Consider the following 71,853-nt stretch of genomic DNA (forward strand, 5'->3'; position numbering starts at 1 on the left):
TTCCTACAAATACCCATTTTGTGTGCATTTAAAGTAGACTCAACTAGTACTGTAGAGTACAGTTTATCCCCTGCCCTTTGTGTTAGATCCATCTCCAAAAGTACCACAGCACTACTTGAGCTGAGAATTTATCCAAGAGCTCCACTGAGACCACTAAAAATAATGCACTGTTGTGTAATACAGTAAGAAGACCAGCGGCCTCCACACCACGGCCTGTCTTGTCACTGTCCTGCTGTAAGGCCTTTCTCCCACAAGATGGCGACAAAATGCCAAACGTAAATTGTGGAACATCTTGTTCCTGGTGTCAGCACCTCGTTACAGCATCATCTTCATCTCTTCATTGTCATCATGAGTAAAGTTGACACCAGTAAGGGGAGCTACATGGCAGTTGTTTGAAAGGTCAGGGCTGCACGATGATGTCCTGGGAATGTAAAATTATTTCTGACTCAAGATATGTTTTTGAAATGTGTTTGTTTTTTTGTTTTTGTTTTTGTTTTTGCACTTGTAAACAAAATGTAACTCCGCAAAACAAGCACAGAATTGATGTCAAATGCTGCTTTTGCCTCTATGTTTACTCTGTATATTTGTAAATCTGCGAGCAGTTGAACTCCCAGACCTGCTGGGGGGCGTGGAGGCTCCCGGAGGGAGCAGGTGGGTGTGCAGACACCGTCACATGACGCCGTGTCTGGCTACTGTCATGCTGGTATAAATCCACCTCTGTATATTTAGTAGGTCCTTTTCTCCACGCAAAGCGGCCGTGTCTTCAAGTCCGGGCTACAAAGTAGCTTCGACTTCTTCTTCAGTCATGGCTGGTATGTAACATTTTGACATTTCAGACCTCGACACTGCGTCGTCGTGTTCACCGAGAGGCTACCTGCGTGCTAAGGCGTGTTTTCTAAGTTTCAGAGTTTCAAAGTTTTAACTTTCGCGGACTTCGCCAGTAGTAAATATCAGTGTATAGCTAAAGGCAGCCTGTCGTTATAGTTGCTTGCTCTGAAACTCTGCCTTTCTTTCTATCTGTCTGTTGGTTAGAAATGTTTGCACAGCAGCAGCCTCCTCGTGTGTGCAGAGATTTTTCCAAGCCATAGGCATACTACGTAAACGTATCTGTTTTTGTTTGTTTGTTTGTTTTATTTGTTTTATTCTATCATATTTACCAGCTAACTTCAAAACATGAAGCTGTCCGCCATGTCGCAAACATCATTACCATGCATGACAAACATAAATGATAGTGTAACTTGCCATTTGGCCACCGTTTAGCCTCTCCAACTCTGTGGCCCACTCCACTTGTAATGCAGAGGAAAAACTCTTTTACATGCTTTAGTGTAGAGACCATTGTTACTTGAACCGTGTCTTGTTGTTAAATGTTTTAAAGCTTGTGTACAGCTGAATGAATGAAATAAAAGCAAGATAAAATTACACAGGAGCCTTTTAACCCCTTGCAGGTCCCTGGATCTTTTTTTTAGGAGGTTTAGTAACACAGAACCACTGTGCTTCTATATGTCATGATTCTCCACAACTCATCTCCCACTTGCAGTATAATCTTATCAGGAATTGTCCCCTTAGTCAAAATGGAGTGGGGGGGGGGGGGGGGGGGGTCTTTGCAGCCTGTCCTGTAAATTCATTGAACCTGAGTTGTGGTTGAACTGTCTACTTTTTTGTGTTTCAAGTTAGGTTAGGTTACATGCATAAATACTAAAGCACTGGTTGTACCAGCCGAAAAGGGGGTTTGAGGGAAAGTAGGTGTGGCACCGTGTAGAAGCAGTGAGACTGAACAGCTTTTCCTGGCAGCTCTGATGGTTAAATCTGCACTCTGACTGGCTCAAAATTATACACTTAAAGACCCTTAACATTTTATACTTACTGGCGTACTTTCTTTGCCCATTATTGGTAGTACAGTACGAAGGTGTTAATATACAGTCCATGTGGGGTTTATGTTGGGCTGCTTGCTGCAGTCACATAGCTGCCATGGCGATTTCATCATCTCAGTTTATATGTCCTCGCACAGGCAAGTCATTGTTCTGAAACATGACTTGGCAGGTAGCTGACAGATTTTCCTCCCTGCCGTGAGAGGTGGTGGTACAGAGTAGGCACCACACTGCAAATAAAATTCACCTTAACAAGATATTAAATCTGGTACACAGTAAGTCTTACTTTTCTCTAAACAAGAGAGAAATCTTCTAATGGGGCCAGAGTATGTTAGTTGTGCAAACACAGTTTTTTTTAAGCAATTAAAGTAATAGTCATCTTTAGGCTTATGAATTGATTGGAACATGAAGTTGCCAGATGTTTTGACTTGTTTCAGTCTTCAAAGGATCCACCCAGAAATACTTCTACTGTTACCTACATCTATCGCTTTTACACTGCATTTTGGGCTGATTTTGTTTTTTTTAGTCTATGCTTCTTAATCCAGCAGAAAATTGGCTCGACATGAAAGATGTAACATTATGTCAAGATATTGATCATCTATTTAAAACTGTGTATTTCACACTGTATATTGTCATTTTGTTTATAGTATTTATTTTTCTTTGGTAAATCTTTAGTCTTTGTATTTTTTTTTATTTTTTTTGTATATTCTGGGTGCCTGTATCTGTCTCTTTGCTGCTGTGACGGATGCAGTTTCCCCATTGTGGGACTAATAAAGGTGCATCTTATCTTATCTTAAAACAGCAGTGTCAAGCTTAATGTTTTGATGTCAGACAGTAAAATAACAATGGCTACTCATTTGATTCAGCATTTATCCCCATGTGCTTTATCTCAACTGGAACTCACTGTTTTGCACTTACTGTACTACTGACATCATTGTACTTTTGTGCATTTAATTGTGCATTAAAACTTGTTTTCTGTATTATGTTAAAGTATTTGGGGAAATGTGTGATTTCACTAAGTGAAGTACAAGACAAGGCAAATTCAGACAATATTTAAACAGAACACACTTATTATAACTATTACTATTTTGAATAGTAAAATGTGCATCGATATAATTGTGCAAAGAGTCTTTTCTCTCCTGCTGTTGCAAAAACTTTAGACAGATGAGCAGCAAAGACAGTCGGTTTTGTACAATAAAAAAAGTTAATTATGTTACCTCATCACAAACTAAGTTCTGACAGATCAATGATAACAATATGCAAGTGTGCAAGGGTAGATGTGACCTTGAAGCTGCTAAACTAATCCTGTTTCTTTCCTTTACAGACCAGGCTTTTGTGACATTGGCAACCAATGACAGCTATGCTCGGGGAGCCATGGTTTTGGGCAAGTCCCTGCGCAACCACAACACATCCAGGAAGCTGGTGGCACTCATTGGTCCACAAATATCAGAGCCATGCCAGTAAGAAAGCTTACTCTCAAACCAGTGTCATTTTTGAATATTTCTGAATCACTCCGCTACCATTCCTGTCATGTCTTGTTTTTCAGCTGGATGGTTGACAGTGATTTATTTCATAGTATTGTGAATCATTAGGTCTGTGCTGAAAAGAATCTTTGATGAGGTGAGGGTGGTGGACGTGCTGGACAGTGGCGACACAGCACACCTGGCCATGATGAAGAGGCCTGACCTGGGCGTCACCTTCACCAAACTCCACTGCTGGACTCTCACACATTACTCCAAATGTGTTTTCATGGATGCAGACACACTGGTGAGAGTTACTGAGTATTTTTTTTTAACAGAAATACTTCAAGATGCAGTACCTTATTGTTGTACTCAAACCAACAGTTGTCTGTCTGTATTTGTTTGTGTCTGCATCCTAGGTGCTTTCAAATATAGATGAGCTGTTTGACAGAGAAGAACTGTCAGCTGCTCCCGACCCTGGATGGCCTGACTGTTTCAACTCTGGTGTGTTTGTTTTTTGTCCTTCTATGGAGACTTATGGCAAACTGCTTCAGTATTGTACGGAACACGGCAGCTTTGACGGTAAGCCAGGAGGAACATACTTTATCCTTTGAACTTACTTCTCCTTGTTGGTATTAGATAAAATTTATTGATGTCATTTACAAGTTTCTCTCAAAATACACTTCTCACATGTCATTGCCAAATTTCTTAAAGAATTTAATATGTCAAGAATTTCTGGTTCACCACTTAGTTGAGTTTTGATGTCATTAGTTTTTTTTTCAGTCATATTCAAACATTTAGGCTTTGACCTGCTTTGAGTAACATTAAGTTCTTGGTAACATGATGTTAAACTGAGCTTGTTTATCTTTTGCTCTAAGTAAGGCCTTTATCGAGCCCAGTGCCCGGACACAAGGCCCTCCTGTCACAGACAGTCTAGCTCTTCTGAGTTATTCTCAGGGGCACACTGGGGTGGGGTGGTGGTTAAATTTGAGAGGCCCTGCTCTTTTGCACAGAGCACTGGTTGACATTCAGCAAGTCTTCTCCTTGAGGCACACTGTACTGTAAGTGAATTGTGGTCGACGTTTTGGCTCCACATCAGCTTTTCAAAAATCAGCAGCTGAAAAGATCATTGATCCGGATTTGTGGGGTGATGTGGTTCTCAAAATGCAGGTTCACCCTCGTTTGCTTTCCAGCAAAAGTTACAGCTGTTTTGTAAACATTACATAAAGCAGCTGAAATCCTAACACTTGAATCATCCTTTTTTTTCTACAAAAACATTCCAAAGGTATCCAGTAAATATTTCACCATGACATTCATTCATTATAAGCTTTATTAATATCCTTTTAAACATTTGAACATGCACAAATATACGTCACCTCAGTCGACCTTCACATACTTTCTGAAATAGCCAAGAACTCTTGTACAATGCTGCTTTGAGCTAGCATTCAGCTAGCAGCTTTTACCTTTTAACGAATGAAAAATGAGAATTTGGGATTTGATAACTCCCACAGAATACAGTATTATTTATTTTGATGTATATTACATATATGAATAGGTTACTGTTTGGCTACATCTGACAGTGTCCAGGTTCTTTCAACCTTTATTTTAGATTTGTCAATCCTTTCTGTCTTTCATCTATAAATTTTTCGTGACTTTTTCAATCGCAGTGTGTAGAAGCTCTAGCTTTTTTAAAGTAAAAAGTTAAAGTTTAACCTCATAATACAAACAACCTTATTTAAAAGTGCTTTAATTTTGTTATGGTTTAAGAAATGATTGCAACCAAGATATTGTATGTACTGCTCTAAACAAACTCATTGTTTCCTCAGGTTGTTGTAAACTCAGAAATGCCACTAAAAAGGAAACAGTTGTGGGGGAAAACAACAACAACAACAACTTAGATGAAACTTATAGTAAAGCTTGTCCTTTAGTAGCAGTGAACCTTTTTTCTAACAATAAATGAAAAGCTGTTTTCCCTTGTGGTACTGTGAAAGAGATTCCATCAGGGAGAGTCTGCTGGAAAAACCAATTAGTTTGCTTAATAGTGGCCAATGCTTTCAAGTTCCGACTCATGTATGCCACAAGTGTTTGTTGGCAGGAATTTTGCCATCACAGTCACAGACAAAGGACATTATTGTCTTAATTTTTCCAGGAAAGACTGCCCTTTGTCAAAAAACATGAATGTAATATTCAGTGTCATTTTATGAATCATTTTATATTCAATATTCCAATGTGATGCCAGCGTCTGTTTGCCTGATGGTATGCTAATGAGTAAAGCTGTCTTATTTATAGCCATGGATGGTCTTTTCATGTGCACTGGGGCATGAGTTGAAGTTGCTTTGACCTTTAGCATTTTAGTTCCGCTCTACTATAAGGAACACATGATGTACATGCACACCTCTGTCTGTCTGTCTGTCTGTCTGTCTGTCTGTCTGTCTGTCTGTCTGTCTGTCTGTCTGCACATCAGGGATGATAATGAAAAACTGCTGAGTAAGAACAACAAGCAAATATTTTCTGTGTTTGAGCCCAGAGGCTCTATCTCTGCATCTGTGCTTCCAGTGTTGTCTGCTGCCAAGACAAACTGGCAGAGCTAAATGCACATTCTTGCTGAGCTCTGCTCATCCCCTCAAAATGAAGATACTCAGCCCCATATTAAGTTTTGAAATCCCCACTGGAGGTTGTGGGTTTGGACAAACAGTGGTGATGTGTGTTATTTTAAACTGCAGCAGCCTGTGGTTTTACAGACTGCAGTCCTGTGCTTTTTAGGAGCTACATGTGAAAGTTCTATTAACAGCCAATATCTCATCTTGTGGTACAGTCAGTCTAAAGACCAACTATATGGCTAGTATGTGAAGCAATTCAGCATGAATCGTCAATGAGCTTGTTTTATGTTTTTTGCTTGGTTTCAAAATTCAGCGTTCTGACTGGTCGGTTGCAGATTTGATGATGTAACATAGGAGATGTTTACTAGGAAAAAGGATTTCGTAAATGTTCGATTCTGATCTGGCTGTATACTTGAAGTATAACTGACCTACTTGACATCAAATGCACCCCAAACTGAGTTCTGTGTTTATGTAATCCAGCGCCATGGCAAGGCTTGCCCCAGTTCTAAATTAGCCAAATTGAGCGAGGGCGAATGGCTGTGCAGCCAATCAGGCCTCTAGGACCGGAGGCAACTCAAGTGCAAACTTTAAAACAAGTGTTAACCCAGAGGGCAATGTTAATTCACGTCACCAGCACAAAGAGAGAGAAAAAAACCTATTAAATACTTGTGTCTAGTTGTATTATTTAAAGTTGACTAGTCATGAATAAGGCTGGGTATCATCTGAAAATTTTCTATACTAGTGCACATACAATACCTGAGTTTCAGAACCAATACCAAAATGATATATTTTATAAAACATATTTACAGGCAGATACAAGTAACTGAACTTTTGCTAAAATTAAAGTGTGAAAACTTTGTAAAATAAGGAGTTAAATCAGAAACTGTCTGATCAAAGGATATGTGACTCTGAGCAGAAATTTGAAATTTGAGGTACTCTACAGTTTTTGGTACATGGTGTGTCAATTGATCTGTCAAATAACAGTCAAGTAAATCCTCAGTACCATGGTGGATTAGCCACCACCCTTCTTTTGACAATACTGGTTGCAATCTTGCATTCATTATTTAACAAATTCTATATCTCTGATGAATTTGCTTTTCTATGGGTGTGGTCACTTCTGGTCTGCCCGATGATGCTCTGGATAAGACTGATTCTGTTTCTGCAAAGTCTTTTAGAGATCCATGTACTTCCCCCTTAGTCTATGAGCCATGGTTTGGCGCTGAGAAAGCCCCTCATTGCTTAGAATAACAAATGACTTCTGACACTTTCACTTTGTTCTGATGCCCACTATCACAATGCCACTAAGTAAGCAATGATCTGCTGGAAACTTGGGGCACAGACTTATTTATAACAGCTGAACACTGGCAGTGAGTTGAGTAACTTGAAAGGGCCTCTGATGAGTAGACTCTAGAGTGATCTGAACGCATGCTTTAATGGAAGGGATGCAACTCAAGGAAATCTGAACCTTTTGTATAAAGGATCTAAGTTGGTCAGTGACCCAAATTTGCTTAAATTTGATTGCTGACCTAGAAATAGTGCTTAATTTTAAATATTTCTTCTTCATTTTACATTATATAACTTCTTTTGTTTTTAAATGTTTCTGGGTCCTCAAACTTTCTGATTATTTCCAGGTTTATGTGAAAATGTTAGAGATTTTCAATGTGGTCTCAGACTTTTGGACCCCACTGTATATGTACTCCTGGGCCTTTCTACCACACACTTGTCTTTGATGTTTTGGAATCAGGAGAGAGTAGGGTGTCAAGAGTAATGCACACGTGACAGAGGTGTTCTGTATTTCATGTCTCTATAACCTTGTCTGCTGATTAATGAAGACCGACGTAAGCGGAAAGACTAATTAATCTGGCTGTCACAGGAGTGCAGATCATTTGACTGCACTCTCACTCAGCTTTTTCTCATTCACTGAAGCCATCCAGTCACACACTAAACCTGTCGAGGCATTTCATAAGCAGCATTTTGTGAGCCAAGTTGGCTGTTTACGCCAACAGAACAGTTTCTCACAGCATGTCCACGCTACTAATACAAATAAATAAGAGATAAAAGCACTTCTTTGTTTTTTGACTTTATATTGATAATTAAAAAATACCTAAATCTTTTCATTCCTGAAAATCAATTTTAAATTTCTTTGAAAATGCCCAAGAGAGTGAATTTTGAAATGCAGACGTATTAATACTTTTCACTGTATAGTCTTATCTGATTTAATCATTTAAAAATTTGTGAAACAAATCAAAGCTAATGTGCTATTTGTTATCAACACTCTATTGCTCTTTTGCATAAATGGAAAAAAATCAAAGCTGGAAAAGATGGATATGCCACCATATGTACATCCAGTTTGATATGAAACTTTTTTATGATCTGTGTAAAGATGATACAGAATTTGAACTAAGCTTTACAGAAGTTATGAGAGATTGGTTTCAGAGTTTACCTGACAATTCTTCTTACAATTATAATATGTTGTTAATATAATGTCTTTTTTTTTTTTTTTTTTTTTTTTTTTTGCCATCTCTGTTGCAGGAGGAGACCAAGGTGTTTTGAACGGCTTCTTCAGCAGCTGGCCAACAGCTGACATATCAAAACACCTCCCCTTCATCTACAACCTCAGCAGCATAGCCATCTACACTTACCTTCCAGCATTCAAGCAGTAAGTTTCTATCTACCAAGGTCATGTTTCTGAAAAACATCCATACTGTAGTTAGGAATGTGATTTCAAACATTTCATTCCATTGTGTTTCTGCTGTTTCAGCTACTACATTATATACTTGCGCAAGACAGTTGTATTATACTACAACAGAGTCGGTCAATGTGACATCTTGTGTATAGGATGCAAAGCCAAGGTGTAAGCAGACACTCGGTCACATGAACGTGTAGTTACATCGTGACGTGACATCAGGTTACGAGCGAGATGAGCAGTGAGATTCCATCGGCTCTGCCTGAGAGTCCCTAAGCAGGCCTCAGCTCTGGGTTGGATGTCCACCCTGAGCTCCCAACAGCTGATACCAGAGCCTAAAATAGAGCGGTTTATTTAAAAACCTTTTATGTTTGCCTCTAGGACTGGTCATTGTGCATTGCGTCTTAAGCCTCCCCCTCCCATCTCTATGCCTCTTGCTGTCTAAACCTCCCCTCATAGGAACAAACCTCATCAACAAGCTTAAGTTTGGCATTTCCTGGCAACCAAATCAGAGTGACAGGTGATAAACGTGTATCTAGTTGCTGGTAGTTGTCAGCAATAATGCTTAAGGGTCTGGTAAACACAACAGAACAAATCCTGCAGGGCCAAACACAGGTTTATTTATGTATACATGCAGTTTGCCAATACTAGAGAGACATCCATATATGTGGGAATTGTCCTAACACCACCATTTAATATAATGTAGTCCAGTGCCACAATAACAACAATATAAACCATCAGACATTACAATAGAGTTGAATAAACATGTTCTGATATAAACTTCACAAAATTATTTGCATATAATTCTAATTTCATCCATACTAAACCAGTTTTCCAGCAAATGTCAGACACGTTCACAATTCTGAAGTAGTGGTAGAGATATATCATTTAGAAAACAGTAATTCACTAAATCGAGTCATCTACAATTTACTGTATTGCTCATTTCAGATACGGTGGCAATGCCAAGGTGGTCCATTTCCTAGGAAAGACCAAGCCGTGGAGTTACACATTTGACCCCAAAACCAAACAGATCACAGGGAGTATCCATGAGGCCACTGCACATCCCACCTTCCTCCTGGACTGGTGGACCCTGTTCTCCAGTGCTGTGGTGCCCATGCTGCAGGAGCAATATGGAGACCAGCCTTTTCACTCCGGATGTGTGGAGGTGAATGAACACGTTGTATTTGGCCTGCAGCCGTACATTTACACTGCAAACAATTTGATGTATGGATTTAACTGATGATAGATAGAGGCAGAGATTACAAATGTTTTAAACAGCCAAGTCACGTGTGTGTGTGTAATGTTGATTTATTTCATTAAAAATGAAACATTTTGTCAAATTCATAGTGAAGTATATAAACCAATGGAAACTCCAATCAAACAGCTTTCTTAGGATTTACAAAGTATAGCATAACCAGCTTTTAACAGCTTACCATCGACACACTCATCAAGGTTTCCTGGTTGTCCAGCTCTACACCAGTATTTACATAAGCACATGAATGCTTTTGTATGCATTTTCTGCACATATGTTATTTATTTCACCTTGATCTATGTTACTTTTTACCTTCTACTTTCCTTTTGCTCCAATTCTGGATGATATACCTTTTTCCTGTCTTCCTGTTTATCTCAAAAAGTTCCAGCATAGTGAAATGGTCACTATTGAGAGTGGACAGGTATGGAGAAAATGGTTTGTTTTTTTACAGTTAAGCAGAGTCAGTTTGTTGGCACGTGGTTTAATGCTATTACTACTACTCTTCTAAAATCAAAAGCTTCTGTGTGTGTTTGGCTATGGCCATTAATTTGGAAAGGCTACGTATGGCAAGTTCAGTGCTTTCAAAAAGCAATGAGCACAAAAGATGTGTTCTCTGCAGTCTGTCATTTTCTGTTTTTCTTCATCGTTTCACTGTTGTGTTTAATGTTATATTTTTGCTCAGGGTGAAAGCTTCTCTTCACACGAACAAGCACTTCAACCCCAGCTGACCTCAGAACAACGGAAGGAGAAATGGGAGCAAGGTCAGGCAGACTACATGGGAATGGACTCGTTTGATAATATCAAGAGAAAGCTTGATACTTTTCTCAAATAAAGAAGGAATGAAGTGGGATATCGGCAGAGCACTTGCAGTTTAACAAAGTCACCCCAGGTCATTCAAGAAAATAATGTGAAACAGGGTTGGATTTTTCCTCCCTACCGGTTTCTCAGCTACAAATAAGCTGAGTCTCTCCCTCCACCAATACCCTCTCCATACTCCAAAGACAGTGCCATTTAAATGGGAAATTTAAAGTCAAATATTATGAATGGCTTTAATTGTCTATGCAAGACTGTCATTATTCAGTTTACCCCGCCACAGGTATCTGTTCTGCTACGCTGTGAAGAAAGTCAGGAAAATTTTTTAAAACATAAACTCAGAATTTTTGTAGGTACTTGCATTAAGAGTTAGCTTTTTTTTTTTTTTTTTTTTAACTCAGTGCTCTTTTTTTTTTTTTTTTTTTTTTTTAAAGGAGATGGCAACAAAAGTTGAACTGGGCCTTATGTATCTGTGTTACTAAGCATTTCAGTTACATGTACATTCTTAATTTTTCCTTTTTTTTTACGATACAGTCATCTAGCAGTCCTCTGAGTATTAATATTTTCTTTTCTCAGACGTTTATTTCTCTTGCTTTTGAATTGAAAACCCTCTGTTTAACATAGATATATATATATATATATAAACATGTTTACAACATTCTGAAGGCCATAGTATGGTCATTTAGTAGCCATACTTATACATTAGGTCCTCAGTGCCTTTTAGTGTCTTGCTCTCTCTACTGCCATCATCCTATCTGTTCTTGAGTAGCAGCTTTTCAGTAGGTGATTAGGTTTTTAACTTTCTTGCCTTTTACTTGACCAGGATGTTGGCTGTACCACACAATCTTTCATCTGGAAATATTAAAAACATGAAAAGTTTTTGGATTTGGTGCATCTGATACCACTTGAGTATGCCCATTTGTGTGACATTTTGTCATATTGATTTAGAGGCATATTTAACACATTTAGCGTGCAGTCATCCAGCCGCTTTTATGTATTTGTGTGCGTGTGTGTGTGCGTGCGCGCAGAATTTACTGAATTTAATGCCTTACAAAAAAAAAAAAAAAAAAAAAAAGGTGGTTCGCAGTAACAAAGAGATTTCACTCCTGGCTGCTTCCGGTTTCGCATCCATTCCATTCACAGTCAGACAGGAGTCGACCCCGTGTTGCTAGAGATTTTTGGATGTGTAACATTTTCACCACAACATTTTAATCACACTTCTTATTTCGCAGTACAGGTTAAAACACGATGGCTGGACACTGCTAGCGCTAGCAAACGCTAGTTTAGATAAAGGTTTATGCATTTTTTTAGGAATCGTTATGGATGAACGGTTGGCCGTTAGCAGCTAACTAGCTTAACTGTTGAACGCTATATTAAAAAAAAAAAACCAAAACAAACAAGAAATAACATAATGGGGTGAGTTAGCTGCCAAAGGTAGAAAAAAAACGCTCTATAGCAGCACCCGAACGCGTACAACTTTTCTAAGGCTTGTTTTCAAATAATGTATTTTCAAAACCGGATTTGCCATTTTCTGTTGACTTAAACGCAGGCTGATCCAGGGGGCGTGTCGTGACCCCGTCGTGGGTGATGTAGACCGTTTCGGCAGGAAAGTAAACACACCATTCCGTCAAGATGGCCCCGCTCTCCGTGTTCCGAGTGGCACTACTTGTGTCCTTTTCGGTTTTTCTGACAGTTGTGTTGGGCTTTGGACTGCCTGCTCTACTGAACGCAGCGATGAGGATGTTGGGATTGCCGGAGACGAGTGTTACCGAGTGCATAGTCATGCTGTATTCGGTTTTTGTGTTGTGTGTTGCGACGCCCCGAATTCCCCGAGGATTGGTGGAGGTAATGTTACAGCATGGACTATTATATGCAATACGAAAGTAAATTGTTGTGCTCTGTGTAACCCCCAGAACACATGTTATAGGGTTACAGATATTTCAGCATCATTTTAATATATCACGTATATCCCTAAGGTGGAGATTTGATAAGACTTAGCGGAATTCTTACTGTAAGACTGTAGGACATACGATACTGTTACAGTGAATATAGCTAATCATGAGGATTAGCTTTATAAATATTGCTGTAACTAGTGAAATGATGCCGTTTTGTAAATGTATTACCCTACTGACGTCTTGTTAACGTTTGCAGACTTTGTATTATGTATAGACAATGCATGCACCTTATGCAACAGCATAGTAAAGATAATCTTTTTAATGTATAAAATCGCTGCAGATATTTTATAGACTTTATCATCGTTCTCTTGCACATGCTTTTTATGTGTTTCTCTTGGGGAAAATGACAAAAGCCTCATTGTATGTTGCCCCTCTCTGCAGGTGAAGGGAAAAGCTGTGTTTATTACAGGCTGCGACAGTGGATTTGGCAATGCACTCGCCAAACATCTGCACAAGCTGGGTTTCACGGTCTTTGCTGGATGTCTTCTTAAGGTATGTATAAGGTGTATATATACACTTTATGGACAAAAGTATTCAAACAACTGACCATTACACCAACAGGGACTGTAATGACATTGTATTCAAATACATATACTTTAATACAGAGTTGGTCCCCCTTTTACAGCTATAACATCTTCCACTCTTCTTGGAAAGTGTTTCTGTGGGAATTAGTGCCCATTAATTTTGTAGAGCATTTATGAGGTCAGGCACTGATGTTGGATGAGAAGGTCTGGCTCACAATCTCCGTTCCAGCTCATCCCAAAGGTGCTCGATGTGTTTGAGGTCAGGGCCAGTCAAGGTCTTCCACACTGAACTCATCAAACCATGTCTTTATAGTCCTTGCTTTGTGCACTGGGGCACAGTTATCTTGGAATAGAGAAGGGCCTTCCCCAAACTGTTGCCACAGAGTTGGAAGCAGTGCATTGTCCAAAACGACTGTGTATGCTGAAGCACTAAGATTCCCCTTCACTGGAGATAGCAGCGTGTTGGTGCCTTTTACGCACCATGTACCTTAGCAGTTATTGACTTGATTGAGTTTTTGGAGACCATTATGCACTTTACAATGCATTTTTTTGAAACTTCAGTGACATTTAATGTTAACATGAGTTGGCGTAACTGAGAAGACTTGTTATCCTTGCAGGATAAAGGTGGAGAGGGTGCAAAGGAACTGGAGGAATTTCATTCAGATCGCATGAAGGTAGTCCAGCTGGATGTCTGCAGCGAGGAGCAGGTGAACCAGGCTGTGGAATATATCAGAGACAACCTGAAGGACTCTGAAAGAGGTAAATAAAAATGCTACATCAGCACCTGTCTTCTCTAACTTAGATTGAAAAAAAAAAAGATCAATTTGTGCTCATTCACTGACTTAATCCTCTATGACTTTCTGTCACTGTACATGACCCAGGTCTGTGGGCTGTGGTGAACAATGCCGGTGTGTCAACATTTGGAGAAGTGGAGTTTACCTCCATGGATACCTACAAACAGGTGTCAGAGGTCAACCTGTGGGGTACCATCAGGGTCACCAAAGCTGTTCTGCCATTAATCCGCAGGGCCAAAGGTCAGTAGCTGGAAAAATCACACTGTATATTACACTTTGTCAATTTCTAACATATAAACATGATGTAAGTTAAATATTGTCCAAAACTGCTGTGCCAGACTGCAAAAATCTTAAAGGGACAAACACCTTGGATTTTACTTTGTTGATTTTTTTCCCAAGTTTTTTTTTTTTTTTTTATGATGGATTATAAACATTGTTAGAATTCCTGTTTGAAAGAAAACTCTGCAGCCAACCAAGTAAGTTGTGTCCCATGACTTCTGTGAGCAGTGCTAACAATGCAGAGAAGCCTTGTATTGAAAGACAAATATAAAGCCTCTCCCCATAATGTGAAATGAAACATTTAATGTTCATATTGTATACCGTAATTACTTTACTTGTGTAGCACTTTTCTTAACATAGTAACAAAAGTGCTTAAGCAAGAAGCATAGTATAAAATGTCAGTGAGTTATACAATGTAAAGTAAAACAAAATACAATCAGATCAATTGATAAAGTAAAAGAAATGATATAAACCAAGTCATTTAAAAGCCAGTTTAGCCATAAGTGTCTGGTAGTTTATTTCACAGCTTAGGTGCAGCAACAACTGGAGAGATCATGTTTAGTGGTGCAGGAAGCAAACACAAAACTTGAATGCTTGTTTCAGAATATGCAAATGTGAAGGAAGTTTTCTTGGCAAAAGCTTATCAGTAGCCAACAGAACTGTAGTGTGGCGCACTGCTTTTAATAAGCTGGTAATGATTGACTCATCAAGAAACAGCGATGGGGTTAAATTATTTGCTCAGCTGAGCAAAGCTCCTGGCCATGTTCTTGTTAAGAATGTCTCCAAAGACTGTTGAACTATGGACCTGGATTTTGAACAGGCTCTGAGTTTGAAGCTGTTCTCAAAGTCTTTTATTTCATTTAATTTCATCAGGTATTACCGGAGGTGCTGTGTGAACTGTAAAGGAATTACCATACTAGTTACATGATACATTTGATTTAAAAAGGGATATCTTTAACATGTTTGCAGAAAAAGTATTGAACCTTGAGCACATTTTTGATGCCTACCTCTGACCACAGGCCGTGTTGTGAACCTGGCCAGCATGTATGGGAGGATGGGAAATGTCTTGCGCTCCCCTTACTGTGTATCTAAATACGGCGTGGAAGCATTTTCTGACTGCCTGCGTTACGAGATGAAGACGTGGGGGGTCAAAGTGTCCATCATTGAACCAGGGAACTACATCGTGGCCACTGGCATCCTGACCCGTGACATCGTTGCCAGCACAGCCAACAAGCTATGGAATGAGGCGCCCTCGAATGTGAAGGAGGATTATGGGAAGTCCCACTTTGAGCACCACATGGCTCTGATGCGCTCTTACTGCAACAGCGGACAGAAGGATGTGGCCCCTGTTCTGGATGACATCACTGACGCCATCATGTCCAAGCGTCCTTACACTCGATACAACCCCATGGAGCCACACTGGTGGATCAGAGTGCAGCTGATGACCCACCTGCCTGGCGCCATTTCCGACTTGCTCTATTTTTAAAAGAGAAGCTGTTCCTGTGTTAGCTCCCTCCGTTTCATTCTCAGATCACAGATAGCAGCATATTTTTCAGCTATGTAGCGCAACGCAGATCTACAGACTTAACCCTGAAGATGGGTCTCTGTATCTCTATTCCTCAGCACTTGAAATCATTCACTGATCAAGCCTTAAAACTTAATGGTTTTTTAAACTGTAAGTATTGCACTTTGCTTTTTATATATCTTGCGAAAACCACAACTTTATCTATACAGATATATTCCGTAATAAGTAGTAACTACTTTGTGTTGGATATCAGCAGGGCTATGACATACTCGTACCTATAAACACTACATCTTTATTGTTTGCTGTGGTATTATCTTTTTTTAAAAAGTTTGTCCATTTTATCTTTTTATTTTCCTGAAATTTTCCTTGATTCTGGGGCCCTAACTGGCAAGACCAAAGCTGGTGGAGCTCAAGAGAAAGCTCTTGCTGTTCTGTTGTGGCTGCTACCGGAACCAACCAAGGTCATCTACTGTAAGACTGTGGTGAAATTTGGCTTGACTGACCCCAAAGTTACGTAACAACAACACAAGCCCACTTTGTCTCACATGCTCCATTAGATGCTGCTTGCTACGCTGACAGTGGGGTTGATTGATGTGATTAATGGGCATGCTCAAACAAAAAGGTTTTTCCCCTCTCCTTGGTGGATAAGTATTCTGTATATAGAATGATGTGAATGAATAGAGCATTTTATTTTCACAATATTGTAATCACAATCTCATTTTTCAAGAATGATTTGAAATAAAATGACCAAACATAATTTGTTTATGTGTTGTTGAATGTCTCGTATGAGATTGGCCTGGGTGGTGCCAGAAAATGTAATGATACAAATTGCCACCAGGTGGCATAAAAGCATCATACAAACCTACCACTGTCATCTCCATGCATGAATCATCTGCTGTCTATCGGAGAATGTTCATGTACCAGTTTTAGCTGCATTGTAATCACATTATAGCAAAGCTAAAGTGCAAAGATGAAAAACATCTATCCAGTATGCATTTAAGTATACTACTAGATGTATAGTAGTATATATACTAGTACACATATTACTATGTATACTAGTATGTTTACTACTACATATGCGTACTAGTATGTATGTATACTACTGCATATGTATTGATATACTGGCATAAATATATATGTGTATAATCTGTGCACTAGTACATATTTATGCCAGCATGTCAATGAGTATTTATGGACACATATTAGCATACGTATGTACTAGTATAAACATGTACAACTACACATACTAGTATGTGTGTACTTGAATGTGCACTAATACATGTGTATGGTAATATTTCTACATATTTATTCATTCACATACTGGCATGCATATTAGTGTACATACATAGTATTATACATATGTATTAGTAAACGTTTGTACACATACAAGCATACTTATGTTTACTAGTATTTTTACTAGTATATATGTACACTAGTATGTATACTAGTACATATATATGTATGCTAGAATGTGTAAATATTTACTCAACCCATACTAGTATACAAATGTACTAGTGCACATATTAGTGTATATATATATATACTTGAATGTGCACTAGTACATGCTAGTATGTGTACAAATTTACTTGTTCACATACCAGTCTACATATATAATAGTACGCATGTTTGCATAAGTAGTAGAATTTACTGTATGAATGCTAGTATCCTTAAATGTGCTCTTGTATATGTGTATGCTAGTATGTGTACATATGTACTAATTCAGACACTAGCATACATACATACTGATATACATGTATTAGTAAACATACTAGTATACATAGATAGTAGCATACATATGTACAAGTGTAGATATGTATGCTAATATTAGTACATTTGTATACTAGTATGTTAATGAGTAAGTCTATATACATACTAGCATACATATAGACAACTACACGCAAATATACATATATACTAGTAGCTGTAGTAGTAAACATTTATACTTATATGTATGTATTCTAATATGTGCATTAATACATATATATGTACACATAGCATACATATGTACTAGTACACATTCTACTAAACATATGCCCTATGTATATTAGCACATGCACTAGTATATACTAGTATTTCATAAAAAACGTCATAGAATAGTAAGGCGTCAAAATCGGCCAAAAAAAGTCACAATTTTTTTTAAACTCAAAATGTCATAAAAAACGTCATAGTATAGTAAAGCGTCAAAATCGGCCAAAAAAAGTCAACTTTTTTTTTTTCACTTTTTTCTCATAAAAAACGTCATACTATAGTAAGGCGTCAAAATCGGCCAAAAAAAGTCAAAATTTTTTTCAACCTCAAAATGTCATAAAAAACGTCATAGTATAGTATGCCGTTTTTTTCGGCCAAAAAAAGTCAAACAATTTTTCGACCTCAAAATGTCATAAAAAACGTCGTAGTATAGTATGCCGTTTTTTTCGGCCAAAAAAAGTCAAAAAATTTTTTCCACCTCAAAATGTCAAAAAACGTCATAGTATAGTATGGCGTTTTTTTCGACCTCAAAATGTCATAAAAAACGTCATAGTATAGTATGCCGTTTTTTTCGGCCAAAAAAAGTCAAAATTTTTTTCGACCTCAAAATGTCATAAAAAACGTCATAGTATAGTATGCCGTTTTTTTTGGCCAAAAAAAGTCAAACAATTTTTCGACCTCAAAATGTCATAAAAAACGTCATAGTATAGTATGCCGTTTTTTTCGGCCAAAAAAAGTCAAAAAATTTTTCGACCTCAAAATATCATAAAAAACGTCATAGTATAGTATGCAGTTTTTTTCGGCCAAAAAAAGTCAAAAATTTTTTCGACCTCAAAATGTCAAAAAACGTCATAGTATAGTATGCCGTTTTTTTCGACCTCAAAATGTCATAAAAAACGTCATAGTATAGTATGCCGTTTTTTTCGGCCAAAAAAAGTCAAAAAATTTTTCGACCTCAAAATGTCAAAAATCGTCATAGTATAGTATGGCGTTTTTTTCGACCTCAAAATGTCATAAAAAACGTCATAGTATAGTATGCCGTTTTTTTCGGCAAAAAAAAGTCAAAATTTTTTTCGACCTCAAAATGTCATAAAAAACGTCATAGTATAGTATGCCGTTTTTTTCGGCCAAAAAAAGTCAAAAATTTTTTCCACCTCAAAATGTCATAAAAAACGTCATAGTATGGCGTTTTTTTCGGCCAATAAAAGTCAACATTTTTTTCGACCTCAAAATGTCATAAAAAACGTCATAGTATAGTATGGCGTTTTTTTCGGCCAAAAAAAGTCAAAAATTTTTTCGACCTCAAAATGTCATAAAAAACTTCATAGTATAGTATGGCGTTTTTTTCGGCCAAAAAAAGTCCAATTTTTTTTCGACCTCAAAATGTCATAAAAAACGTCATAGTATAGTATGCCGTTTTTTTCGGCCAAAAAAAGTCAAAATTTTTTTCGACCTCAAAATGTCAAATAACGTCATAGTATAGTATGGCGTTTTTTTCGACCTCAAAATGTCATAAAAAACGTCATAGTGTAGTATGCCGTTTTTTTCGGCCAAAAAAAGTCCAAATTTTTTTCGACCTCAAAATGTCATAAAAAACTTCATAGTATACTATGGCGTTTTTTTCGACCAAAAAAAGTCAAAAATTTTTTCGACCTCAAAATGTCATAAAAAATGTCATAATATAGTATGGTGTTTTTTTCGGCCAACAAAAGTCACAAATTTTTTCGACCTCAAAATGTCAAAAAACGTCATAGTATAGTATGGCGTTTTTTTCGACCTCAAAATGTCATAAAAAACGTCATAGTATAGTATGCCGTTTTTTTTCGGCCAAAAAAAGTCAAAAATTTTTTCCACCTCAAAATGTCATAAAAAACGTCATAGTATGGCGTTTTTTTCGGCCAATAAAAGTCAACATTTTTTTCGACCTCAAAATGTCATAAAAAACGTCATAGTATAGTATGGCGTTTTTTTCGGCCAAAAAAAGTCAAAAATTTTTTCGACCTCAAAATGTCATAAAAAACTTCATAGTATAGTATGGCGTTTTTTTCGGCCAAAAAAAGTCCAATTTTTTTTCGACCTCAAAATGTCATAAAAAACGTCATAGTATAGTATGCCGTTTTTTTCGGCCAAAAAAAGTCAAAATTTTTTTCGACCTCAAAATGTCAAATAACGTCATAGTATAGTATGGCGTTTTTTTCGACCTCAAAATGTCATAAAAAACGTCATAGTGTAGTATGCCGTTTTTTTCGGCCAAAAAAAGTCCAAATTTTTTTCGACCTCAAAATGTCATAAAAAACTTCATAGTATACTATGGCGTTTTTTTCGACCAAAAAAAGTCAAAAATTTTTTCGACCTCAAAATGTCATAAAAAATGTCATAATATAGTATGGTGTTTTTTTCGGCCAACAAAAGTCACAAATTTTTTCGACCTCAAAATGTCAAAAAACGTCATAGTATAGTATGGCGTTTTTTTCGACCTCAAAATGTCATAAAAAACGTCATAGTATAGTATGCCGTTTTTTTTGGCCCAAAAAAGTCAAAAATTTTTTCGACCTCAAAATGTCAAAAAACGTCATCGTATAATATGTCGTTTTTTTCGGCCAAAAAAAGTCAAAAATTTTTTCCACCTCAAAATGTCAAAAAACGTCATAGTATAGTATGCCGTTTTTTTCGGCCAAAAAAAGTCAATTTTTTTCGACCTCAAAATGTCATAAAAAACGTCATAGTATAGTATGCCGTTTTTTTCGGCCAAAAAAAGTCAAAAATTTTTTCGACCTCAAAATGTCATAAAAAACGTCATAGTATAGTATGGCGTTTTTTTCGGCCAAAAAAAGTCAACATTTTTTTCGACCTCAAAATGTCATAAAAAACGTCATAGTATAGTATGCCGTTTTTTTCGGCCAAAAAAAGTCAAAAATTTTTTCGACCTCAAAATGTCAAAAAACGTCATAGTATAGTATGGCGTTTTTTTCGACCTCAAAATGTCATAAAAAACGTCATAGTATAGTATGCCGTTTTTTTCGGCCAAAAAAAGTCAATTTTTTTCGACCTCAAAATGTCATAAAAAACGTCATAGTATAGTATGCCGTTTTTTTCGGCCAAAAAAAGTCCAAATTTTTTTCGACCTCAAAATGTCATAAAAAACTTCATAGTATACTATGGCGTTTTTTTCGACCAAAAAAAGTCAAAAATTTTTTCGACCTCAAAATGTCATAAAAAATGTCATAATATAGTATGGTGTTTTTTTCGGCCAACAAAAGTCACAAATTTTTTCGACCTCAAAATGTCAAAAAACGTCATAGTATAGTATGGCGTTTTTTTCGACCTCAAAATGTCATAAAAAACGTCATAGTATAGTATGCCGTTTTTTTCGGCCAAAAAAAGTCAAACAATTTTTCGACCTCAAAATGTCATAAAAAACGTCATAGTATAGTATGGTGTTTTTTTCGGCCAAACAAAGTCACAAATTTTTTCCACCTCAAAATGTCAAAAAACGTCATAGTATAGTATGGCGTTTTTTTCGACCTATAAATGTCATAAAAAACGTCATAGTATAGTATGCCGTTTTTTTCGGCCAAAAAAAGTCAAACAATTTTTCGACCTCAAAATGTCATAAAAAACGTCATAGTATAGTATGGTGTTTTTTTCGGCCAAACAAAGTCACACATTTTTTCGACCTCAAAATGTCAAAAAACGTCATAGTATAGTATGGCGTTTTTTTCGACCTCAAAATGTCATAAAAAACGTCATAGTATAGTATGCCGTTTTTTTCGGCCCAAAAAAGTCAAAATTTTTTTCGACCTCAAAATGTCAAAAAACGTCATAGTATATATATGTCGTTTTTTTCGGCCAAAAAAAGTCAAAAATTTTTTCCACCTCAAAATGTCAAAAAACGTCATAGTATAGTATGGCGTTTTTTTCGGCCAAAAAAAGTCAAAATTTTTTTCGACCTCAAAATGTCATAAAAAACCTCATAGTATAGTATGTCGTTTTTTTCGGCCAAAAAAAGTCAAAATTTTTTTCGACCTCAAAATGTCATAAAAAACGTCATAGTATAGTATGCCGTTTTTTTCGGCCAAAAAAAGTCAAAAATTTTTTCCACCTCAAAATGTCATAAAAAACGTCATAGTATAGTATGCCGTTTTTTTCGGCCAAAAAAAGTCAAAATTTTTTTCGACCTCAAAATGTCATAAAAAACGTCATAGTATAGTATGCCGTTTTTTTCGGCCAAAAAAAGTCCAAATTTTTTTCGACCTCAAAATGTCATAAAAAACGTCATAGTATAGTATGCCGTTTTTTTCGGCCAAAAAAAGTCAAAACTTTTTTCGACCTCAAAATGTCAAAAAACGTCATAGTATAGTATGGCGTTTTTTTCGACCTCAAAATGTCATAAAAAACGTCATAGTATAGTATGCTGTTTGTTTCGGCCAAAAAAAGTCAAAAAATTGTTCGACCTCAAAATGTCATAAAAAACGTCATAGTATAGTATGGCGTTTTTTTCGGCCAAAAAAAGTCCAAATTTTTTTCGACCTCAAAATGTCATAAAAAACGTCATAGTGTAGTATGCCGTTTTTTTCGGCCAAAAAAAGTCAAAAATTTTTTCGACCTCAAAATGTCAAAAAACGTCATAGTATAGTATGCCGTTTTTTTCGACCTCAAAATGTCATAAAAAACGTCATAGTATAGTATGGCGTTTGTTTCGGCCAAAAAAAGTCAAAAAATTTTTCGACCTCAAAATGTCAAAAAACGTCATAGTATATATATGTCGTTTTTTTCGGCCAAAAAAAGTCAAAAAATTTTTCCACCTCAAAATATCATAAAAAACGTCATAGTATAGTATGCCGTATTTTTCGGCCAAAAAAAGTCAAAAATTTTTTCGACCTCAAAATGTCATAAAAAACGTCATAGTATAGTATGACGTTTTTTCGGCCAAGAAAAGTCCACATTTTTTTCGACCTCAAAATGTCATAAAAAACGTCATAGTATAGTATGGCGTTTTTTTCGACCTCAAAATGTCATAAAAAACGTCATAGTATAGTATGCCGTTTTTTTCGGCAAAAAAAAGTCAAAAATTTTTTCGACTTCAAAATGTCAAAAAACGTCATAGTATAGTATGGCATTTTTTTCGACCTCAAAATGTCATAAAAAACGTCATAGTATAGTATGCCGTTTTTTTCGGCCAAAAAAAGTCAAACAATTTTTCGACCTCAAAATGTCATAAAAAACGTCATAGTATAGTATGGTGTTTTTTTCGGCCAAACAAAGTCACAAATCTTTTCGACCTCAAAATGTCAAAAAACGTCATAGTATAGTATGGCGTTTTTTTCGACCTCAAAATGTCATAAAAAACGTCATAGTATAGTATGGCGTTTGTTTCGGCCAAAAAAAGTCAAAAAATTTTTCGACCTCAAAATGTCAAAAAACGTCATAGTATAGTATGGCGTTTTTTTCGACCTCAAAATGTCATAAAAAACGTCATAGTATAGTATGGCGTTTGTTTCGGCCAAAAAAAGTCAAAAAATTTTTCGACCTCAAAATGTCAAAAAACGTCATAGTATAGTATGGCGTTTTTTTCGACCTCAAAATGTCATAAAAAACGTCATAGTATAGTATGGTGTTTTTTTCGGCCAAACAAAGTCACAAATTTTTTCGACCTCAAAATGTCAAAAAACGTCATAGTATAGTATGGCGTTTTTTTCGACCTCAAAATGTCATAAAAAACGTCATAGTATAGTATGCCGTTTTTTTCGGCCCAAAAAAGTCAAAATTTTTTTCGACCTCAAAATGTCAAAAAACGTCATAGTATATATATGTCGTTTTTTTCGGCCAAAAAAAGTCAAAAAATTTTTCCACCTCAAAATATCATAAAAAACGTCATAGTATAGTATGCCGTATTTTTCGGCCAAAAAAAGTCAAAATTTTTTTCGACCTCAAAATGTCATAAAAAACGTCATAGTATAGTATGTCGTTTTTTCGGCCAAGAAAAGTCCAAATTTTTTTCGACCTCAAAATGTCATAAAAAACGTCATAGAATAGTATGGCGTTTTTTTCGGCCAAAAAAAGTCAAACAATTTTTTGACCTCAAAATGTCATAAAAAACGTCATAGTATAGTATGCCGTTTTTTTCGGCCAAAAAAAGTCAAAAATTTTTTCGACCTCAAAATGTCATAAAAAACGTCATAGTATAGTATGACGTTTTTTCGGCCAAGAAAAGTCCACATTTTTTTCGACCTCAAAATGTCATAAAAAACGTCATAGTATAGTATGGCGTTTTTTTCGGCCAAAAAAAGTCCAAATTTTTTTCGACCTCAAAATGTCATAAAAAACGTCATAGTGTAGTATGCCGTTTTTTTCGGCCAAAAAAAGTCAAAAATTTTTTCGACCTCAAAATGTCAAAAAACGTCATAGTATAGTATGCCGTTTTTTTCGACCTCAAAATGTCATAAAAAACGTCATAGTATAGTATGGCGTTTGTTTCGGCCAAAAAAAGTCAAAAAATTTTTCGACCTCAAAATGTCAAAAAACGTCATAGTATATATATGTCGTTTTTTTCGGCCAAAAAAAGTCAAAACATTTTTCCACCTCAAAATATCATAAAAAACGTCATAGTATAGTATGCCGTATTTTTCGGCCAAAAAAAGTCAAAAATTTTTTCGACCTCAAAATGTCATAAAAAACGTCATAGTATAGTATGACGTTTTTTCGGCCAAGAAAAGTCCACATTTTTTTCGACCTCAAAATGTCATAAAAAACGTCATAGTATAGTATGGCGTTTTTTTCGACCTCAAAATGTCATAAAAAACGTCATAGTATAGTATGCCGTTTTTTTCGGCAAAAAAAAGTCAAAAATTTTTTCGACTTCAAAATGTCAAAAAACGTCATAGTATAGTATGGCATTTTTTTCGACCTCAAAATGTCATAAAAAACGTCATAGTATAGTATGCCGTTTTTTTCGGCCAAAAAAAGTCAAACAATTTTTCGACCTCAAAATGTCATAAAAAACGTCATAGTATAGTATGGTGTTTTTTTCGGCCAAACAAAGTCACAAATCTTTTCGACCTCAAAATGTCAAAAAACGTCATAGTATAGTATGGCGTTTTTTTCGACCTCAAAATGTCATAAAAAACGTCATAGTATAGTATGGCGTTTGTTTCGGCCAAAAAAAGTCAAAAAATTTTTCGACCTCAAAATGTCAAAAAACGTCATAGTATAGTATGGCGTTTTTTTCGACCTCAAAATGTCATAAAAAACGTCATAGTATAGTATGGTGTTTTTTTCGGCCAAACAAAGTCACAAATTTTTTCGACCTCAAAATGTCATAAAAAACGTCATAGTATAGTATGCCGTTTTTTTCGGCCAAAAAAAGTCCAAATTTTTTTCGACCTCAAAATGTCAAAAAACGTCATAGTATATATATGTCGTTTTTTTCGGCCAAAAAAAGTCAAAAAAATTTTCCACCTCAAAATATCATAAAAAACGTCATAGTATACTATGCCGTATTTTTCGACCAAAAAAAGTCAAAATTTTTTTCGACCTCAAAATGTCATAAAAAACGTCATAGTATAGTATGTCGTTTTTTCGGCCAAGAAAAGTCCAAATTTTTTTCGACCTCAAAATGTCATAAAAAACGTCATAGTATAGTATGCCGTTTTTTTCGGCCAAAAAAAGTCAAAAAATTTTTCGACCTCAAAATGTCATAAAAAACGTCATAGTATAGTATGCCGTTTTTTTCGGCCAAAAAAAGTCAAAAATTTTTTCGACCTCAAAATGTCATAAAAAACGTCATAGTATAGTATGACGTTTTTTCGGCCAAGAAAAGTCCACATTTTTTTCGACCTCAAAATGTCATAAAAAACGTCATAGTATAGTATGGCGTTTTTTTCGACCTCAAAATGTCATAAAAAACGTCATAGTATAGTATGCCGTTTTTTTCGGCAAAAATAAGTCAAAAATTTTTTTCGACCTCAAAATGTCAAAAAACGTCATAGTATAGTATGGCGTTTTTTTCGACCTCAAAATGTCATTAAAAACGTCATAGTATAGTATGCCGTTTTTTTCGGCCAAAAAAAGTCACAAATTTTTTCGACCTCAAAATGTCAAAAAACGTCATAGTATAGTATGGCGTTTTTTTCGACCTCAAAATGTCATAAAAAACGTCATAGTATAGTATGCCGTTTTTTTCGGCCCAAAAAAGTCAAAATTTTTTTCGACCTCAAAATGTCAAAAAACGTCATAGTATATATATGTCGTTTTTTTCGGCCAAAAAAAGTCAAAAAATTTTTCCACCTCAAAATATCATAAAAAACGTCATAGTATACTATGCCGTTTTTTTCGGCCAAAAAAAGTCAAAATTTTTTTCGACCTCAAAATGTCATAAAAAACGTCATAGTACAGTATGGCGTTTTTTTCGACCTCAAAATGTCATAAAAAACGTCATAGTATAGTATGCCGTTTTTTTCGGCCAAAAAAAGTCAAAAATTTTTTCGACCTCAAAATGTCAAAAAACGTCATAGTATAGTATGCCGTTTTTTTCGACCTCAAAATGTCATAAAAAACGTCATAGTATAGTATGCCGTTTTTTTCCACCTCAAAATGTCATAAAAAACGTCATAGTATAGTATGGCGTTTTTTTCCACCTCAAAATGTCATAAAAAACGTCATAGTATAGTATGCCGTTTTTTTCGGCCAAAAAAAGTCAACATTTTTCTCGACCTCATAATGTCATAAAAAACGTCATAGTATAGTATGCCGTTTTTTTCGACCTCAAAATGTCATAAAAAACGTCATAGTATAGTATGCCGTTTTTTTCGACCTCATAATGTCATAAAAAACGTCATAGTATAGTATGGCGTTTTTTTCGGCCAAAAAAAGTCAAAAATTTTTTCGACCTCAAAATGTCAAAAAACGTCATAGTATAGTATGGCTTTTTTTTCGACCTCAAAATGTCATAAAAAACGTCATAGTATAGTATGCCGTTTTTTTCGGCCAAAAAAAGTCAAAAATTTTTTCGACCTCAAAATGTCAAAAAACGTCATAGTATAGTATGGCGTTTTTTTCGACCTCAAAATGTCATAAAAAACGTCATAGTATAGTATGCCGTTTTTTTCGGCCAAAAAAAGTCAAAAAATTTTTCCACCTCAAAATGTCATAAAAAACGTCATAGTATAGTATGCCGTTTTTTTCGGCCAAAAAAAGTCAAAAAATTTTTCCACCTCAAAATGTCAAAAAACGTCATAGTATAGTATGCCTTTTTTTTCGGCCAAAAAAAGTCAAAAAATTTTTCGACCTCAAAATGTCATAAAAAACGTCATAGTATAGTATGCCGTTTTTTTCGGCCAAAAAAAGTCAAAATTTTTTTCGACCTCAAAATGTCAAAAAACGTCATAGTATAGTATGCCGTTTTTTTCGACCTCAAAATGTCATAAAAAACGTCATAGTATAGTATGCCGTTTTTTTCGGCCAAAAAAAGTCAAAAAATTTTTCCACCTCAAAATGTCAAAAAACGTCATAGTATAGTATGCCGTTTTTTTCGGCCAAAAAAAGTCAAAAAATTTTTCGACCTCAAAATGTCATAAAAAACGTCATAGTATAGTATGCCGTTTTTTTCGACCTCAAAATGTCATAAAAAACGTCATAGTATAGTATGCCGTTTTTTTCGGCCAAAAAAAGTCAAAAATTTTTTCGACCTCAAAATGTCAAAAAACGTCATAGTATAGTATGCCCTTTTTTTCGACCTCAAAATGTCATAAAAAACGTCATTGTATAGTATGCCGTTTTTTTCGGCCAAAAGAAGTCAAAAAATTTTTCCACCTCAAAATGACAAAAAACGTCATAGTATAGTATGCCGTTTTTTTCGGCCAAAAAAAGTCAAAATTTTTTTTTTCACCTCAAAATGTCATAAAAAACGTCATAGTATAGTATGCCGTTTTTTTCGGCCAAAAAAAGTCAAAATTTTTTTCGACCTCAAAATGTCATAAAAAACGTCATAGTATAGTATGCCGTTTTTTTCGGCCAAAAAAAGTCAAAATTTTTTTCGACCTCAAAATGTCATAAAAAACGTCATAGTATAGTATGCCGTTTTTTTCGACCTCAAAATGTCATAAAAAACGTCATAGTATAGTATGCCGTTTTTTTCGGCCAAAAAAAGTCCAAATTTTTTTCGACTTCAAAATGTCATAAAAAACGTCATAGTATATTATGACTTTTTTTTCGGCCAAAAAAAGTCAAAAATTTTTTCGACCTCAAAATGTCATAAAAAACGTCATAGTATAGTATGCCGTTTTTTTCGGCCAAAAAAAGTCCAAATTTTTTTCGACCTCAAAATGTCATAAAAAACGTCATAGTATAGTATGCCGTTTTTTTCGGCCAAAAAAAGTCAAAATTTTTTTCGACCTCAAAATGTCATAAAAAACGTCATAGTATAGTATGGCGTTTTTTTCGACCTCAAAATGTCATAAAAAACGTCATAGTATAGTATGCCGTTTTTTTCGGCCAAAAAAAGTCAAAAATTTTTTCGACCTCAAAATGTCAAAAAACGTCATAGTATAGTATGCCGTTTTTTTCGACCTCAAAATGTCATAAAAAACGTCATAGTATAGTATGCCGTTTTTTTCCACCTCAAAATGTCATAAAAAACGTCATAGTATAGTATGGCGTTTTTTTCCACCTCAAAATGTCATAAAAAACGTCATAGTATAGTATGCCGTTTTTTTCGGCCAAAAAAAGTCAACATTTTTCTCGACCTCATAATGTCATAAAAAACGTCATAGTATAGTATGCCGTTTTTTTCGACCTCAAAATGTCATAAAAAACGTCATAGTATAGTATGCCGTTTTTTTCGACCTCATAATGTCATAAAAAACGTCATAGTATAGTATGGCGTTTTTTTCGGCCAAAAAAAGTCAAAAATTTTTTCGACCTCAAAATGTCAAAAAACGTCATAGTATAGTATGGCTTTTTTTTCGACCTCAAAATGTCATAAAAAACGTCATAGTATAGTATGCCGTTTTTTTTCGGCCAAAAAAAGTCAAAATTTTTTTCGACCTCAAAATGTCATAAAAAACGTCATAGTATAGTATGCCGTTTTTTTCGGCCAAAAAAAGTCCAAATTTTTTTCGACCTCAAAATGTCATAAAAAACGTCATAGTACAGTATGGCGTTTTTTTCGACCTCAAAATGTCATAAAAAACGTCATAGTATAGTATGCCGTTTTTTTCGGCCAAAAAAAGTCAAAAATTTTTTCCACCTCAAAATGTCAAAAAACGTCATAGTATAGTATGCCGTTTTTTTCGACCTCAAAATGTCATAAAAAACGTCATAGTATAGTATGCCGTTTTTTTCCACCTCAAAATGTCATAAAAAACGTCATAGTATAGTATGGCGTTTTTTTCCACCTCAAAATGTCATAAAAAACGTCATAGTATAGTATGCCGTTTTTTTCGGCCAAAAAAAGTCAACATTTTTCTCGACCTCATAATGTCATAAAAAACGTCATAGTATAGTATGCCGTTTTTTTCGACCTCAAAATGTCATAAAAAACGTCATAGTATAGTATGCCGTTTTTTTCGACCTCATAATGTCATAAAAAACGTCATAGTATAGTATGGCGTTTTTTTCGGCCAAAAAAAGTCAAAAATTTTTTCGACCTCAAAATGTCAAAAAACGTCATAGTATAGTATGGCTTTTTTTTCGACCTCAAAATGTCATAAAAAACGTCATAGTATAGTATGCCGTTTTTTTCGGCCAAAAAAAGTCAAAAATTTTTTCGACCTCAAAATGTCAAAAAACGTCATAGTATAGTATGGCGTTTTTTTCAACCTCAAAATGTCATAAAAAACGTCATAGTATAGTATGCCGTTTTTTTCGGCCAAAAAAAGTCAAAAAATTTTTCCACCTCAAAATGTCATAAAAAACGTCATAGTATAGTATGCCGTTTTTTTCGGCCAAAAAAAGTCAAAAAATTTTTCCACCTCAAAATGTCAAAAAACGTCATAGTATAGTATGCCGTTTTTTTCGGCCAAAAAAAGTCAAAATTTTTTTCGACCTCAAAATGTCATAAAAAACGTCATAGTATAGTATGCCGTTTTTTTCGGCCAAAAAAAGTCAAAAAATTTTTCGACCTCAAAATGTCATAAAAAACGTCATAGTATAGTATGACGTTTTTTCGGCCAAGAAAAGTCCACATTTTTTTCGACCTCAAAATGTCATAAAAAACGTCATAGTATAGTATGGCGTTTTTTTCGACCTCAAAATGTCATAAAAAACGTCATAGTATAGTATGCCGTTTTTTTCGGCAAAAATAAGTCAAAAATTTTTTTCGACCTCAAAATGTCAAAAAACGTCATAGTATAGTATGGCGTTTTTTTCCACCTCAAAATGTCATAAAAAACGTCATAGTATAGTATGCCGTTTTTTTCGGCCAAAAAAAGTCAATTTTTTTCGACCTCAAAATGTCATAAAAAACGTCATAGTATAGTATGGCGTTTTTTTCGACCTCAAAATGTCATAAAAAACGTCATAGTATAGTATGCCGTTTTTTTCGGCCAAAAAAAGTCAAACAATTTTTCGACCTCAAAATGTCATAAAAAACGTCATAGTATAGTATGGCGTTTGTTTAGGCCAAAAAAAGTCAAAAAATTTTTCGACCTCAAAATGTCAAAAAACGTCATAGTATAGTATGGCGTTTTTTTCGACCTCAAAATGTCATAAAAAACGTCATAGTATAGTATGCCGTTTTTTTCGGCCAAGAAAAGTCCAAATTTTTTTCGACCTCAAAATGTCATAAAAAACGTCATAGTATAGTATGCCGTTTTTTTCGGCCAAAAAAAGTCAAAATTTTTTTCGACCTCAAAATGTCATAAAAAACGTCATAGTGTAGTATGCCGTTTTTTTCGGCCAAAAAAAGTCAAAAATTTTTTCGACCTCAAAATGTCAAAAAACGTCATAGTATAGTATGGCGTTTTTTTTCGACCTCAAAATGTCATAAAAAACGTCATAGTATAGTATGGCGTTTGTTTCGGCCAAAAAAAGGCAAAAAATTTTTCGACCTCAAAATGTCAAAAAACGTCATAGTATAGTATGGCGTTTTTTTCGACCTCAAAATGTCATAAAAAACGTCATAGTATAGTATGGTGTTTTTTTCGGCCAAACAAAGTCACAAATTTTTTCGACCTCAAAATGTCAAAAAACGTCATAGTATAGTATGGCGTTTTTTTCGACCTCAAAATGTCATAAAAAACGTCATAGTATAGTATGCCGTTTTTTTCGGCCCAAAAAAGTCAAAATTTTTTTCGACCTCAAAATGTCAAAAAACGTCATAGTATATATATGTCGTTTTTTTCGGCCAAAAAAAGTCAAAAAATTTTTCCACCTCAAAATATCATAAAAAACGTCATAGTATAGTATGCCGTATTTTTCGGCCAAAAAAAGTCAAAATTTTTTTCGACCTCAAAATGTCATAAAAAACGTCATAGTATAGTATGTCGTTTTTTCGGCCAAGAAAAGTCCAAATTTTTTTCGACCTCAAAATGTCATAAAAAACGTCATAGAATAGTATGGCGTTTTTTTCGGCCAAAAAAAGTCAAACAATTTTTTGACCTCAAAATGTCATAAAAAACGTCATAGTATAGTATGCCGTTTTTTTCGGCCAAAAAAAGTCAAAAATTTTTTCGACCTCAAAATGTCATAAAAAACGTCATAGTATAGTATGACGTTTTTTCGGCCAAGAAAAGTCCACATTTTTTTCGACCTCAAAATGTCATAAAAAACGTCATAGTATAGTATGGCGTTTTTTTTCGGCCAAAAAAAGTCCAAATTTTTTTCGACCTCAAAATGTCATAAAAAACGTCATAGTGTAGTATGCCGTTTTTTTCGGCCAAAAAAAGTCAAAAATTTTTTCGACCTCAAAATGTCAAAAAACGTCATAGTATAGTATGCCGTTTTTTTCGACCTCAAAATGTCATAAAAAACGTCATAGTATAGTATGGCGTTTGTTTCGGCCAAAAAAAGTCAAAAAATTTTTCGACCTCAAAATGTCAAAAAACGTCATAGTATATATATGTCGTTTTTTTCGGCCAAAAAAAGTCAAAACATTTTTCCACCTCAAAATATCATAAAAAACGTCATAGTATAGTATGCCGTATTTTTCGGCCAAAAAAAGTCAAAAATTTTTTCGACCTCAAAATGTCATAAAAAACGTCATAGTATAGTATGACGTTTTTTCGGCCAAGAAAAGTCCACATTTTTTTCGACCTCAAAATGTCATAAAAAACGTCATAGTATAGTATGGCGTTTTTTTCGACCTCAAAATGTCATAAAAAACGTCATAGTATAGTATGCCGTTTTTTTCGGCAAAACAAAGTCAAAAATTTTTTCGACTTCAAAATGTCAAAAAACGTCATAGTATAGTATGGCATTTTTTTCGACCTCAAAATGTCATAAAAAACGTCATAGTATAGTATGCCGTTTTTTTCGGCCAAAAAAAGTCAAACAATTTTTCGACCTCAAAATGTCATAAAAAACGTCATAGTATAGTATGGTGTTTTTTTCGGCCAAACAAAGTCACAAATCTTTTCGACCTCAAAATGTCAAAAAACGTCATAGTATAGTATGGCGTTTTTTTCGACCTCAAAATGTCATAAAAAACGTCATAGTATAGTATGGCGTTTGTTTCGGCCAAAAAAAGTCAAAAAATTTTTCGACCTCAAAATGTCAAAAAACGTCATAGTATAGTATGGCGTTTTTTTCGACCTCAAAATGTCATAAAAAACGTCATAGTATAGTATGGTGTTTTTTTCGGCCAAACAAAGTCACAAATTTTTTCGACCTCAAAATGTCATAAAAAACGTCATAGTATAGTATGCCGTTTTTTTCGGCCAAAAAAAGTCCAAATTTTTTTCGACCTCAAAATGTCAAAAAACGTCATAGTATATATATGTCGTTTTTTTCGGCCAAAAAAAGTCAAAAAAATTTTCCACCTCAAAATATCATAAAAAACGTCATAGTATACTATGCCGTATTTTTCGACCAAAAAAAGTCAAAATTTTTTTCGACCTCAAAATGTCATAAAAAACGTCATAGTATAGTATGTCGTTTTTTCGGCCAAGAAAAGTCCAAATTTTTTTCGACCTCAAAATGTCATAAAAAACGTCATAGTATAGTATGCCGTTTTTTTCGGCCAAAAAAAGTCAAAAAATTTTTCGACCTCAAAATGTCATAAAAAACGTCATAGTATAGTATGCCGTTTTTTTCGGCCAAAAAAAGTCAAAAATTTTTTCGACCTCAAAATGTCATAAAAAACGTCATAGTATAGTATGACGTTTTTTCGGCCAAGAAAAGTCCACATTTTTTTCGACCTCAAAATGTCATAAAAAACGTCATAGTATAGTATGGCGTTTTTTTCGACCTCAAAATGTCATAAAAAACGTCATAGTATAGTATGCCGTTTTTTTTCGGCAAAAATAAGTCAAAAATTTTTTTCGACCTCAAAATGTCAAAAAACGTCATAGTATAGTATGGCGTTTTTTTCGACCTCAAAATGTCATAAAAAACGTCATAGTATAGTATGCCGTTTTTTTCGGCCAAAAAAAGTCACAAATTTTTTCGACCTCAAAATGTCAAAAAACGTCATAGTATAGTATGGCGTTTTTTTCGACCTCAAAATGTCATAAAAAACGTCATAGTATAGTATGCCGTTTTTTTCGGCCCAAAAAAGTCAAAATTTTTTTCGACCTCAAAATGTCAAAAAACGTCATAGTATATATATGTCGTTTTTTTCGGCCAAAAAAAGTCAAAAAATTTTTCCACCTCAAAATATCATAAAAAACGTCATAGTATACTATGCCTTATTTTTCGGCCAAAAAAAGTCAAAATTTTTTTCGACCTCAAAATGTCATAAAAAACGTCATAGTATAGTATGTCGTTTTTTCGGCCAAGAAAAGTCCAAATTTTTTTCGACCTCAAAATGTCATAAAAAACGTCATAGTATAGTATGCCGTTTTTTTCGGCCAAAAAAAGTCAAAAAATTTTTCGACCTCAAAATGTCATAAAAAACGTCATAGTATAGTATGCCGTTTTTTTCGGCCAAAAAAAGTCAAAATTTTTTTCGACCTCAAAATGTCAAAAAACGTCATAGTATAGTATGCCGTTTTTTTCGACCTCAAAATGTCATAAAAAACGTCATAGTATAGTATGCCGTTTTTTTCGGCCAAAAAAAGTCAAAAAATTTTTCCACCTCAAAATGTCAAAAAACGTCATAGTATAGTATGCCGTTTTTTTCGGCCAAAAAAAGTCAAAATTTTTTTCGACCTCAAAATGTCATAAAAAACGTCATAGTATAGTATGGCGTTTTTTTCGACCTCAAAATGTCATAAAAAACGTCATAGTATAGTATGCCGTTTTTTTCGGCCAAAAAAAGTCAAAAATTTTTTCGACCTCAAAATGTCAAAAAACGTCATAGTATAGTATGCCCTTTTTTTCGACCTCAAAATGTCATAAAAAACGTCATTGTATAGTATGCCGTTTTTTTCGGCCAAAAGAAGTCAAAAAATTTTTCCACCTCAAAATGACAAAAAACGTCATAGTATAGTATGCCGTTTTTTTCGGCCAAAAAAAGTCAAAATTTTTTTTTTCACCTCAAAATGTCATAAAAAACGTCATAGTATAGTATGCCGTTTTTTTCGGCCAAAAAAAGTCAAAATTTTTTTCGACCTCAAAATGTCATAAAAAACGTCATAGTATAGTATGCCGTTTTTTTCGGCCAAAAAAAGTCAAAATTTTTTTCGACCTCAAAATGTCATAAAAAACGTCATAGTATAGTATGCCGTTTTTTTCGACCTCAAAATGTCATAAAAAACGTCATAGTATAGTATGCCGTTTTTTTCGGCCAAAAAAAGTCCAAATTTTTTTCGACTTCAAAATGTCATAAAAAACGTCATAGTATATTATGACTTTTTTTTCGGCCAAAAAAAGTCAAAAATTTTTTCGACCTCAAAATGTCATAAAAAACGTCATAGTATAGTATGCCGTTTTTTTCGGCCAAAAAAAGTCCAAATTTTTTTCGACCTCAAAATGTCATAAAAAACGTCATAGTATAGTATGCCGTTTTTTTCGGCCAAAAAAAGTCAAAATTTTTTTCGACCTCAAAATGTCATAAAAAACGTCATAGTATAGTATGGCGTTTTTTTCGACCTCAAAATGTCATAAAAAACGTCATAGTATAGTATGCCGTTTTTTTCGGCCAAAAAAAGTCAAAAATTTTTTCGACCTCAAAATGTCAAAAAACGTCATAGTATAGTATGCCGTTTTTTTCGACCTCAAAATGTCATAAAAAACGTCATAGTATAGTATGCCGTTTTTTTCCACCTCAAAATGTCATAAAAAACGTCATAGTATAGTATGCCGTTTTTTTCCACCTCAAAATGTCATAAAAAACGTCATAGTATAGTATGCCGTTTTTTTCGGCCAAAAAAAGTCAACATTTTTCTCGACCTCATAATGTCATAAAAAACGTCATAGTATAGTATGCCGTTTTTTTCGACCTCAAAATGTCATAAAAAACGTCATAGTATAGTATGCCGTTTTTTTCGACCTCATAATGTCATAAAAAACGTCATAGTATAGTATGGCGTTTTTTTCGGCCAAAAAAAGTCAAAAATTTTTTCGACCTCAAAATGTCAAAAAACGTCATAGTATAGTATGGCTTTTTTTTCGACCTCAAAATGTCATAAAAAACGTCATAGTATAGTATGCCGTTTTTTTCGGCCAAAAAAAGTCAAAATTTTTTTCGACCTCAAAATGTCATAAAAAACGTCATAGTATAGTATGCCGTTTTTTTCGGCCAAAAAAAGTCAAAATTTTTTTCGACCTCAAAATGTCATAAAAAACGTCATAGTACAGTATGGCGTTTTTTTCGACCTCAAAATGTCATAAAAAACGTCATAGTATAGTATGCCGTTTTTTTCGGCCAAAAAAAGTCAAAAATTTTTTCGACCTCAAAATGTCAAAAAACGTCATAGTATAGTATGCCGTTTTTTTCGACCTCAAAATGTCATAAAAAACGTCATAGTATAGTATGCCGTTTTTTTCCACCTCAAAATGTCATAAAAAACGTCATAGTATAGTATGGCGTTTTTTTCCACCTCAAAATGTCATAAAAAACGTCATAGTATAGTATGCCGTTTTTTTCGGCCAAAAAAAGTCAACATTTTTCTCGACCTCATAATGTCATAAAAAACGTCATAGTATAGTATGCCGTTTTTTTCGACCTCAAAATGTCATAAAAAACGTCATAGTATAGTATGCCGTTTTTTTCGACCTCATAATGTCATAAAAAACGTCATAGTATAGTATGGCGTTTTTTTCGGCCAAAAAAAGTCAAAAATTTTTTCGACCTCAAAATGTCAAAAAACGTCATAGTATAGTATGGCTTTTTTTTCGACCTCAAAATGTCATAAAAAACGTCATAGTATAGTATGGCGTTTTTTTCGGCCAAAAAAAGTCAAAAATTTTTTCGACCTCAAAATGTCAAAAAACGTCATAGTATAGTATGGCTTTTTTTTCGACCTCAAAATGTCATAAAAAACGTCATAGTATAGTATGCCGTTTTTTTCGGCCAAAAAAAGTCAAAAATTTTTTCGACCTCAAAATGTCAAAAAACGTCATAGTATAGTATGGCGTTTTTTTCGACCTCAAAATGTCATAAAAAACGTCATAGTATAGTATGCCGTTTTTTTCGGCCAAAAAAAGTCAAAAAATTTTTCCACCTCAAAATGTCATAAAAAACGTCATAGTATAGTATGCCGTTTTTTTCGGCCAAAAAAAGTCAAAAAATTTTTCCACCTCAAAATGTCAAAAAACGTCATAGTATAGTATGCCGTTTTTTTCGGCCAAAAAAAGTCAAAATTTTTTTCGACCTCAAAATGTCATAAAAAACGTCATAGTATAGTATGGCGTTTTTTTCGGCCAAAAAAAGTCAAAAATTTTTTCGACCTCAAAATGTCATAAAAAACGTCATAGTATAGTATGGCGTTTTTTTCGACCTCAAAATGTCATAAAAAACGTCATAGTATAGTATGGCGTTTTTTTCGGCCAAAAAAAGTCAAAAATTTTTTCGACCTCAAAATGTCAAAAAACGTCATAGTATAGTATGGCTTTTTTTTCGACCTCAAAATGTCATAAAAAACGTCATAGTATAGTATGCCGTTTTTTTCGGCCAAAAAAAGTCAAAAAATTTTTCGACCTCAAAATGTCATAAAAAACGTCATAGTATAGTATGCCGTTTTTTTCGACCTCAAAATGTCATAAAAAACGTCATAGTATAGTATGCCGTTTTTTTCGGCCAAAAAAAGTCAAAAATTTTTTCGACCTCAAAATGTCAAAAAACGTCATAGTATAGTATGCCCTTTTTTTCGACCTCAAAATGTCATAAAAAACGTCATTGTATAGTATGCCGTTTTTTTCGGCCAAAAGAAGTCAAAAAATTTTTCCACCTCAAAATGACAAAAAACGTCATAGTATAGTATGCCGTTTTTTTCGGCCAAAAAAAGTCAAAATTTTTTTTTTCACCTCAAAATGTCATAAAAAACGTCATAGTATAGTATGCCGTTTTTTTCGGCCAAAAAAAGTCAAAATTTTTTTCGACCTCAAAATGTCATAAAAAACGTCATAGTATAGTATGCCGTTTTTTTCGGCCAAAAAAAGTCAAAATTTTTTTCGACCTCAAAATGTCATAAAAAACGTCATAGTATAGTATGCCGTTTTTTTCGACCTCAAAATGTCATAAAAAACGTCATAGTATAGTATGCCGTTTTTTTCGGCCAAAAAAAGTCCAAATTTTTTTCGACTTCAAAATGTCATAAAAAACGTCATAGTATATTATGACTTTTTTTTCGGCCAAAAAAAGTCAAAAATTTTTTCGACCTCAAAATGTCATAAAAAACGTCATAGTATAGTATGCCGTTTTTTTCGGCCAAAAAAAGTCCAAATTTTTTTCGACCTCAAAATGTCATAAAAAACGTCATAGTATAGTATGCCGTTTTTTTCGGCCAAAAAAAGTCAAAATTTTTTTCGACCTCAAAATGTCATAAAAAACGTCATAGTATAGTATGGCGTTTTTTTCGACCTCAAAATGTCATAAAAAACGTCATAGTATAGTATGCCGTTTTTTTCGGCCAAAAAAAGTCAAAAATTTTTTCGACCTCAAAATGTCAAAAAACGTCATAGTATAGTATGCCGTTTTTTTCGACCTCAAAATGTCATAAAAAACGTCATAGTATAGTATGCCGTTTTTTTCCACCTCAAAATGTCATAAAAAACGTCATAGTATAGTATGGCGTTTTTTTCCACCTCAAAATGTCATAAAAAACGTCATAGTATAGTATGCCGTTTTTTTCGGCCAAAAAAAGTCAACATTTTTCTCGACCTCATAATGTCATAAAAAACGTCATAGTATAGTATGCCGTTTTTTTCGACCTCAAAATGTCATAAAAAACGTCATAGTATAGTATGCCGTTTTTTTCGACCTCATAATGTCATAAAAAACGTCATAGTATAGTATGGCGTTTTTTTCGGCCAAAAAAAGTCAAAAATTTTTTCGACCTCAAAATGTCAAAAAACGTCATAGTATAGTATGGCTTTTTTTTCGACCTCAAAATGTCATAAAAAACGTCATAGTATAGTATGCCGTTTTTTTCGGCCAAAAAAAGTCAAAATTTTTTTCGACCTCAAAATGTCATAAAAAACGTCATAGTATAGTATGCCGTTTTTTTCGGCCAAAAAAAGTCAAAATTTTTTTCGACCTCAAAATGTCATAAAAAACGTCATAGTACAGTATGGCGTTTTTTTCGACCTCAAAATGTCATAAAAAACGTCATAGTATAGTATGCCGTTTTTTTCGGCCAAAAAAAGTCAAAAATTTTTTCGACCTCAAAATGTCAAAAAACGTCATAGTATAGTATGCCGTTTTTTTCGACCTCAAAATGTCATAAAAAACGTCATAGTATAGTATGCCGTTTTTTTTCCACCTCAAAATGTCATAAAAAACGTCATAGTATAGTATGGCGTTTTTTTCCACCTCAAAATGTCATAAAAAACGTCATAGTATAGTATGCCGTTTTTTTCGGCCAAAAAAAGTCAACATTTTTCTCGACCTCATAATGTCATAAAAAACGTCATAGTATAGTATGCCGTTTTTTTCGACCTCAAAATGTCATAAAAAACGTCATAGTATAGTATGCCGTTTTTTTCGACCTCATAATGTCATAAAAAACGTCATAGTATAGTATGGCGTTTTTTTCGGCCAAAAAAAGTCAAAAATTTTTTCGACCTCAAAATGTCAAAAAACGTCATAGTATAGTATGGCTTTTTTTTCGACCTCAAAATGTCATAAAAAACGTCATAGTATAGTATGCCGTTTTTTTCGGCCAAAAAAAGTCAAAAAATTTTTCTACCTCAAAATGTCAAAAAACGTCATAGTATAGTATGCCGTTTTTTTCGGCCATAAAAAATCCAAATTTTTTTCGACCTCAAAATGTCATAAAAAACGTCATAGTATAGTATGCCGTTTTTTTCGGCCAAAAAAAGTCAAAAATTTTTTCGACCTCAAAATGTCATAAAAAACGTCATAGTATAGTATGCCGTTTTTTTCGGCCAAAAAAAGTCAACATTTTTTTCGACCTCATAATGTCATAAAAAACGTCATAGTATAGTATGCCGTTTTTTTCGACCTCAAAATGTCATAAAAAACGTCATAGTATAGTATGCCGTTTTTTTCAACCTCAAAATGTCATAAAAAACGTCATAGTATAGTATGGCGTTTTTTTCGGCCAAAAAAAGTCAAAAATTTTTTCCACCTCAAAATGTCAAAAAACGTCATAGTATAGTATGGCTTTTTTTTCGACCTCAAAATGTCATAAAAAACGTCATAGTATAGTATGCCGTTTTTTTCGGCCAAAAAAAGTCAAAAAATTTTTCCACCTCCAAATGTCAAAAAACGTCATAGTATAGTATGCCGTTTTTTTCGGCCAAAAAAAGTCCAAATTTTTTTCGACCTCAAAATGTCATAAAAAACGTCATAGTATAGTATGCCGTTTTTTTCGGCCAAAAAAAGTCAAAAAATTTTTCCACCTCAAAATGTCAAAAAACGTCATAGTATAGTATGCCGTTTTTTTCGGCCAAAAAAAGTCCAAATTTTTTTCGACCTCAAAATGTCATAAAAAACGTCATAGTATAGTATGCCGTTTTTTTCGGCCAAAAAAAGTCAAAATTTTTTTCGACCTCAAAATGTCATAAAAAACGTCATAGTATAGTATGCCGTTTTTTTCGGCCAAAAAAAGTCAACATTTTTCTCGACCTCATAATGTCATAAAAAACGTCATAGTATAGTATGCCGTTTTTTTTCCACCTCAAAATGTCATAAAAAACGTCATAGTATAGTATGCCGTTTTTTTCGACCTCAAAATGTCATAAAAAACGTCATAGTATAGTATGGCGTTTTTTTCGGCCAAAAAAAGTCAAAAATTTTTTCGACCTCAAAATGTCAAAAAACGTAATAGTATAGTATGGCTTTTTTTTCGACCTCAAAATGTCATAAAAAACGTCATAGTATAGTATGCCGTTTTTTTCGGCCAAAAAAAGTCAAAAATTTTTTCCACCTCAAAATGTCAAAAAACGTCATAGTATAGTATGCCGTTTTTTTCGACCTCAAAATGTCATAAAAAACGTCATAGTATAGTATGCCGTTTTTTTCGGCCAAAAAAAGTCAAAAAATTTTTCCACCTCAAAATGTCATAAAAAACGTCATAGTATAGTATGCCGTTTTTTTCGGCCAAAAAAAGTCAAAATTTTTTTCGACCTCAAAATGTCATAAAAAACGTCATAGTATAGTATGCCTTTTTTTTTCGGCCAAAAAAAGTCAAAAATTTTTTCGACCTCAAAATGTCATAAAAAACGTCATAGTATAGTATGGCGTTTTTTTCGACCTCAAAATGTCATAAAAAACGTCATAGTATAGTATGGCGTTTTTTTCGGCCAAAAAAAGTCAAAAATTTTTTCCACCTCAAAATGTCAAAAAACGTCATAGTATAGTATGGCTTTTTTTTTGACCTCAAAATGTCATAAAAAACGTCATAGTATAGTATGCCGTTTTTTTCGGCCAAAAAAAGTCAAAAAATTTTTCGACCTCAAAATGTCAAAAAACGTCATATTATAGTATGCCGTTTTTTTCGGCCAAAAAAAGTCAAAATTTTTTTCCACCTCAAAATGTCATAAAAAACGTCATAGTATAGTATGCCGTTTTTTTCGGCCCAAAAAAGTCAAAAATTTTTTCGACCTCAAAATGTCATAAAAAACGTCATAGTATAGTATGCCGTTTTTTTCGACCTCAGAATGTCATAAAAAACGTCATAGTATAGTATGCCGTTTTTTTCGGCCAAAAAAAGTCAAAAAATTTTTCCACCTCAAAATGTCAAAAAACGTCATAGTATAGTATGCCTTTTTTTTCGGCCAAAAAAAGTCCAAATTTTTTTCGACCTCAAAATGTCATAAAAAACGTCATAGTATAATATGCCGTTTTTTTCGACCTCAAAATGTCATAAAAAACGTCATAGTATAGTATGCCGTTTTTTTCGGCCCAAAAAAGTCAAAAATTTTTTCGACCTCAAAATGTCATAAAAAACGTCATAGTATAGTATGCCGTTTTTTTCGACCTCAGAATGTCATAAAAAACGTCATAGTATAGTATGCCGTTTTTTTCGGCCAAAAAAAGTCAAAAAATTTTTCCACCTCAAAATGTCAAAAAACGTCATAGTATAGTATGCCGTTTTTTTCGGCCAAAAAAAGTCCAAATTTTTTTCGACCTCAAAATGTCATAAAAAACGTCATAGTATAGTATGCCGTTTTTTTCGACCTCAAAATGTCATAAAAAACGTCATAGTATAGTATGCCGTTTTTTTCGGCCAAAAAAAGTCAAAAATTTTTTCGACCTCAAAATGTCATAAAAAACGTCATAGTATAGTATGCCGTTTTTTTCGGCCAAAAAAAGTCAAAAATTTTTTCCACCTCAAAATGTCATAAAAAACGTCATAGTATAGTATGCCGTTTTTTTCGACCTCAAAATGTCATAAAAAACGTCATAGTATAGTATGCCGTTTTTTTCGGCCAAAAAAAGTCAAAAAATTTTTCCACCTCAAAATGTCAAAAAACGTCATAGTATAGTATGCCGTTTTTTTCGGCCAAAAAAAGTCAAAAATTTTTTCGACCTCAAAATGTCATAAAAAACGTCATAGTATAGTATGCCGTTTTTTTCGGCCAAAAAAAGTCAAAGTTTTTTTCGACCTCAAAATGTCATAAAAAACGTCATACTATAGTATGCCGTTTTTTTCGGCAAAAAAAAAGTCAAAGTTTTTTTCGACCTCAAAATGTCATAAAAAACGTCATAGTATAGTATGCCGTTTTTTTCGGCCAAAAAAAGTCAAAAATTTTTTCGACCTCAAAATGTCATAAAAAACGTCATAGTATAGTATGGCGTTTTTTTCGACCTCAAAATGTCATAAAAAACGTCATAGTATAGTATGGCGTTTTTTTCGGCCAAAAAAAGTCAAAAATTTTTTCCACCTCAAAATGTCAAAAAACGTCATAGTATAGTATGGCTTTTTTTTCGACCTCAAAATGTCATAAAAAACGTCATAGTATAGTATGGCGTTTTTTTCGACCTCAGAATGTCATAAAAAACGTCATAGTATAGTATGCCGTTTTTTTCGGCCAAAAAAAGTCAAAAAATTTTTCCACCTCAAAATGTCAAAAAACGTCATAGTATAGTATGCCGTTTTTTTCGGCCAAAAAAAGTCAAAAATTTTTTCGACCTCAAAATGTCATAAAAAACGTCATAGTATAGTATGCCGTTTTTTTCGGCCAAAAAAAGTCCAAATTTTTTTCGACCTCAAAATGTCATAAAAAACGTCATAGTATAGTATGCCGTTTTTTTCGGCCAAAAATAGTCAAAAAATTTTTTCGACCTCAAAATGTCATAAAAAACGTCATAGTATAGTATGCCGTTTTTTTCGGCCAAAAAAAGTCAAAAAAATTTTCCGCCTCAAAATGTCAAAAAACGTCATAGTATAGTATGCCGTTTTTTTCGGCCAAAAAAAGTCCAAATTTTTTTCGACCTCAAAATGTCATAAAAAACGTCATAGTATAGTATGGCGTTTTTTTCGGCCAAAAAAAGTCAAAAATTTTTTCCACCTCAAAATGTCAAAAAACGTCATAGTATAGTATGGCTTTTTTTTCGACCTCAAAATGTCATAACAAACGTCATAGTATAGTATGGCGTTTTTTTCGGCCAAAAAAAAGTCAAAAATTTTTTCGACCTCAAAATGTCAAAAAACGTCATAGTATAGTATGGCTTTTTTTTCGACCTCAAAATGTCATAACAAACGTCATAGTATAGTATGCCGTTTTTTTCGGCCAAAAAAAGTCAAAAATTTTTTCGACCTCAAAATGTCAAAAAACGTCATAGTATAGTATGCCGTTTTTTTCGACCTCAAAATGTCATAAAAAACGTCATAGTATAGTATGCCGTTTTTTTCGGCCAAAAATAGTCAAAAAATTTTTTCGACCTCAAAATGTCATAAAAAACATCATAGTATAGTATGCCGTTTTTTTCGGCCAAAAAAAGTCAAAAAATTTTTCCACCTCAAAATGTCAAAAAACGTCATAGTATAGTATGCCGTTTTTTTCGGCCAAAAAAAGTCCAAATTTTTTTCGACCTCAAAATGTCATAAAAAACGTCATAGTATAGTATGCCGTTTTTTTCGGCCAAAAAAACTCCAAATTTTTTTCGACCTCAAAATGTCATAAAAAACGTCATAGTATAGTATGCCGTTTTTTTCGGCCAAAAAAAGTCAAAATTTTTTTCGACCTCAAAATGTCAAAAAACGTCATAGTATAGTATGCCGTTTTTTTCGACCTCAAAATGTCATAAAAAACGTCATAGTATAGTATGGCGTTTTTTTCGGCCAAAAAAACTCCAAATTTTTTTCGACCTCAAAATGTCATAAAAAACGTCATAGTATAGTATGCCGTTTTTTTCGGTCAAAAAAAGTCAAAATTTTTTTCGACCTCAAAATGTCATAAAAAACGTCATAGTATAGTATGCCGTTTTTTTCGGCCCAAAAAAGTCAAAATTTTTTTCGACCTCAAAATGTCATAAAAAACGTCATAGTATAGTATGGCGTTTTTTTCGGCCAAAAAAAGTCAAAAATTTTTTCGACCTCAAAATGTCATAAAAAACGTCATAGTATAGTATGCCGTTTTTTTCGACCTCAAAATGTCATAAAAAACGTCATAGTATAGTATGCCGTTTTTTTTCGGCCAAAAAAAGTCAAAAATTTTTTCGACCTCAAAATGTCAAAAAACATCATATTATAGTATGGCTTTTTTTTCGACCTCAAAATGTCATAAAAAACGTCATAGTATAGTATGCCGTTTTTTTCGGCCAAAAAAAGTCAAAAATTTTTTCGACCTCAAAATGTCAAAAAACGTCATAGTATAGTATGCCGTTTTTTTCGACCTCAAAATGTCATAAAAAACGTCATAGTATAGTATGCCGTTTTTTTCGGCCAAAAAAAGTCAAAAAATTTTTCCACCTCAAAATGTCAAAAAACGTCATAGTATAGTATGCCGTTTTTTTCGGCCAAAAAAAGTCAAAATTTTTTTCGACCTCAAAATGTCATAAAAAACGTCATAGTATAGTATGCCGTTTTTTTCGGCCAAAAAAAGTCAAAAATTTTTTCGACCTCAAAATGTCATAAAAAACGTCATAGTATAGTATGCCGTTTTTTTCGACCTCAAAATGTCATAAAAAACGTCATAGTATAGTATGCCGTTTTTTTCGGCCAAAAAAAGTCAAAAATTTTTTCGACCTCAAAATGTCATAAAAAACGTCATAGTATAGTATGCCGTTTTTTTCGGCCAAAAAAAGTCAACATTTTTTTCGACCTCATAATGTCATAAAAAACGTCATAGTATAGTATGCCGTTTTTTTCGACCTCAAAATGTCATAAAAAACGTCATAGTATAGTATGCCGTTTTTTTCAACCTCAAAATGTCATAAAAAACGTCATAGTATAGTATGGCGTTTTTTTCGGCCAAAAAAAGTCAAAAATTTTTTCCACCTCAAAATGTCAAAAAACGTCATAGTATAGTATGGCTTTTTTTTCGACCTCAAAATGTCATAAAAAACGTCATAGTATAGTATGCCGTTTTTTTCGGCCAAAAAAAGTCAAAAAATTTTTCCACCTCCAAATGTCAAAAAACGTCATAGTATAGTATGCCGTTTTTTTCGGCCAAAAAAAGTCCAAATTTTTTTCGACCTCAAAATGTCATAAAAAACGTCATAGTATAGTATGCCGTTTTTTTCGGCCAAAAAAAGTCAAAAAATTTTTCCACCTCAAAATGTCAAAAAACGTCATAGTATAGTATGCCGTTTTTTTCGGCCAAAAAAAGTCCAAATTTTTTTCGACCTCAAAATGTCATAAAAAACGTCATAGTATAGTATGCCGTTTTTTTCGGCCAAAAAAAGTCAAAATTTTTTTCGACCTCAAAATGTCATAAAAAACGTCATAGTATAGTATGCCGTTTTTTTCGGCCAAAAAAAGTCAACATTTTTCTCGACCTCATAATGTCATAAAAAACGTCATAGTATAGTATGCCGTTTTTTTCCACCTCAAAATGTCATAAAAAACGTCATAGTATAGTATGCCGTTTTTTTCGACCTCAAAATGTCATAAAAAACGTCATAGTATAGTATGGCGTTTTTTTCGGCCAAAAAAAGTCAAAAATTTTTTCGACCTCAAAATGTCAAAAAACGTCATAGTATAGTATGGCTTTTTTTTCGACCTCAAAATGTCATAAAAAACGTCATAGTATAGTATGCCGTTTTTTTCGGCCAAAAAAAGTCAAAAATTTTTTCCACCTCAAAATGTCAAAAAACGTCATAGTATAGTATGCCGTTTTTTTCGACCTCAAAATGTCATAAAAAACGTCATAGTATAGTATGCCGTTTTTTTCGGCCAAAAAAAGTCAAAAAATTTTTCCACCTCAAAATGTCATAAAAAACGTCATAGTATAGTATGCCGTTTTTTTCGGCCAAAAAAAGTCAAAATTTTTTTCGACCTCAAAATGTCATAAAAAACGTCATAGTATAGTATGCCTTTTTTTTCGGCCAAAAAAAGTCAAAAATTTTTTCGACCTCAAAATGTCATAAAAAACGTCATAGTATAGTATGGCGTTTTTTTCGACCTCAAAATGTCATAAAAAACGTCATAGTATAGTATGGCGTTTTTTTCGGCCAAAAAAAGTCAAAAATTTTTTCCACCTCAAAATGTCAAAAAACGTCATAGTATAGTATGGCTTTTTTTTCGACCTCAAAATGTCATAAAAAACGTCATAGTATAGTATGCCGTTTTTTTCGGCCAAAAAAAGTCAAAAATTTTTTCGACCTCAAAATGTCAAAAAACGTCATATTATAGTATGCCGTTTTTTTCGGCCAAAAAAAGTCAAAATTTTTTTCCACCTCAAAATGTCATAAAAAACGTCATAGTATAGTATGCCGTTTTTTTCGGCCCAAAAAAGTCAAAAATTTTTTCGACCTCAAAATGTCATAAAAAACGTCATAGTATAGTATGCCGTTTTTTTCGACCTCAGAATGTCATAAAAAACGTCATAGTATAGTATGCCGTTTTTTTCGGCCAAAAAAAGTCAAAAAATTTTTCCACCTCAAAATGTCAAAAAACGTCATAGTATAGTATGCCGTTTTTTTCGGCCAAAAAAAGTCCAAATTTTTTTCGACCTCAAAATGTCATAAAAAACGTCATAGTATAGTATGCCGTTTTTTTCGACCTCAAAATGTCATAAAAAACGTCATAGTATAGTATGCGGTTTTTTTTTCGGCCCAAAAAAGTCAAAAATTTTTTCGACCTCAAAATGTCATAAAAAACGTCATAGTATAGTATGCCGTTTTTTTCGACCTCAGAATGTCATAAAAAACGTCATAGTATAGTATGCCGTTTTTTTCGGCCAAAAAAAGTCAAAAAATTTTTCCACCTCAAAATGTCAAAAAACGTCATAGTATAGTATGCCGTTTTTTTCGGCCAAAAAAAGTCAAAAATTTTTTCGACCTCAAAATGTCATAAAAAACGTCATAGTATAGTATGCCGTTTTTTTCGGCCAAAAAAAGTCCAAATTTTTTTCGACCTCAAAATGTCATAAAAAACGTCATAGTATAGTATGCCGTTTTTTTCGGCCAAAAAAAGTCAAAATTTTTTTCGACCTCAAAATGTCATAAAAAACGTCATAGTATAGTATGCCGTTTTTTTCGACCTCAAAATGTCATAAAAAACGTCATAGTATGGTATGCCGTTTTTTTCGGCCAAAAAAAGTCAAAAATTTTTTCGACCTCAAAATGTCATAAAAAACGTCATAGTATAGTATGCCGTTTTTTTCGGCCCAAAAAAGTCAAAATTTTTTTCGACCTCAAAATGTCATAAAAAACGTCATAGTATAGTATGCCGTTTTTTTCGGCCAAAAAAAGTCAAAAATTTTTTCGACCTCAAAATGTCAAAAAACGTCATATTATAGTATGCCGTTTTTTTCGGCCAAAAAAAGTCAAAATTTTTTTCCACCTCAAAATGTCATAAAAAACGTCATAGTATAGTATGCCGTTTTTTTCGGCCCAAAAAAGTCAAAAATTTTTTCGACCTCAAAATGTCATAAAAAACGTCATAGTATAGTATGCCGTTTTTTTCGACCTCAGAATGTCATAAAAAACGTCATAGTATAGTATGCCGTTTTTTTCGGCCAAAAAAAGTCAAAAAATTTTTCCACCTCAAAATGTCAAAAAACGTCATAGTATAGTATGCCGTTTTTTTCGGCCAAAAAAAGTCCAAATTTTTTTCGACCTCAAAATGTCATAAAAAACGTCATAGTATAGTATGCCGTTTTTTTCGACCTCAAAATGTCATAAAAAACGTCATAGTATAGTATGCCGTTTTTTTCGGCCCAAAAAAGTCAAAAATTTTTTCGACCTCAAAATGTCATAAAAAACGTCATAGTATAGTATGCCGTTTTTTTCGACCTCAGAATGTCATAAAAAACGTCATAGTATAGTATGCCGTTTTTTTCGGCCAAAAAAAGTCAAAAAATTTTTCCACCTCAAAATGTCAAAAAACGTCATAGTATAGTATGCCGTTTTTTTCGGCCAAAAAAAGTCCAAATTTTTTTCGACCTCAAAATGTCATAAAAAACGTCATAGTATAGTATGCCGTTTTTTTCGACCTCAAAATGTCATAAAAAACGTCATAGTATAGTATGCCGTTTTTTTCGGCCAAAAAAAGTCAAAAATTTTTTCCACCTCAAAATGTCATAAAAAACGTCATAGTATAGTATGCCGTTTTTTTCGGCCAAAAAAAGTCAAAAATTTTTTCCACCTCAAAATGTCATAAAAAACGTCATAGTATAGTATGCCGTTTTTTTCGACCTCAAAATGTCATAAAAAACGTCATAGTATAGTATGCCGTTTTTTTCGGCCAAAAAAAGTCAAAAAATTTTTCCACCTCAAAATGTCAAAAAACGTCATAGTATAGTATGCCGTTTTTTTCGGCCAAAAAAAGTCAAAAATTTTTTCGACCTCAAAATGTCATAAAAAACGTCATAGTATAGTATGCCGTTTTTTTCGGCCAAAAAAAGTCAAAGTTTTTTTCGACCTCAAAATGTCATAAAAAACGTCATACTATAGTATGCCGTTTTTTTCGGCAAAAAAAAAGTCAAAGTTTTTTTCGACCTCAAAATGTCATAAAAAACGTCATAGTATAGTATGGCGTTTTTTTCGGCCAAAAAAAGTCAAAAATTTTTTCGACCTCAAAATGTCATAAAAAACGTCATAGTATAGTATGGCGTTTTTTTCGACCTCAAAATGTCATAAAAAACGTCATAGTATAGTATGGCGTTTTTTTCGGCCAAAAAAAGTCAAAAATTTTTTCCACCTCAAAATGTCAAAAAACGTCATAGTATAGTATGGCTTTTTTTTCGACCTCAAAATGTCATAAAAAACGTCATAGTATAGTATGCCGTTTTTTTCGACCTCAGAATGTCATAAAAAACGTCATAGTATAGTATGCCGTTTTTTTCGGCCAAAAAAAGTCAAAAAATTTTTCCACCTCAAAATGTCAAAAAACGTCATAGTATAGTATGCCGTTTTTTTCGGCCAAAAAAAGTCAAAAATTTTTTCGACCTCAAAATGTCATAAAAAACGTCATAGTATAGTATGCCGTTTTTTTCGGCCAAAAAAAGTCCAAATTTTTTTCGACCTCAAAATGTCATAAAAAACGTCATAGTATAGTATGCCGTTTTTTTCGGCCAAAAAAAGTCAAAATTTTTTTCGACCTCAAAATGTCATAAAAAACGTCATAGTATAGTATGCCGTTTTTTTCGACCTCAAAATGTCATAAAAAACGTCATAGTATGGTATGCCGTTTTTTTCGGCCAAAAAAAGTCAAAAATTTTTTCGACCTCAAAATGTCATAAAAAACGTCATAGTATAGTATGCCGTTTTTTTCGGCCCAAAAAAGTCAAAATTTTTTTCGACCTCAAAATGTCATAAAAAACGTCATAGTATAGTATGGCGTTTTTTTCGGCCAAAAAAAGTCAAAAATTTTTTCGACCTCAAAATGTCATAAAAAACGTCATAGTATAGTATGGCGTTTTTTTCGACCTCAAAATGTCATAAAAAACGTCATAGTATAGTATGCCGTTTTTTTTCGGCCAAAAAAAGTCAAAAATTTTTTCGACCTCAAAATGTCAAAAAACGTCATATTATAGTATGGCGTTTTTTTCGACCTCAAAATGTCATAAAAAACGTCATAGTATAGTATGCCGTTTTTTTTCGGCCAAAAAAAGTCAAAAATTTTTTCGACCTCAAAATGTCAAAAAACGTCATATTATAGTATGGCTTTTTTTTCGACCTCAAAATGTCATAAAAAACGTCATAGTATAGTATGCCGTTTTTTTCGGCCAAAAAAAGTCAAAAATTTTTTCGACCTCAAAATGTCAAAAAACGTCATAGTATAGTATGCCGTTTTTTTCGACCTCAAAATGTCATAAAAAACGTCATAGTATAGTATGCCGTTTTTTTCGGCCAAAAAAAGTCAAAAAATTTTTCCACCTCAAAATGTCAAAAAACGTCATAGTATAGTATGCCGTTTTTTTCGGCCAAAAAAAGTCAAAATTTTTTTCGACCTCAAAATGTCATAAAAAACGTCATAGTATAGTATGCCGTTTTTTTCGGCCAAAAAAAGTCAAAATTTTTTTCGACCTCAAAATGTCATAAAAAACGTCATAGTATAGTATGCCGTTTTTTTCGGCCAAAAAAAGTCAAAATTTTTTTCGACCTCAAAATGTCATAAAAAACGTCATAGTATAGTATGGCGGTTTTTTCGACCTCAAAATGTCATAAAAAACGTCATAGTATAGTATGCCGTTTTTTTCGGCCAAAAAAAGTCAAAAATTTTTTCGACCTCAAAATGTCAAAAAACGTCATAGTATAGTATGCCGTTTTTTTCGACCTCAAAATGTCATAAAAAACGTCATAGTATAGTATGCCGTTTTTTTCGACCTCAAAATGTCATAAAAAACGTCATAGTATAGTATGGCGTTTTTTTCGGCCAAAAAAAGTCAAAAATTTTTTCGACCTCAAAATGTCAAAAAACGTCATAGTATAGTATGGCTTTTTTTTCGACCTCAAAATGTCATAACAAACGTCATAGTATAGTATGGCGTTTTTTTCGGCCAAAAAAAGTCAAAAATTTTTTCGACCTCAAAATGTCAAAAAACGTCATAGTATAGTATGGCTTTTTTTTCGACCTCAAAATGTCATAACAAACGTCATAGTATAGTATGCCGTTTTTTTCGGCCAAAAAAAGTCAAAAATTTTTTCGACCTCAAAATGTCAAAAAACGTCATAGTATAGTATGCCGTTTTTTTCGACCTCAAAATGTCATAAAAAACGTCATAGTATAGTATGCCGTTTTTTTCGGCCAAAAAAAGTCAAAAAATTTTTCCACCTCAAAATGTCAAAAAACGTCATAGTATAGTATGCCGTTTTTTTCGGCCAAAAAAAGTCCAAATTTTTTTCGACCTCAAAATGTCATAAAAAACGTCATAGTATAGTATGCCGTTTTTTTCGGCCAAAAATAGTCAAAAAATTTTTTCGACCTCAAAATGTCATAAAAAACGTCATAGTATAGTATGCCGTTTTTTTCGGCCAAAAAAAGTCAAAAAAATTTTCCGCCTCAAAATGTCAAAAAACGTCATAGTATAGTATGCCGTTTTTTTCGGCCAAAAAAAGTCCAAATTTTTTTCGACCTCAAAATGTCATAAAAAACGTCATAGTATAGTATGGCGTTTTTTTCGGCCAAAAAAAGTCAAAAATTTTTTCGACCTCAAAATGTCAAAAAACGTCATAGTATAGTATGGCTTTTTTTTCGACCTCAAAATGTCATAACAAACGTCATAGTATAGTATGGCGTTTTTTTCGGCCAAAAAAAAGTCAAAAATTTTTTCGACCTCAAAATGTCAAAAAACGTCATAGTATAGTATGGCTTTTTTTTCGACCTCAAAATGTCATAACAAACGTCATAGTATAGTATGCCGTTTTTTTCGGCCAAAAAAAGTCAAAAATTTTTTCGACCTCAAAATGTCAAAAAACGTCATAGTATAGTATGCCGTTTTTTTCGACCTCAAAATGTCATAAAAAACGTCATAGTATAGTATGCCGTTTTTTTCGGCCAAAAAAAGTCAAAAAATTTTTCCACCTCAAAATGTCAAAAAACGTCATAGTATAGTATGCCGTTTTTTTCGGCCAAAAAAAGTCCAAATTTTTTTCGACCTCAAAATGTCATAAAAAACGTCATAGTATAGTATGCCGTTTTTTTCGGCCAAAAATAGTCAAAAAATTTTTTCGACCTCAAAATGTCATAAAAAACATCATAGTATAGTATGCCGTTTTTTTCGGCCAAAAAAAGTCAAAAAATTTTTCCGCCTCAAAATGTCAAAAAACGTCATAGTATAGTATGCCGTTTTTTTCGGCCAAAAAAAGTCCAAATTTTTTTCGACCTCAAAATGTCATAAAAAACGTCATAGTATAGTATGCCGTTTTTTTCGGCCAAAAAAAGTCAAAAAATTTTTCCACCTCAAAATGTCAAAAAACGTCATAGTATAGTATGCCGTTTTTTTCGGCCAAAAAAAGTCAAAAATTTTTTCGACCTCAAAATGTCATAAAAAACGTCATAGTATAGTATGCCGTTTTTTTCGGCCAAAAAAAGTCAAAGTTTTTTTCGACCTCAAAATGTCATAAAAAACGTCATACTATAGTATGCCGTTTTTTTCGGCAAAAAAAAAGTCAAAGTTTTTTTCGACCTCAAAATGTCATAAAAAACGTCATAGTATAGTATGGCGTTTTTTTCGGCCAAAAAAAGTCAAAAATTTTTTCGACCTCAAAATGTCATAAAAAACGTCATAGTATAGTATGGCGTTTTTTTCGACCTCAAAATGTCATAAAAAACGTCATAGTATAGTATGGCGTTTTTTTCGGCCAAAAAAAGTCAAAAATTTTTTCCACCTCAAAATGTCAAAAAACGTCATAGTATAGTATGGCTTTTTTTTCGACCTCAAAATGTCATAAAAAACGTCATAGTATAGTATGCCGTTTTTTTCGACCTCAGAATGTCATAAAAAACGTCATAGTATAGTATGCCGTTTTTTTCGGCCAAAAAAAGTCAAAAAATTTTTCCACCTCAAAATGTCAAAAAACGTCATAGTATAGTATGCCGTTTTTTTCGGCCAAAAAAAGTCAAAAATTTTTTCGACCTCAAAATGTCATAAAAAACGTCATAGTATAGTATGCCGTTTTTTTCGGCCAAAAAAAGTCCAAATTTTTTTCGACCTCAAAATGTCATAAAAAACGTCATAGTATAGTATGCCGTTTTTTTCGGCCAAAAAAAGTCAAAATTTTTTTCGACCTCAAAATGTCATAAAAAACGTCATAGTATAGTATGCCGTTTTTTTCGACCTCAAAATGTCATAAAAAACGTCATAGTATGGTATGCCGTTTTTTTCGGCCAAAAAAAGTCAAAAATTTTTTCGACCTCAAAATGTCATAAAAAACGTCATAGTATAGTATGCCGTTTTTTTCGGCCCAAAAAAGTCAAAATTTTTTTCGACCTCAAAATGTCATAAAAAACGTCATAGTATAGTATGGCGTTTTTTTCGGCCAAAAAAAGTCAAAAATTTTTTCGACCTCAAAATGTCATAAAAAACGTCATAGTATAGTATGGCGTTTTTTTCGACCTCAAAATGTCATAAAAAACGTCATAGTATAGTATGCCGTTTTTTTTCGGCCAAAAAAAGTCAAAAATTTTTTCGACCTCAAAATGTCAAAAAACGTCATATTATAGTATGGCGTTTTTTTCGACCTCAAAATGTCATAAAAAACGTCATAGTATAGTATGCCGTTTTTTTTCGGCCAAAAAAAGTCAAAAATTTTTTCGACCTCAAAATGTCAAAAAACGTCATATTATAGTATGGCTTTTTTTTCGACCTCAAAATGTCATAAAAAACGTCATAGTATAGTATGCCGTTTTTTTCGGCCAAAAAAAGTCAAAAATTTTTTCGACCTCAAAATGTCAAAAAACGTCATAGTATAGTATGCCGTTTTTTTCGACCTCAAAATGTCATAAAAAACGTCATAGTATAGTATGCCGTTTTTTTCGGCCAAAAAAAGTCAAAAAATTTTTCCACCTCAAAATGTCAAAAAACGTCATAGTATAGTATGCCGTTTTTTTCGGCCAAAAAAAGTCAAAATTTTTTTCGACCTCAAAATGTCATAAAAAACGTCATAGTATAGTATGCCGTTTTTTTCGGCCAAAAAAAGTCAAAATTTTTTTCGACCTCAAAATGTCATAAAAAACGTCATAGTATAGTATGCCGTTTTTTTCGGCCAAAAAAAGTCAAAATTTTTTTCGACCTCAAAATGTCATAAAAAACGTCATAGTATAGTATGGCGGTTTTTTCGACCTCAAAATGTCATAAAAAACGTCATAGTATAGTATGCCGTTTTTTTCGGCCAAAAAAAGTCAAAAATTTTTTCGACCTCAAAATGTCAAAAAACGTCATAGTATAGTATGCCGTTTTTTTCGACCTCAAAATGTCATAAAAAACGTCATAGTATAGTATGCCGTTTTTTTCGACCTCAAAATGTCATAAAAAACGTCATAGTATAGTATGGCGTTTTTTTCGGCCAAAAAAAGTCAAAAATTTTTTCGACCTCAAAATGTCAAAAAACGTCATAGTATAGTATGGCTTTTTTTTCGACCTCAAAATGTCATAACAAACGTCATAGTATAGTATGGCGTTTTTTTCGGCCAAAAAAAGTCAAAAATTTTTTCGACCTCAAAATGTCAAAAAACGTCATAGTATAGTATGGCTTTTTTTTCGACCTCAAAATGTCATAACAAACGTCATAGTATAGTATGCCGTTTTTTTCGGCCAAAAAAAGTCAAAAATTTTTTCGACCTCAAAATGTCAAAAAACGTCATAGTATAGTATGCCGTTTTTTTCGACCTCAAAATGTCATAAAAAACGTCATAGTATAGTATGCCGTTTTTTTCGGCCAAAAAAAGTCAAAAAATTTTTCCACCTCAAAATGTCAAAAAACGTCATAGTATAGTATGCCGTTTTTTTCGGCCAAAAAAAGTCCAAATTTTTTTCGACCTCAAAATGTCATAAAAAACGTCATAGTATAGTATGCCGTTTTTTTCGGCCAAAAATAGTCAAAAAATTTTTTCGACCTCAAAATGTCATAAAAAACGTCATAGTATAGTATGCCGTTTTTTTCGGCCAAAAAAAGTCAAAAAAATTTTCCGCCTCAAAATGTCAAAAAACGTCATAGTATAGTATGCCGTTTTTTTCGGCCAAAAAAAGTCCAAATTTTTTTCGACCTCAAAATGTCATAAAAAACGTCATAGTATAGTATGGCGTTTTTTTCGGCCAAAAAAAGTCAAAAATTTTTTCGACCTCAAAATGTCAAAAAACGTCATAGTATAGTATGGCTTTTTTTTCGACCTCAAAATGTCATAACAAACGTCATAGTATAGTATGGCGTTTTTTTCGGCCAAAAAAAAGTCAAAAATTTTTTCGACCTCAAAATGTCAAAAAACGTCATAGTATAGTATGGCTTTTTTTTCGACCTCAAAATGTCATAACAAACGTCATAGTATAGTATGCCGTTTTTTTCGGCCAAAAAAAGTCAAAAATTTTTTCGACCTCAAAATGTCAAAAAACGTCATAGTATAGTATGCCGTTTTTTTCGACCTCAAAATGTCATAAAAAACGTCATAGTATAGTATGCCGTTTTTTTCGGCCAAAAAAAGTCAAAAAATTTTTCCACCTCAAAATGTCAAAAAACGTCATAGTATAGTATGCCGTTTTTTTCGGCCAAAAAAAGTCCAAATTTTTTTCGACCTCAAAATGTCATAAAAAACGTCATAGTATAGTATGCCGTTTTTTTCGGCCAAAAATAGTCAAAAAATTTTTTCGACCTCAAAATGTCATAAAAAACGTCATAGTATAGTATGCCGTTTTTTTCGGCCAAAAAAAGTCAAAAAAATTTTCCGCCTCAAAATGTCAAAAAACGTCATAGTATAGTATGCCATTTTTTTCGGCCAAAAAAAGTCCAAATTTTTTTCGACCTCAAAATGTCATAAAAAACGTCATAGTATAGTATGGCGTTTTTTTCGGCCAAAAAAAGTCAAAAATTTTTTCGACCTCAAAATGTCAAAAAACGTCATAGTATAGTATGGCTTTTTTTTCGACCTCAAAATGTCATAACAAACGTCATAGTATAGTATGGCGTTTTTTTCGGCCAAAAAAAAGTCAAAAATTTTTTCGACCTCAAAATGTCAAAAAACGTCATAGTATAGTATGGCTTTTTTTTCGACCTCAAAATGTCATAACAAACGTCATAGTATAGTATGCCGTTTTTTTCGGCCAAAAAAAGTCAAAAATTTTTTCGACCTCAAAATGTCAAAAAACGTCATAGTATAGTATGCCGTTTTTTTCGACCTCAAAATGTCATAAAAAACGTCATAGTATAGTATGCCGTTTTTTTCGGCCAAAAAAAGTCAAAAAATTTTTCCACCTCAAAATGTCAAAAAACGTCATAGTATAGTATGCCGTTTTTTTCGGCCAAAAAAAGTCCAAATTTTTTTCGACCTCAAAATGTCATAAAAAACGTCATAGTATAGTATGCCGTTTTTTTCGGCCAAAAATAGTCAAAAAATTTTTTCGACCTCAAAATGTCATAAAAAACATCATAGTATAGTATGCCGTTTTTTTCGGCCAAAAAAAGTCAAAAAATTTTTCCACCTCAAAATGTCAAAAAACGTCATAGTATAGTATGCCGTTTTTTTCGGCCAAAAAAAGTCCAAATTTTTTTCGACCTCAAAATGTCATAAAAAACGTCATAGTATAGTATGCCGTTTTTTTCGGCCAAAAAAACTCCAAATTTTTTTCGACCTCAAAATGTCATAAAAAACGTCATAGTATAGTATGCCGTTTTTTTCGGCCAAAAAAAGTCAAAATTTTTTTCGACCTCAAAATGTCAAAAAACGTCATAGTATAGTATGCCGTTTTTTTCGACCTCAAAATGTCATAAAAAACGTCATAGTATAGTATGGCGTTTTTTTCGGCCAAAAAAACTCCAAATTTTTTTCGACCTCAAAATGTCATAAAAAACGTCATAGTATAGTATGCCGTTTTTTTTCGGCCAAAAAAAGTCAAAAATTTTTTCGACCTCAAAATGTCAAAAAACGTCATATTATAGTATGGCTTTTTTTTCGACCTCAAAATGTCATAAAAAACGTCATAGTATAGTATGGCGTTTTTTTCGGCCAAAAAAAGTCAAAAATTTTTTCGACCTCAAAATGTCAAAAAACGTCATAGTATAGTATGCCGTTTTTTTCGACCTCAAAATGTCATAAAAAACGTCATAGTATAGTATGCCGTTTTTTTCGGCCAAAAAAAGTCAAAAAATTTTTCCACCTCAAAATGTCAAAAAACGTCATAGTATAGTATGCCGTTTTTTTCGGCCAAAAAAAGTCCAAATTTTTTTCGACCTCAAAATGTCATAAAAAACGTCATAGTATAGTATGCCGTTTTTTTCGGCCAAAAAAAGTCAAAAAATTTTTTCGACCTCAAAATGTCATAAAAAACGTCATAGTATAGTATGCCGTTTTTTTCGGCCAAAAAAAGTCAAAAAATTTTTCCACCTCAAAATGTCAAAAAACGTCATAGTATAGTATGCCGTTTTTTTCGGCCAAAAAAAGTCCAAATTTTTTTCGACCTCAAAATGTCATAAAAAACGTCATAGTATAGTATGCCGTTTTTTTCGGCCAAAAAAAGTCCAAATTTTTTTCGACCTCAAAATGTCATAAAAAACGTCATAGTATAGTATGCCGTTTTTTTCGGCCAAAAAAAGTCAAAAATTTTTTCCACCTCAAAATGTCATAAAAAACGTCATAGTATAGTATGGCGTTTTTTTCGACCTCAAAATGTCATAAAAAACGTCATAGTATAGTATGGCGTTTTTTTTCGGCCAAAAAAAGTCAAAAATTTTTTCGACCTCAAAATGTCAAAAAACGTCATAGTATAGTATGGCTTTTTTTTCGACCTCAAAATGTCATAAAAAACGTCATAGTATAGTATGCCGTTTTTTTCGGCCAAAAAAAGTCAAAAATTTTTTCGACCTCAAAATGTCAAAAAACGTCATAGTATAGTATGCCGTTTTTTTCGACCTCAAAATGTCATAAAAAACGTCATAGTATAGTATGGCGTTTTTTTCGGCCAAAAAAAGTCAAAAATTTTTTCGACCTCAAAATGTCAAAAAACGTCATAGTATAGTATGCCGTTTTTTTCGACCTCAAAATGTCATAAAAAACGTCATAGTATAGTATGCCGTTTTTTTCGACCTCAAAATGTCATAAAAAACGTCATAGTATAGTATGGCGTTTTTTTCGGCCAAAAAAAGTCAAAAATTTTTTCCACCTCAAAATGTCAAAAAACGTCATAGTATAGTATGGCTTTTTTTTCGACCTCAAAATGTCATAAAAAACGTCATAGTATAGTATGCCGTTTTTTTCGGCCAAAAAAAGTCAAAAATTTTTTCCACCTCAAAATGTCAAAAAACGTCATAGTATAGTATGCCGTTTTTTTCGACCTCAAAATGTCATAAAAAACGTCATAGTATAGTATGCCGTTTTTTTCGGCCAAAAAAAGTCAAAAAATTTTTCCACCTCAAAATGTCAAAAAACGTCATAGTATAGTATGCCGTTTTTTTCGGCCAAAAAAAGTCCAAATTTTTTTCGACCTCAAAATGTCATAAAAAACGTCATAGTATAGTATGCCGTTTTTTTCGGCCAAAAAAAGTCCAAATTTTTTTCGACCTCAAAATGTCATAAAAAACGTCATAGTATAGTATGGCGTTTTTTTCGGCCAAAAAAAGTCAAAATTTTTTTCGACCTCAAAATGTCATAAAAAACGTCATAGTATAGTATGGCGTTTTTTTTTTCGGCCCAAAAAAGTCAAAATTTTTTTCGACCTCAAAATGTCATAAAAAACGTCATAGTATAGTATGCCGTTTTTTTCGGCCAAAAAAAGTCAAAAATTTTTTCCACCTCAAAATGTCATAAAAAACGTCATAGTATAGTATGGCGTTTTTTTCGACCTCAAAATGTCATAAAAAACGTCATAGTATAGTATGGCGTTTTTTTTCGGCCAAAAAAAGTCAAAAATTTTTTCGACCTCAAAATGTCAAAAAACGTCATAGTATAGTATGGCTTTTTTTTCGACCTCAAAATGTCATAAAAAACGTCATAGTATAGTATGCCGTTTTTTTCGGCCAAAAAAAGTCAAAAATTTTTTCGACCTCAAAATGTCAAAAAACGTCATAGTATAGTATGCCGTTTTTTTCGACCTCAAAATGTCATAAAAAACGTCATAGTATAGTATGGCGTTTTTTTCGGCCAAAAAAAGTCAAAAATTTTTTCGACCTCAAAATGTCAAAAAACGTCATAGTATAGTATGCCGTTTTTTTCGACCTCAAAATGTCATAAAAAACGTCATAGTATAGTATGCCGTTTTTTTCGACCTCAAAATGTCATAAAAAACGTCATAGTATAGTATGGCGTTTTTTTCGGCCAAAAAAAGTCAAAAATTTTTTCCACCTCAAAATGTCAAAAAACGTCATAGTATAGTATGGCTTTTTTTTCGACCTCAAAATGTCATAAAAAACGTCATAGTATAGTATGCCGTTTTTTTCGGCCAAAAAAAGTCAAAAATTTTTTCCACCTCAAAATGTCAAAAAACGTCATAGTATAGTATGCCGTTTTTTTCGACCTCAAAATGTCATAAAAAACGTCATAGTATAGTATGCCGTTTTTTTCGGCCAAAAAAAGTCAAAAATTTTTTCGACCTCAAAATGTCAAAAAACGTCATAGTATAGTATGCCGTTTTTTTCGACCTCAAAATGTCATAAAAAACGTCATAGTATAGTATGCCGTTTTTTTCGACCTCAAAATGTCATAAAAAACGTCATAGTATAGTATGGCGTTTTTTTCGGCCAAAAAAAGTCAAAAATTTTTTCGACCTCAAAATGTCAAAAAACGTCATAGTATAGTATGGCTTTTTTTTCGACCTCAAAATGTCATAACAAACGTCATAGTATAGTATGGCGTTTTTTTCGGCCAAAAAAAGTCAAAAATTTTTTCGACCTCAAAATGTCAAAAAACGTCATAGTATAGTATGGCTTTTTTTTCGACCTCAAAATGTCATAACAAACGTCATAGTATAGTATGCCGTTTTTTTCGGCCAAAAAAAGTCAAAAATTTTTTCGACCTCAAAATGTCAAAAAACGTCATAGTATAGTATGCCGTTTTTTTCGACCTCAAAATGTCATAAAAAACGTCATAGTATAGTATGCCGTTTTTTTCGGCCAAAAAAAGTCAAAAAATTTTTCCACCTCAAAATGTCAAAAAACGTCATAGTATAGTATGCCGTTTTTTTCGGCCAAAAAAAGTCCAAATTTTTTTCGACCTCAAAATGTCATAAAAAACGTCATAGTATAGTATGCCGTTTTTTTCGGGCCAAAAATAGTCAAAAAATTTTTTCGACCTCAAAATGTCATAAAAAACGTCATAGTATAGTATGCCGTTTTTTTCGGCCAAAAAAAGTCAAAAAAATTTTCCGCCTCAAAATGTCATAAAAAACGTCATAGTATAGTATGCCGTTTTTTTCGGCCAAAAAAAGTCCAAATTTTTTTCGACCTCAAAATGTCATAAAAAACGTCATAGTATAGTATGGCGTTTTTTTCGGCCAAAAAAAGTCAAAAATTTTTTCGACCTCAAAATGTCAAAAAACGTCATAGTATAGTATGGCTTTTTTTTCGACCTCAAAATGTCATAACAAACGTCATAGTATAGTATGGCGTTTTTTTCGGCCAAAAAAAAGTCAAAAATTTTTTCGACCTCAAAATGTCAAAAAACGTCATAGTATAGTATGGCTTTTTTTTCGACCTCAAAATGTCATAACAAACGTCATAGTATAGTATGCCGTTTTTTTCGGCCAAAAAAAGTCAAAAATTTTTTCGACCTCAAAATGTCAAAAAACGTCATAGTATAGTATGCCGTTTTTTTCGACCTCAAAATGTCATAAAAAACGTCATAGTATAGTATGCCGTTTTTTTCGGCCAAAAAAAGTCAAAAAATTTTTCCACCTCAAAATGTCAAAAAACGTCATAGTATAGTATGCCGTTTTTTTCGGCCAAAAAAAGTCCAAATTTTTTTCGACCTCAAAATGTCATAAAAAACGTCATAGTATAGTATGCCGTTTTTTTCGGCCAAAAATAGTCAAAAAATTTTTTCGACCTCAAAATGTCATAAAAAACATCATAGTATAGTATGCCGTTTTTTTCGGCCAAAAAAAGTCAAAAAATTTTTCCACCTCAAAATGTCAAAAAACGTCATAGTATAGTATGCCGTTTTTTTCGGCCAAAAAAAGTCCAAATTTTTTTCGACCTCAAAATGTCATAAAAAACGTCATAGTATAGTATGCCGTTTTTTTCGGCCAAAAAAACTCCAAATTTTTTTCGACCTCAAAATGTCATAAAAAACGTCATAGTATAGTATGCCGTTTTTTTCGGCCAAAAAAAGTCAAAATTTTTTTCGACCTCAAAATGTCAAAAAACGTCATAGTATAGTATGCCGTTTTTTTCGACCTCAAAATGTCATAAAAAACGTCATAGTATAGTATGGCGTTTTTTTCGGCCAAAAAAGCTCCAAATTTTTTTCGACCTCAAAATGTCATAAAAAACGTCATAGTATAGTATGCCGTTTTTTTCGGCCAAAAAAAGTCAAAATTTTTTTCGACCTCAAAATGTCATAAAAAACGTCATAGTATAGTATGCCGTTTTTTTCGGCCCAAAAAAGTCAAAATTTTTTTCGACCTCAAAATGTCATAAAAAACGTCATAGTATAGTATGCCGTTTTTTTCGGCCAAAAAAAGTCAAAAATTTTTTCGACCTCAAAATGTCATAAAAAACGTCATAGTATAGTATGCCGTTTTTTTCGGCCAAAAAAAGTCAAAAAATTTTTCCACCTCAAAATGTCAAAAAACGTCATAGTATAGTATGCCGTTTTTTTCGGCCAAAAAAAGTCCAAATTTTTTTCGACCTCAAAATGTCATAAAAAACGTCATAGTATAGTATGCCGTTTTTTTCGGCCAAAAATAGTCAAAAAATTTTTTCGACCTCAAAATGTCATAAAAAACATCATAGTATAGTATGCCGTTTTTTTCGGCCAAAAAAAGTCAAAAAATTTTTCCACCTCAAAATGTCAAAAAACGTCATAGTATAGTATGCCGTTTTTTTCGGCCAAAAAAAGTCCAAATTTTTTTCGACCTCAAAATGTCATAAAAAACGTCATAGTATAGTATGCCGTTTTTTTCGGCCAAAAAAACTCCAAATTTTTTTCGACCTCAAAATGTCATAAAAAACGTCATAGTATAGTATGCCGTTTTTTTCGGCCAAAAAAAGTCAAAATTTTTTTCGACCTCAAAATGTCAAAAAACGTCATAGTATAGTATGCCGTTTTTTTCGACCTCAAAATGTCATAAAAAACGTCATAGTATAGTATGGCGTTTTTTTCGGCCAAAAAAGCTCCAAATTTTTTTCGACCTCAAAATGTCATAAAAAACGTCATAGTATAGTATGCCGTTTTTTTCGGCCAAAAAAAGTCAAAATTTTTTTCGACCTCAAAATGTCATAAAAAACGTCATAGTATAGTATGCCGTTTTTTTCGGCCCAAAAAAGTCAAAATTTTTTTCGACCTCAAAATGTCATAAAAAACGTCATAGTATAGTATGCCGTTTTTTTCGGCCAAAAAAAGTCAAAAATTTTTTCGACCTCAAAATGTCATAAAAAACGTCATAGTATAGTATGCCGTTTTTTTCGACCTCAAAATGTCATAAAAAACGTCATAGTATAGTATGGCGTTTTTTTCGGCCAAAAAAAGTCAAAAATTTTTTCGACCTCAAAATGTCAAAAAACGTCATAGTATAGTATGGCTTTTTTTTCGACCTCAAAATGTCATAAAAAACGTCATAGTATAGTATGCCGTTTTTTTCGGCCAAAAAAAGTCAAAAATTTTTTCGACCTCAAAATGTCAAAAAACGTCATAGTATAGTATGCCGTTTTTTTCGACCTCAAAATGTCATAAAAAACGTCATAGTATAGTATGCCGTTTTTTTCGGCCAAAAAAAGTCAAAAAATTTTTCCACCTCAAAATGTCAAAAAACGTCATAGTATAGTATGCCGTTTTTTTCGGCCAAAAAAAGTCCAAATTTTTTTCGACCTCAAAATGTCATAAAAAACGTCATAGTATAGTATGCCGTTTTTTTCGGCCAAAAAAAGTCAAAAAATTTTTTCGACCTCAAAATGTCATAAAAAACGTCATAGTATAGTATGCCGTTTTTTTCGGCCAAAAAAAGTCAAAAAATTTTTCCACCTCAAAATGTCAAAAAACGTCATAGTATAGTATGCCGTTTTTTTCGGCCAAAAAAAGTCCAAATTTTTTTCGACCTCAAAATGTCATAAAAAACGTCATAGTATAGTATGCCGTTTTTTTCGGCCAAAAAAAGTCCAAATTTTTTTCGACCTCAAAATGTCATAAAAAACGTCATAGTATAGTATGCCGTTTTTTTCGGCCAAAAAAACTCCAAATTTTTTTCGACCTCAAAATGTCATAAAAAACGTCATAGTATAGTATGGCGTTTTTTTCGGCCAAAAAAAGTCAAAATTTTTTTCGACCTCAAAATGTCATAAAAAACGTCATAGTATAGTATGGCGTTTTTTTTTCGGCCCAAAAAAGTCAAAATTTTTTCGACCTCAAAATGTCATAAAAAACGTCATAGTATAGTATGCCGTTTTTTTCGGCCAAAAAAAGTCAAAAAATTTTTCCACCTCAAAATGTCAAAAAACGTCATAGTATAGTATGCCGTTTTTTTCGGCCAAAAAAAGTCCAAATTTTTTTCGACCTCAAAATGTCATAAAAAACGTCATAGTATAGTATGCCGTTTTTTTCGGCCAAAAAAAGTCCAAATTTTTTTCGACCTCAAAATGTCATAAAAAACGTCATAGTATAGTATGCCGTTTTTTTCGGCCAAAAAAAGTCAAAAATTTTTTCCACCTCAAAATGTCATAAAAAACGTCATAGTATAGTATGGCGTTTTTTTCGACCTCAAAATGTCATAAAAAACGTCATAGTATAGTATGGCGTTTTTTTTCGGCCAAAAAAAGTCAAAAATTTTTTCGACCTCAAAATGTCAAAAAACGTCATAGTATAGTATGGCTTTTTTTTCGACCTCAAAATGTCATAAAAAACGTCATAGTATAGTATGCCGTTTTTTTCGGCCAAAAAAAGTCAAAAATTTTTTCGACCTCAAAATGTCAAAAAACGTCATAGTATAGTATGCCGTTTTTTTCGACCTCAAAATGTCATAAAAAACGTCATAGTATAGTATGGCGTTTTTTTCGGCCAAAAAAAGTCAAAAATTTTTTCGACCTCAAAATGTCAAAAAACGTCATAGTATAGTATGCCGTTTTTTTCGACCTCAAAATGTCATAAAAAACGTCATAGTATAGTATGCCGTTTTTTTCGACCTCAAAATGTCATAAAAAACGTCATAGTATAGTATGGCGTTTTTTTCGGCCAAAAAAAGTCAAAAATTTTTTCCACCTCAAAATGTCAAAAAACGTCATAGTATAGTATGGCTTTTTTTTCGACCTCAAAATGTCATAAAAAACGTCATAGTATAGTATGCCGTTTTTTTCGGCCAAAAAAAGTCAAAAATTTTTTCCACCTCAAAATGTCAAAAAACGTCATAGTATAGTATGCCGTTTTTTTCGACCTCAAAATGTCATAAAAAACGTCATAGTATAGTATGCCGTTTTTTTCGGCCAAAAAAAGTCAAAAAATTTTTCCACCTCAAAATGTCAAAAAACGTCATAGTATAGTATGCCGTTTTTTTCGGCCAAAAAAAGTCCAAATTTTTTTCGACCTCAAAATGTCATAAAAAACGTCATAGTATAGTATGCCGTTTTTTTCGGCCAAAAAAAGTCCAAATTTTTTTCGACCTCAAAATGTCATAAAAAACGTCATAGTATAGTATGGCGTTTTTTTCGGCCAAAAAAAGTCAAAATTTTTTTCGACCTCAAAATGTCATAAAAAACGTCATAGTATAGTATGGCGTTTTTTTTTTCGGCCCAAAAAAGTCAAAATTTTTTTCGACCTCAAAATGTCATAAAAAACGTCATAGTATAGTATGCCGTTTTTTTCGGCCAAAAAAAGTCAAAAATTTTTTCCACCTCAAAATGTCATAAAAAACGTCATAGTATAGTATGGCGTTTTTTTCGACCTCAAAATGTCATAAAAAACGTCATAGTATAGTATGGCGTTTTTTTTCGGCCAAAAAAAGTCAAAAATTTTTTCGACCTCAAAATGTCAAAAAACGTCATAGTATAGTATGGCTTTTTTTTCGACCTCAAAATGTCATAAAAAACGTCATAGTATAGTATGCCGTTTTTTTCGGCCAAAAAAAGTCAAAAATTTTTTCGACCTCAAAATGTCAAAAAACGTCATAGTATAGTATGCCGTTTTTTTCGACCTCAAAATGTCATAAAAAACGTCATAGTATAGTATGGCGTTTTTTTCGGCCAAAAAAAGTCAAAAATTTTTTCGACCTCAAAATGTCAAAAAACGTCATAGTATAGTATGCCGTTTTTTTCGACCTCAAAATGTCATAAAAAACGTCATAGTATAGTATGCCGTTTTTTTCGACCTCAAAATGTCATAAAAAACGTCATAGTATAGTATGGCGTTTTTTTCGGCCAAAAAAAGTCAAAAATTTTTTCCACCTCAAAATGTCAAAAAACGTCATAGTATAGTATGGCTTTTTTTTCGACCTCAAAATGTCATAAAAAACGTCATAGTATAGTATGCCGTTTTTTTCGGCCAAAAAAAGTCAAAAATTTTTTCCACCTCAAAATGTCAAAAAACGTCATAGTATAGTATGCCGTTTTTTTCGACCTCAAAATGTCATAAAAAACGTCATAGTATAGTATGCCGTTTTTTTCGGCCAAAAAAAGTCAAAAATTTTTTCGACCTCAAAATGTCAAAAAACGTCATAGTATAGTATGCCGTTTTTTTCGACCTCAAAATGTCATAAAAAACGTCATAGTATAGTATGCCGTTTTTTTCGACCTCAAAATGTCATAAAAAACGTCATAGTATAGTATGGCGTTTTTTTCGGCCAAAAAAAGTCAAAAATTTTTTCGACCTCAAAATGTCAAAAAACGTCATAGTATAGTATGGCTTTTTTTTCGACCTCAAAATGTCATAACAAACGTCATAGTATAGTATGGCGTTTTTTTCGGCCAAAAAAAGTCAAAAATTTTTTCGACCTCAAAATGTCAAAAAACGTCATAGTATAGTATGGCTTTTTTTTCGACCTCAAAATGTCATAACAAACGTCATAGTATAGTATGCCGTTTTTTTCGGCCAAAAAAAGTCAAAAATTTTTTCGACCTCAAAATGTCAAAAAACGTCATAGTATAGTATGCCGTTTTTTTCGACCTCAAAATGTCATAAAAAACGTCATAGTATAGTATGCCGTTTTTTTCGGCCAAAAAAAGTCAAAAAATTTTTCCACCTCAAAATGTCAAAAAACGTCATAGTATAGTATGCCGTTTTTTTCGGCCAAAAAAAGTCCAAATTTTTTTCGACCTCAAAATGTCATAAAAAACGTCATAGTATAGTATGCCGTTTTTTTCGGGCCAAAAATAGTCAAAAAATTTTTTCGACCTCAAAATGTCATAAAAAACGTCATAGTATAGTATGCCGTTTTTTTCGGCCAAAAAAAGTCAAAAAAATTTTCCGCCTCAAAATGTCATAAAAAACGTCATAGTATAGTATGCCGTTTTTTTCGGCCAAAAAAAGTCCAAATTTTTTTCGACCTCAAAATGTCATAAAAAACGTCATAGTATAGTATGGCGTTTTTTTCGGCCAAAAAAAGTCAAAAATTTTTTCGACCTCAAAATGTCAAAAAACGTCATAGTATAGTATGGCTTTTTTTTCGACCTCAAAATGTCATAACAAACGTCATAGTATAGTATGGCGTTTTTTTCGGCCAAAAAAAAGTCAAAAATTTTTTCGACCTCAAAATGTCAAAAAACGTCATAGTATAGTATGGCTTTTTTTTCGACCTCAAAATGTCATAACAAACGTCATAGTATAGTATGCCGTTTTTTTCGGCCAAAAAAAGTCAAAAATTTTTTCGACCTCAAAATGTCAAAAAACGTCATAGTATAGTATGCCGTTTTTTTCGACCTCAAAATGTCATAAAAAACGTCATAGTATAGTATGCCGTTTTTTTCGGCCAAAAAAAGTCAAAAAATTTTTCCACCTCAAAATGTCAAAAAACGTCATAGTATAGTATGCCGTTTTTTTCGGCCAAAAAAAGTCCAAATTTTTTTCGACCTCAAAATGTCATAAAAAACGTCATAGTATAGTATGCCGTTTTTTTCGGCCAAAAATAGTCAAAAAATTTTTTCGACCTCAAAATGTCATAAAAAACATCATAGTATAGTATGCCGTTTTTTTCGGCCAAAAAAAGTCAAAAAATTTTTCCACCTCAAAATGTCAAAAAACGTCATAGTATAGTATGCCGTTTTTTTCGGCCAAAAAAAGTCCAAATTTTTTTCGACCTCAAAATGTCATAAAAAACGTCATAGTATAGTATGCCGTTTTTTTCGGCCAAAAAAACTCCAAATTTTTTTCGACCTCAAAATGTCATAAAAAACGTCATAGTATAGTATGCCGTTTTTTTCGGCCAAAAAAAGTCAAAATTTTTTTCGACCTCAAAATGTCAAAAAACGTCATAGTATAGTATGCCGTTTTTTTCGACCTCAAAATGTCATAAAAAACGTCATAGTATAGTATGGCGTTTTTTTCGGCCAAAAAAGCTCCAAATTTTTTTCGACCTCAAAATGTCATAAAAAACGTCATAGTATAGTATGCCGTTTTTTTCGGCCAAAAAAAGTCAAAATTTTTTTCGACCTCAAAATGTCATAAAAAACGTCATAGTATAGTATGCCGTTTTTTTCGGCCCAAAAAAGTCAAAATTTTTTTCGACCTCAAAATGTCATAAAAAACGTCATAGTATAGTATGCCGTTTTTTTCGGCCAAAAAAAGTCAAAAATTTTTTCGACCTCAAAATGTCATAAAAAACGTCATAGTATAGTATGCCGTTTTTTTCGGCCAAAAAAAGTCAAAAAATTTTTCCACCTCAAAATGTCAAAAAACGTCATAGTATAGTATGCCGTTTTTTTCGGCCAAAAAAAGTCCAAATTTTTTTCGACCTCAAAATGTCATAAAAAACGTCATAGTATAGTATGCCGTTTTTTTCGGCCAAAAATAGTCAAAAAATTTTTTCGACCTCAAAATGTCATAAAAAACATCATAGTATAGTATGCCGTTTTTTTCGGCCAAAAAAAGTCAAAAAATTTTTCCACCTCAAAATGTCAAAAAACGTCATAGTATAGTATGCCGTTTTTTTCGGCCAAAAAAAGTCCAAATTTTTTTCGACCTCAAAATGTCATAAAAAACGTCATAGTATAGTATGCCGTTTTTTTCGGCCAAAAAAACTCCAAATTTTTTTCGACCTCAAAATGTCATAAAAAACGTCATAGTATAGTATGCCGTTTTTTTCGGCCAAAAAAAGTCAAAATTTTTTTCGACCTCAAAATGTCAAAAAACGTCATAGTATAGTATGCCGTTTTTTTCGACCTCAAAATGTCATAAAAAACGTCATAGTATAGTATGGCGTTTTTTTCGGCCAAAAAAGCTCCAAATTTTTTTCGACCTCAAAATGTCATAAAAAACGTCATAGTATAGTATGCCGTTTTTTTCGGCCAAAAAAAGTCAAAATTTTTTTCGACCTCAAAATGTCATAAAAAACGTCATAGTATAGTATGCCGTTTTTTTCGGCCCAAAAAAGTCAAAATTTTTTTCGACCTCAAAATGTCATAAAAAACGTCATAGTATAGTATGCCGTTTTTTTCGGCCAAAAAAAGTCAAAAATTTTTTCGACCTCAAAATGTCATAAAAAACGTCATAGTATAGTATGCCGTTTTTTTCGACCTCAAAATGTCATAAAAAACGTCATAGTATAGTATGGCGTTTTTTTCGGCCAAAAAAAGTCAAAAATTTTTTCGACCTCAAAATGTCAAAAAACGTCATAGTATAGTATGGCTTTTTTTTCGACCTCAAAATGTCATAAAAAACGTCATAGTATAGTATGCCGTTTTTTTCGGCCAAAAAAAGTCAAAAATTTTTTCGACCTCAAAATGTCAAAAAACGTCATAGTATAGTATGCCGTTTTTTTCGACCTCAAAATGTCATAAAAAACGTCATAGTATAGTATGCCGTTTTTTTCGGCCAAAAAAAGTCAAAAAATTTTTCCACCTCAAAATGTCAAAAAACGTCATAGTATAGTATGCCGTTTTTTTCGGCCAAAAAAAGTCCAAATTTTTTTCGACCTCAAAATGTCATAAAAAACGTCATAGTATAGTATGCCGTTTTTTTCGGCCAAAAAAAGTCAAAAAATTTTTTCGACCTCAAAATGTCATAAAAAACGTCATAGTATAGTATGCCGTTTTTTTCGGCCAAAAAAAGTCAAAAAATTTTTCCACCTCAAAATGTCAAAAAACGTCATAGTATAGTATGCCGTTTTTTTCGGCCAAAAAAAGTCCAAATTTTTTTCGACCTCAAAATGTCATAAAAAACGTCATAGTATAGTATGCCGTTTTTTTCGGCCAAAAAAAGTCCAAATTTTTTTCGACCTCAAAATGTCATAAAAAACGTCATAGTATAGTATGCCGTTTTTTTCGGCCAAAAAAACTCCAAATTTTTTTCGACCTCAAAATGTCATAAAAAACGTCATAGTATAGTATGGCGTTTTTTTCGGCCAAAAAAAGTCAAAATTTTTTTCGACCTCAAAATGTCATAAAAAACGTCATAGTATAGTATGGCGTTTTTTTTTCGGCCCAAAAAAGTCAAAATTTTTTTCGACCTCAAAATGTCATAAAAAACGTCATAGTATAGTATGCCGTTTTTTTCGGCCAAAAAAAGTCAAAAATTTTTTCCACCTCAAAATGTCATAAAAAACGTCATAGTATAGTATGGCGTTTTTTTCGACCTCAAAATGTCATAAAAAACGTCATAGTATAGTATGGCGTTTTTTTTCGGCCAAAAAAAGTCAAAAATTTTTTCGACCTCAAAATGTCAAAAAACGTCATAGTATAGTATGGCTTTTTTTTCGACCTCAAAATGTCATAAAAAACGTCATAGTATAGTATGCCGTTTTTTTCGGCCAAAAAAAGTCAAAAATTTTTTCGACCTCAAAATGTCAAAAAACGTCATAGTATAGTATGCCGTTTTTTTCGACCTCAAAATGTCATAAAAAACGTCATAGTATAGTATGCCGTTTTTTTCGGCCAAAAAAAGTCAAAAATTTTTTCGACCTCAAAATGTCAAAAAACGTCATAGTATAGTATGCCGTTTTTTTCGACCTCAAAATGTCATAAAAAACGTCATAGTATAGTATGCCGTTTTTTTCGACCTCAAAATGTCATAAAAAACGTCATAGTATAGTATGGCGTTTTTTTCGGCCAAAAAAAGTCAAAAATTTTTTCCACCTCAAAATGTCATAAAAAACGTCATAGTATAGTATGGCGTTTTTTTCGACCTCAAAATGTCATAAAAAACGTCATAGTATAGTATGCCGTTTTTTTTCGGCCAAAAAAAGTCAAAAATTTTTTCGACCTCAAAATGTCAAAAAACGTCATATTATAGTATGGCTTTTTTTTCGACCTCAAAATGTCATAAAAAACGTCATAGTATAGTATGCCGTTTTTTTCGGCCAAAAAAAGTCAAAAATTTTTTCGACCTCAAAATGTCAAAAAACGTCATAGTATAGTATGCCGTTTTTTTCGACCTCAAAATGTCATAAAAAACGTCATAGTATAGTATGCCGTTTTTTTCGGCCAAAAAAAGTCAAAAAATTTTTCCACCTCAAAATGTCAAAAAACGTCATAGTATAGTATGCCGTTTTTTTTCGGCCAAAAAAAGTCAAAAATTTTTTCGACCTCAAAATGTCATAAAAAACGTCATAGTATAGTATGCCGTTTTTTTCGACCTCAAAATGTCATAAAAAACGTCATAGTATAGTATGGCGTTTTTTTCGGCCAAAAAAAGTCAAAAATTTTTTCGACCTCAAAATGTCAAAAAACGTCATAGTATAGTATGGCTTTTTTTTCGACCTCAAAATGTCATAAAAAACGTCATAGTATAGTATGCCGTTTTTTTCGGCCAAAAAAAGTCCAAATTTTTTTCGACCTCAAAATGTCATAAAAAACGTCATAGTATAGTATGCCGTTTTTTTCGGCCCAAAAAAGTCAAAATTTTTTTCGACCTCAAAATGTCATAAAAAACGTCATAGTATAGTATGCCGTTTTTTTCGGCCAAAAAAAGTCAAAAATTTTTTCGACCTCAAAATGTCATAAAAAACGTCATAGTATAGTATGCCGTTTTTTTCGGCCAAAAAAAGTCAAAAAATTTTTCCACCTCAAAATGTCAAAAAACGTCATAGTATAGTATGCCGTTTTTTTCGGCCAAAAAAAGTCCAAATTTTTTTCGACCTCAAAATGTCATAAAAAACGTCATAGTATAGTATGCCGTTTTTTTCGGCCAAAAATAGTCAAAAAATTTTTTCGACCTCAAAATGTCATAAAAAACATCATAGTATAGTATGCCGTTTTTTTCGGCCAAAAAAAGTCAAAAAATTTTTCCACCTCAAAATGTCAAAAAACGTCATAGTATAGTATGCCGTTTTTTTCGGCCAAAAAAAGTCCAAATTTTTTTCGACCTCAAAATGTCATAAAAAACGTCATAGTATAGTATGCCGTTTTTTTCGGCCAAAAAAACTCCAAATTTTTTTCGACCTCAAAATGTCATAAAAAACGTCATAGTATAGTATGCCGTTTTTTTCGGCCAAAAAAAGTCAAAATTTTTTTCGACCTCAAAATGTCAAAAAACGTCATAGTATAGTATGCCGTTTTTTTCGACCTCAAAATGTCATAAAAAACGTCATAGTATAGTATGGCGTTTTTTTTCGGCCAAAAAAGCTCCAAATTTTTTTCGACCTCAAAATGTCATAAAAAACGTCATAGTATAGTATGCCGTTTTTTTCGGCCAAAAAAAGTCAAAATTTTTTTCGACCTCAAAATGTCATAAAAAACGTCATAGTATAGTATGCCGTTTTTTTCGGCCCAAAAAAGTCAAAATTTTTTTCGACCTCAAAATGTCATAAAAAACGTCATAGTATAGTATGCCGTTTTTTTCGGCCAAAAAAAGTCAAAAA

At 33.0% G+C, this 71,853-nt stretch overlaps 2 protein-coding genes across 3 annotated transcripts; both read left to right on the top strand.

Annotated features, from left to right (window-relative positions):
* The first annotated feature begins 711 nt into the window (after positions 1-711).
* gyg1b (glycogenin 1b) lies at positions 712-11,558 on the top strand. 2 transcript variants are annotated; one of them, XM_041065814.1, is made up of 8 exons: positions 712-812; positions 3,193-3,328; positions 3,461-3,635; positions 3,748-3,910; positions 8,461-8,587; positions 9,563-9,779; positions 10,249-10,287; positions 10,549-11,558. In XM_041065814.1, exons 1-8 carry the CDS (start codon positions 806-808, stop codon positions 10,696-10,698), a joined length of 1,014 nt encoding a protein of 337 aa, XP_040921748.1. In that variant the 5' UTR covers positions 712-805; the 3' UTR covers positions 10,699-11,558. The 2 variants fall into 2 exon arrangements, with proteins under 2 accessions (XP_040921748.1, XP_040921749.1); XM_041065815.1 differs by lacking the exon at positions 10,249-10,287.
* Positions 11,559-11,816: 258 nt separating this feature from the next.
* bdh1 (3-hydroxybutyrate dehydrogenase, type 1) lies at positions 11,817-16,507 on the top strand. The gene is made up of 6 exons (XM_041065813.1): positions 11,817-12,095; positions 12,229-12,524; positions 13,016-13,126; positions 13,776-13,917; positions 14,040-14,192; positions 15,251-16,507. The coding sequence occupies exons 2-6, from the start codon at positions 12,312-12,314 to the stop codon at positions 15,715-15,717; spliced, it is 1,086 nt and encodes a 361-aa protein (XP_040921747.1). The 5' UTR covers positions 11,817-12,095; positions 12,229-12,311; the 3' UTR covers positions 15,718-16,507.
* Positions 16,508-71,853: the final 55,346 nt, after the last annotated feature.

The sequence above is a fragment of the Toxotes jaculatrix genome, chromosome 20, assembly GCF_017976425.1.
Source record: "Toxotes jaculatrix isolate fToxJac2 chromosome 20, fToxJac2.pri, whole genome shotgun sequence".
Lineage (NCBI taxonomy): Eukaryota > Metazoa > Chordata > Actinopteri > Toxotidae > Toxotes > Toxotes jaculatrix.

What these genes read in the sequence shown, in the direction of transcription:
- gyg1b (XM_041065814.1), top strand. An exon ending in GGAACACGGCAGCTTTGACG is followed by an intron (nt 3,911 to 8,460) that starts GTAAGCCAGGAG and finishes TCTCTGTTGCAG; the next exon opens with GAGGAGACCAAGGTGTTTTG. An exon ending in TTCACTCCGGATGTGTGGAG is followed by an intron (nt 9,780 to 10,248) that starts GTGAATGAACAC and finishes TATCTCAAAAAG; the next exon opens with TTCCAGCATAGTGAAATGGT.
- bdh1 (XM_041065813.1), top strand. Translation starts at nt 12,312, where the DNA reads ATGGCCCCGCTCTCCGTGTTCCGAGTGGCACTACTTGTGTCCTTTTCG. An exon ending in TTCCCCGAGGATTGGTGGAG is followed by an intron (nt 12,525 to 13,015) that starts GTAATGTTACAG and finishes CCCTCTCTGCAG; the next exon opens with GTGAAGGGAAAAGCTGTGTT. An exon ending in ATTAATCCGCAGGGCCAAAG is followed by an intron (nt 14,193 to 15,250) that starts GTCAGTAGCTGG and finishes CTCTGACCACAG; the next exon opens with GCCGTGTTGTGAACCTGGCC.